Here is a 72,089-nt window from a genome sequence, read left to right as displayed (position 1 = left end):
AACACTCCAGTCCTTTCGAATACCTGGAAAGCCTTCCCAAGGATTGCTATAAACAAGCCCAGACTGTGAAGACTATAGTAAATACCTCACTCTTTAATGACCAGACACCAATGACACTCAACAAACATCAAGACCATCCAGAAAAATATGAGCTCACCAGATCAACTAAATAAGGCACCAGGGACCAATCTTAGAGAAATAGAGTTATGTGACATTTCAGATAGAGAATTCAAAATAGCTGTTTTGCGGAAACTCAAAGAAATTCAAAATAACATAGAGAAGGACCTCAGCATTCTACCAGATATATTTATCAAAGAGATTGAAATAATTAAAACAAATCAAACAGAAATTCTAGGGCTGAAAAATATAATTGACAAACTGATAAATGCATCAGAGTCTCATAATTGCAGAATGGATCAAACAGAACTCCTGAGCTTGAATATAGGCTATTTCAAAATACACAGGCAGGGGAGACAAAGGAAAACAAGGAAGAAAAAGAATAAAGCACATTTACAATATTTATAAAATAGCCTCAAAAGGTCAAATTTAAGAGTTACTAGCATTAAAAAGGAAGTTACTAGCATTAAAGAGACAGAGATAGTGGTAGAAAGTTTATTCAAAGGAATAACAGAGAACTTCCTAAGCCTAAAAAAAGTATTAATATCCAAGTACAAGAAGATTATAGAACACCAAACAGATTTAACCCAAAGAAGACTACCTCAATGCATTAAATAATCAAACTCCCAAACATTAAGAGTAAAGAAAGGACCTTAAGAACACCAAGAGAGAAGAAACACATTACATACAATGGAACTCCTATATGTCTGGCAGCAGACTTTTCAGCGGAAACTCTACAGACCAGGACAGAGTGGCATGACATATTTAAAGTGCTGAAGAGAAAAACCTTTTACCCTAGAATAGTATCTCCTGTGAAAATATACTTCAAACATAAAGAAGAAATAGTTCCCCAAATAAAAAAAAAGTGAGGAATTTCATCAACACAAGACCTATCCTATACAAAATGCTAATGTGAGTACTTCAATCAGAAAGAAAAGCATGTGAATAAATAATTAGAAATCATCTGAAGGTATAAAACTCACTGATAATTGTAAGTACACAGAAAAAGCAGAATATTATAACACTGTAACTTTGGTGGGTAAACTAGTTATATGTTAAATAGAAAGAATCAAAGATGAACTAATCAAAAAGAATAACAACAACAACTTTTCAATCCATAGACAGTAAAATAAGATATAAACAGAAACAATGAAAAGTTAAAAAGCAGGGGGATGATGTTAAATTACAGAGCTTTTATTCGTTTTCTTTTTGCTTGTTAGTTTGTGTACTTCTTTACGTAAGCAGTTTTAAGTTGTTATCCACTTAAAATAATGGGTTATAAGATAGTATTTGTAAGCCTCATGGTAATATCAAATCAAAAATATACAATGGATGCACACAAAGTAAAAAGCAAGAAATTAAATCCTACGACCAATGAAAAGTTACCTTCACTAAAAGGAAGACTGAAAGGGAGAAAAGAAGGAAGAGAAAACAACAAAACAAGCAGAAAATAAAAAGGCAGGAGTAAGTCTTTATTTACCAATAAAAATATTGAATGTAAATGGCTGTAAGTAAATGTAAATGGACTAAACTCTCCAATCAAAAATCACAGAATGGGCCAGGCGCAGTGGGTCATGCCTGTAATCCCAGCACTTTGGAATGGGCAGATCACCTGAGGTCAGCAGTTTGAGACCAGCCTGGCCAACATGGTGAAATCATGTATCTACTAAAAATACAAAAATTAGCTGTATGTGATGTCAGGCACCTGTAATCCCAGATACTCAGGAGGCTGAGGCAAGAGAATCAATTTAACCCGAGAGGCACAGATTGCAGCGAGCCAAGATCATGCCATTGCACTCCAGCCTGGGTGACAAGAACAAAACTACATCTCAAAAACAAACAAACAAACAAACAAACACAGAATGGCTGAATGGATTAAAAAATACAAGACTAAGTGATTTCTGCCTACAAGAAACACACCTCACCAATAAAGACACACATAGACTGAAAATAAAGGGATGGGAAAAGATATTCCATGAAAATGGAAACCAAGTAAAAAGTAGGAATGGTTATGTTTATACCAGACAAAATAGACCTCAAGATAAAACTATTGTTACCGGGCGGTCCTCGCTCCCAGAGCTCCCACGATGGTGGCAGACCACTTCCAAGATGGCAGCAAGCCTCTTGTTCTCTGACCTGGGGGTCTTGGCCTCACAGATTCCAAGGAATGGAATCTTGGGCCATGCAGTGAGTGTTACAGCTCTATTAGAAGCCGTGGGTCATGGAAGAGAACCGTGCAACCCAGCAACTAGTGTTCAGCTCCTAGGATGAACCCGGGCACTTAGCTGTGCAGAAACAATGGCAATCCTTTAGCCAGATCCAGAGCGGCAATGGGCGTCTTGCTAGATCAGGAGCACAGTGGACACCCTGCCAGATTCGGAGGGGTAGAAGTCAGCGGCGGGTCTGCGACATCGGCAAACAGCAGTGGTGGATGGCAAGCAAAAGCTCAGCTCCAGCCATAACAAACAGACCAGAAGAGTGTGCAGTTGCAAGATTTAACAGAGTGAAAACAGAGCTCCCATACAAAGGGAGGGGACCCAAGGAGGGTAGCCATTGCCAGTTCAAATGCCTGGGTTTATATTTCGATTGTTGTCCCTCCCCCTGTGCTCTCAGGCGATAGATGATTGGCTATTTCTTTACCTTCTGTTTTTGCCTAATTAGCATTTTAGTGAGCTCTCTTTACTACCTGATTGGTCGGGTGTGAGCTAAGTTGCAAGCCCCGTGTTTAAAGGTGGATGCGGTCACCTTCCCAGCTAAGCTTAGGGATTCTTAGTCAGCCTAGGAAATCCAGCTAGTCCTGTCTCTCCCTATAAGAGATAAACTCATTATACAGTGACAAAGGAGTCAATTCAACAAGAGGATATAACAATACATATGTACCAACACTAGAGCACCCAGATATATAAAGCAGTTATTAGAGCTAGAGAGAGAGCCCAATACAATAATAGCTGGTGACTTTGACACTACACTTTCAGTATTGGACAGATTTTCCAGAAAGAAAATCAACAAAGAAACATTGGACTTAATGTGTGGTGTAGACCAAGTAGACCTAAATAGGTATTTATAGAATGTTTCATTCAATTACTGCAAAACACAAATTTCTTTCCTGAGCATATGGAACATTCCCAAGTTAGATGATATGTTCAGTCACAAAACACATTTTTAAACTTTCAAAAAACTGAAATAATATCCAGTATCTTCTTTCATCACAATTTAATAAAAGTAGGAATCAACAGCAAGAGTTATTTGGGAAACTAAACAAACACATGGAAATTAAATAATATGCTCCTGAATGACCAGTGGGTCAAAGAACAAATTAAGAAGGAAATTGAAAAATTTCTTGAAACAAATGATAATTAACACAACGTACCAAAACCTATGAGCTACAGTGAAAGCAGCACTAAGTGGGAAGTTGACACCTCTAACAATGTACATCAAAACAGAAAAAAAAAAAAAAAAAAAGCCTCAAATAAACAATCTAACAATGCATCTTAAAGAACTAAAATAAGAACGAACCAAATCCAAAACTAGTAGAGGAAAAAAATAATAAGGGTCAGAGCAGAAATAAATGAATTTGAAATGAAGAAAACGTAAGATCAACAAATCAAAAATCTGGTTTTTTGAAAAGATAAATCAAATTGACAAACCTTTAGCCAGACTCATTAAGAAAAAAAAAAGAAAAGACCCAAATAAAATATAAAATCAGAGATGAAAAGGAGATATTACAACCAATACTACAGAAAGTCTAAGGATTGTTAGTGGCTACCATGTGCAACCAAATGCCAATAAATTGAAAAATCTAGAAGAAACAGACAAATCCCTAGACGATTACAACCTTCCAAAATTGCACCATGAAGAAATCCAACACCTGAAAAGCCCAATAACCAGTAACAAGATTAAAGCCAAAATATAAAGTCTCATAGCAAAGAAATGCCTGGGATCTGATGGCTTCACCACTGAATTCTACCAAACATTTAAAGAAAAACTAATAACAATCCTACTCAAAATGTTCTGAAAAATAGAGGAGGAGGGAATACTTCCAAACTCATTCTATAAGGCCAGAATTATCCTTATATCAAAACCAAACAGAAACACATCAAAAAAACAAAACTAAAGGCCTATATCACCAATGAATATTAATTCAAAAATCCTCAACAAATTGCTAGAGAAATGAATTCAATAACACAATAACAAAAGATCACTCATCATGACCAGGTGGGATTTATCCTAGGGATCCAAGGATGGTTCAACATATGCAAATCAATCAATGTAAAAGAGCAAATCAATAGCATGAAGAACAAAAATCATATGTTCATTTCAATTCCTGCTGAAAAAACATTTGTTAAAATTCAACATCCTTTCATAATAAAAACCCTCAAAAAACTGAGTATAGAAGGAACATACTTCAACATAATTAAAGCTATATATGACAGACCCATCGCTCTTATTACTGAATAGGGAAAACCTGAATGCTTTTCCTCTTACACCTGGAAAACAACAAGGATGCCCATTTTCACCACTGTTATTCAACATAGCACTGGAAGTTCTAGCTATGAGGCAGGAGAATAGGATCTAGAGGCAGGGAACAGAAGGCCAATTCATGCTGACTTCCTAGAACTAAATCAAATGGAAACACTTCAGCAATGACAGGAATGTGAATGGCTTTGTAACTTCACTTCATCCTCTCCGTTTGCATAAGCCACACACACTGAGTAACATCCTCTCTACACTTTGTAACTTCACTTCATCCTCTCCATTCACATAGAGCTGATAAGGAGTAAATGACTTTGTAACTTGACTTTATCTTCTTCATTTACATAGGGCATACACCAAGTAACTAATGGGAAACCTCTAGAGGGTATTGAAACCCCAGAAAATTTTGTAATCAGGTCCCTTGAGCAGCTTGCTCAGGGAGTAGAGTGTGCGTCATTTTCAATAAATCACTGTTTTGTTGCCTCATTCTTTCTTTGTTTTATTTGTGCATTTTTTCCAATTCTTTGTTCAAAACACCAAGAGCCTGGACACCCTCATCCAATAACAGCTAGAGCAATCAGACAAGAGAAAGAAATAAAGGGTATCCAAATTGGAAAAAAATAATTCATTGTATTTCTGTTTGCAGATGATATGATCTTATATCATAAAAAAACTAAAAACTCTACCAAAAAAGCATTAGAACAGACGAAGAAATTTAGTCAAGTTATAAGATGCAAAATCAATGTACAAAAATCAGTAGCATTTCTATATGCCAGCAGTAAACAATCTGAAAAGGAAATCAAGAAAGCATTACCTTTTACAATAGATACAGATAAAATAAAATTCTTAGGAGTAAATTAAATCAAAGAAAGATCTCTGCAATGAAAACTATAAAACATTAATGCAAAGAATTGAAGAGAACACCAAAAAAAAATCATGTTCATGGATTTGAAGACTCAATATTGTTTAAATATCCATACTACCTAAAACAATCTACAGATTCAATGCAATCCCCATTAAAATACCAATGACATTCTTCACAGCAATAGAAAAACAATCTAAAATTTGTATAGAACCACAAAAGACCCAGAATAGCCAAAGCTGTCCTAAGCAAAAATAACAAAACTGGAAGAATCACATTACTTGACTTGAAATTATACTACAGAGCTGTAGTAACCAAAACGGCACAGTACTGGCATAAAAACAGGCACATAAAACAGTGGAACAGAATAGAGAACCTAGAAATAAATCTGTACATCTACAGTGAACTAATTTTTGATAAAGGTGCCAAAACCATACATTAGGGAAAGGACAGTTTCTTCACTAAATGATGCTGAGAAAACTGGACAGCCATAGGCAGAAGAATGAAACTAGACCCCTCTCTCTTATTGTATATAAAACATCAAAGCAAAATGCATTAAAGACTTAAGTCTAAGACCTCAAACTATGAAACTACTTCAAGAAAACATTGGAGAAACTCTCCATGACTTGGTCTGGGCAAAAATTTCTTGAGTAATATCCCACAAGCACAGAAAATCAAAGCAAAAATGGGCAAATGGGATCACATCAAATTCAAATGCTTCCGCAGAGTAAAGGATAAAATTAACAAAGCGAAGAGACAACCCTCAGAATGAGAGAAAATACTTGCAAACTGCTCATCTGATAAAGACTTAAACAGAATTTGTAAGAAGCTCAAGCAACTCTATATTAAAAAATCAATCTGTTTAAAATGGGCAAAAATGGGATTGCTGGATCAAATGGTTCTACTTTTTTAAGTCCAGCAATCCCACTACTGGGTGTGTACCCAGAGGAAAAGAAGTCATTATACAAAAAAGATACTTGCACACACGTTTACAGAAGCACAAATTGCAATTGCAAAAATACGGAACCAGCCCAAATGCCCATCAATCAACGAGTGGATAAAGAAACTGCAATATATATATGTATATAATTATATATATTTTATTATATTTTATATATAATATATATTATATATTATATATAACATATATTATATATATTTTTATATATTATATATGTTATATATAATATATAAAATTATATATAATATATAATTATATAATATATAATTATATATATTATATATATTATATAATATATTATATATAATATATATAATTATACATATAAAATTATATATAATTATACGTGTATATTATACATGTATAATTATATATAATTATATATTTATATAGTTTTAAATTTATATATTTATATAGTTTTAAAATTATATATTTATATAGTTTTAAATTTATATATTGATATAAAATATATTTATATATATTTATATATAGATTATATAGAGCTATATATAGATATATATATATCTATATATATAATATACATATATATAATATATAGATATATATAATATATATAATATATATATAATATATATAATATATATATAATATATATAATATATCTATATATATAATATATAGATATATATATTATATCTATATATATATAAAATATATAGATACATATCTATTATATAGATCTATATATAGATACATAGATTATATATGTATATAAAATTTATATTATATGTATTTCATATATATTATTATATAAGTATATAATAAATTATTAGGCTCTCATTCTCATCTGGGTAGTTCCATAGGAAGGTGGAGAAACTAAAGAAGGGCCTTTTAGCAATAAAGAAGGATGGTAAAAGCAGCACAAGAAGAATTGAGAACTCAGACTTACAAATATTTGGAATAGCCCTCTTCCTCCCAAGAAACCCTGGAGATCTGGGGAAGGAGACTGAGCTCCCATGGTATATAAAAGTGAAATCAGTTTTAATTAAATACTAATTGAATTTAAAGGTCATGGTAAACTATCAACCTGGAGTCAAATGGGGGTTTTACAGTTGATAATTGGATTTTTTAAATGTCTTTTACTATCAACCCCCTTTTAGAATAAGATTTTTTACCACGTTATTTTTAATTATTTTATGTTACTATTTTTTACTTGGTTTTCTCTTGTCTAAAAGGAGTCCTTGTGTCTGTTTGGTGACTTCAGTTAGCTCTGCTGCAATATGCTGATTTGATTATGTAGTTCTCAGAGTAAAATGATATCTAATTTGTCTAATTTCTAAATAATCAAGAGTGCTTTATCTTTTGGTCCATATACTAACATAGATGTACATGGCATTTTGTGGTTCATTACTATGTCTGAATACATACTTCATTTATTCCTTACAAAAATATGTGACTTTTTAGTGAGGCTATTTTTTAATTCTTACAGATTAAAAAAAATAAATTCAAAGAATGATTTGCTGTTCCCACAATGCTGGAATGTGGCAGAATTAGAATTAAAAGTCATGGGTATTGGCTCCAATTTCTAATACTTTTCAATATATAATATCTTAAAAAATTCGCTCCTGATTTTCACCTACAAGAATATAGTTAATATTATTAAACTGGCTATCCAATGGTGGTTTTTTACCCTAAAATTCTTTTGCTTCCTGGATGAAAAGATGAAGAGAAAAAAATTATTATTATTATTATTGAGATGGAGTTTCACTCTTGTTGCCCAGGCTGGAGTGCAATGGTGCGATCTCGGCTCACTGGAACCTCTGCCTCCCGGGTTCAAGTGATTCTCCTACCTCAGCTTCCCACGTAGCTAGGATTACAAGCATCTGCCACCATGCCCAGCTAATTTTTTGTATTTTTAGTAGAAACAGCGTTTCACCACGTTGGCCAGGCTGGTCTTGAACTCCTGATCTCAGGTGATCCGCCCGCCTTGACCTCCCAAACTGCTGGAATTTTTTATGTTTGAAATAAAGCAACTACTAATCTTAAAATAAAGGTATTTAGGGGAATATAAGTGGTTACACTAATCAAAATGATCCCTCACAGACACCATATTAAATTTGCATTAAATGAAAGATAATAAAAACCTGAATCTCAAGTATAGATTATCCTCGAAATTACAATTGTTATACGTGTATGTTGTTATTCATTTTGACAGGCATTTCCTAAATAATTAAAGTATACATCAGTTGTACAAATATAACATTAAAGTGTAAATACAAGGAGAAAATGTCTGCATTGGAAAGTTATCTTTGCTTATAAGAAAACAAACAGGTAGGGCCGGGGGCGGTGGCTCACGCCTGTAATCCCAGCACTTTGGGAGGCCGAGGCGGGCGGATCACAAGGTCAGAGATCGAGACTATCCTGGTGAAACCCCGTCTCTACTAAAAATACAAAAAATTAGCCGGGCGTGGTGGCGGGCGCCTATAGTCCCAGCCACTCAGGAGGCTGAGGCAGGAGAATGGCGTGAACCTGGGAGGCGGAGCTTGCAGTGAGCCGAGATCATGCCACTGCACTCCAGCCTGGGCGACAGAGTCAGACTCCGTCTCAGAAAAAGGAAAAAAAAAAAAAAAAAAAAAAAGAAAGAAAGAAAAGAAAGCAAAGAGGTAAATGCAACCTCTTTTTAATCTTTGATTCATTTCTTACTAAAATGGTAGCTACACATCTGAATGTCTGATTTTACAGACAGTACAATTATTTTGGATTATAAAAGCCTACACAATGTCTTGATTAGATCAAGATGTTTTCCAGCACAGGACAATGTGCCATTGATTTTTGACCTTCTAATGTTCTAAACTGTTAGAAATTTTACAAATGACCACTCATACTGTAATTCATTTGCCATTTTGTGGCTATTTCATATTATCTTAGCTTACCAAGGTCATACACCCAACATAAATTGCTGTGAGAATAAGTGATTAATTTAAAAAATCATAATATTCTCCAGGCTGAATGAAGACAGCTGTATAAACTTAACTTTATACTGAAAGTTATGTGAACCTTGTAAACTATTTTTATTTTAAAATATTGGAGTCATATGAAATATGTGGAAAAAATAAAAATGATGAATATAAGAAGCATTTCAATTTTTTTCTATCAAACATACAAATGAGCATATAATACAAAATTATTTTTGCATAAGCAGAATAATATTTCCATTCGTTTGCACAATACTACTACACACAATTTATTCAGGGAAACCAGATGAAGTAGTAAAAGTGAAGCTGTCTTGTGGATATTTCATTTGTTCTGTGGTAAACAAAATTGTTTTGAGGAAACACCATATATAAACTACCATTCTGTTTCATAAACAGTTCAAAGAAAGAACACATGGCTTAAAACTCAGGAAGATATTTCATTTATTTGGCAATAAATCTAATTAAAAGGCAATAGTAGTTATTTTCAGTTGATAAAGTCATGTGGAAAATAATAATCAGCATCTGATTTAGAAATTCAGCATTACCTTAACAGTGTAATAAATGTGATCAACATCAGCCTTCTTGACAATTATGATGTTAAACATCCTTGATTTATTCTTTCATAAAGGAACATAGGTACCCCTTAAAATCACTTAAAAGATGGTCTCATTTAGAAAATAATAAAAACAAGGGAGAATGAAGAGTCAGGTACGTAAACTTTCTGAAGCATTTTTCTTTTTTCAAATTGGGATTGTATTTAAAATTTAAAAGAAAGAATGAAAACATCACAGATTCAGCCATGTGTTCTGATGCCAGACATTACTTGTTCCATTTAAGTTCCTTATGTTATGTCCTTTCTATACTTCATCTGTGCTCTAAATCTGTCTGATGAATAAAAGAGGGAAAAAAGAAAGAAAAGGAAGAAAAAGAAAAATAAATTTCTACCTTTTTTTTTCCTGAAAAAGCAAATTTTACTACTGGTCAAACATCAAGGTCTATGCCATCTAGGACTCTTTATATATACTTAGGTACCTAAGACAGGGATCTTATTTTAAAAATTGAATATATTTTTATTTTATATAAGCCTCACAAACCTTAGCATTAAAACAGAAGTTGTTCTCAACCAGAAGAGTATTAAAATGGCTTCCTTCTGCTCACTTTTTCTATCTTCTATGCATTTTTGTAAAGTATGATGTTTCAGCTACATATGGAGAATTTCCTTTGGCAGTGGTCATTAGGAGCTGGGTCTGCTGATGCCCTATACCTGCTTACGGATGCAAAAGAAACCTTCAAAAATTTGCTCTGGAACAGATAACAGCAACTGCCATCCAATTGATGATCGTCTTGTTCCGTTTTAACTGGAACTTAACTCCATTACCTTCTCTGTCACTTCATTCCGATGGGTCATTCCCACTGGTGTTGAATACAGAACTACACAGCACTTCTTGTCTTATAATATTTTCCTCAATTAGAACTTAGTGTCTTTTGTTGCTATATTTGAAAGTACCTCCCCTCTAGAAAACATTAAGAAAACCTTATTATCTCTTGACAAGTCTTTGCTATCTCACCTGCACTCTTCTAGTTTATGTGCTCTCTTGTTTTCATTACTTTCTTCAGGTGCGGTGTTGCCCAGCTTGACAAAGTTTTTGAGAACAAAACCCTCCATAATTTCACAGGATAAGTTCAAACAGCAGGAATGACAGAGGCTAGATGAAAGTGTGCGTGTTCATTGTATGCCTGTGTCAAAACATCTCTTGTACCACATAAATATATACACCTACAATGTACCCATAAAATTTTAAACAAAGAAAGTGGAGGTCCTGATTCGTCGTTTATTTCTATTGGTCCTCTCTCTCCCCCATTTTATTTGTCACCTGGCTTCAAAGGGAATAATTTTTAGACATTTTCCTAATCCGATTTCATTTTGAATTTTTTTCTCGGTAGGCGGGTTGTCGTTTTGGAAGGTAACTGATAAATTACCTAATCTTCTAAACATCTTACTTTACCTAATTAAAATACTCCCTATCCTACTGTCATCAATAATGAATGAGTTAGATTTAGCTGCATTATAGCAGTTGATAATTCTGTTGCCTAAAGATTTAATTATCTAATGGTTATAATTTAGCCATCATTTCAGGATGGTGATTATTTAGAAGGCCAAGAACTTCTTAGAAGCACGTGTATTATATGATAGTAACACCTCTTCTACTTACCCTGAGGGTCAGGCTTTCTAATTTTGCTTTAACAGATTTTTACCAACTTTCCAGACTTTCACCAATATGAAATAAACATACAGATGTGCAGACCTTCCACACTTTAAACACACATTGGTAATTGGCTGGAAATCAGTTACACTCAGATGCAAACTCTTTAGGATCAGTCTCAGTTTACATCTCTCAAAATCTGAGGGAAGATGGTTATATTTTCTTCTTCAGTTTTGAACTCTACATTTAAAAAATGTATATTGCTTGGTATCTTTGAGGATGGTAAAAGAAATCCAGAATAAGACTATAAGCTCTTCTAAGTTAGGAGCCATAACATCATGGTTCAGTGCTACAGCCCCAAATATAGCTCATGTCAACACATATGATAGATGTCTAATAGGTATTTGTTGAATTAACTGTCAAATGTAATATTAAATGGCAATGACAATGTGGTTGAAAAGTAGATTATTGGCTTAGAATAAGTAATCAGTATCAGGTGTAAAGAAAGATTCCAGAATACATAGGACACTTTCTAAGAGGGAGCGTAGATAGGGAGTTGGCAAGCATTTGCCTCATCAAACAATTATCGTAACGGCTCTGATAATTTAGACAGTGTAACACAAATCCAGATAAATTAAGTATTGAAACTGAATAGAAAGTGCAGCAACAATCCACACATTTAAAGAGTAGATAAATGGTAGAGGTGGCATTGCAGAATGACTTGGAAAGACTGGCCTCTTGAGAGAACCATGCAGGCAACTTCTAATTGGCATCCCTGTTTCTTCTCTGCAGATATGTGTTTCTGTCTTTGCATGATAATCTATTAATACACTCAAAACAGTAGCAAGAATGATCTTTAAAATAGTTAAATAGTATTATGATTCTTGTCTTACTCAACATAAACCCAAAGACTTTGCAGTGGCCTACAAAGCCTACACACATTCTACCATTGCCCAGTCTTTTTTTATTTCATCCCGACTTGATTCCCCTTTACTTACTCTACTTAAGTCACACCAAGACTTGACTATTATTGAAACATACAAGGGAACTCTTGCCTTAAGACACTTATACTTGTTCCCAAGGCCTGGAATGCTCTTCAAAGAGCCACACAGCTCACTCTCACTTCCATCTAATCTCACCTCTAAAGTCACTTTCTTAGTGGGGACTTCCTGAGCCATGTTGTCTAATATTGCAGGTTGTAACATCCCCACCCACATTCATTTCTTATTTTTCATCCCCGCTGAATATTTCTCTCTAGCACTTTTTGCTGTCTTATTAGAAATTTTTCTTTTTATCTTTTTCATTGTATGTCCTTCCAAAAGAATGTAAGCTCCATGAGAGTAAAGATTTTGCTTTGCTTTGTCTTGTTCACTGTGTTATCTTTATTGCCTAGAAACATGACGAGTGCAATAAGTCTTGTTAAATAATGATAATTTTAAATTTGTTTTATTGTTATTTATTTCTAATCTAAATGTTTAGAAGGTTGAGAATAATTGGTATGATATCTATTCTTTGAAATTTGTTTAGATTTTATTATGTAAATAATTTGACGAACAATTTACATGTCTTAGAGAGAGTAATCTCGGTGCAGGTTACAGTTTGTATGCTAATATTGCTCAAATCTTTTCATTTTCCTCCTCTTGTTTTTCTCTTATTCTATCAAACAAAAGTAAAAGGCATTTTGATATCTTTTAGTAGGTTGGAGATTTCTTAGTTATATGCTATGATTCATACAGTTTTCATACTAATATAACATATTTTGAGGCTAATTTATTACATACAAATAAGTCTCAAGTTGTTTTCTCTTTATGTTGAGATTCCCTTTGTTTTTAAAGACACTTTTTCACTTTAAAAACCATTTTGACTGATTTCTGCAATGACACCAAAATAATTTTAGTTCATAACTTTGTGATAACATTTTCTATTATTTTATTTCTCAGTGTCCTTACCTTGACTTGTAAATTTCCCTTACTTAGAGTTTGCTTTGGTGGTGGTTTATTTGTTATTAGTTTGTACTTATACTATCTGATAAGCTTCATATTTTAATTGACTTATTTAGTTCATTAACATTTTTTAGCCATTGGATGATTGAAATATTTGGACCTATTTTCACCACTCAATTTTTTTTCTATTTTCTCACTTTTTCTATGATTCCTTTTCCTCTTTCCTTGCAGCTACTTTTTAAAAGATGATTTAGTTTTTGTTTAATTGTCATGTTTTTCCTAGTCCATTTTCCTCACTATTTGGATGTTACATATGCTAATTATATATTTTTTTCTTTTCTTTCTATCTTTATTTTTTTAAATAGGGTCTTGCTTTGTCACCCACGCTGGAGTGCAGGGATCTGATCTTGACTCAGTGTAGTCTAATTTCTTGGGCTCAGTCAATCCTCCAAACTCAGCTTCATGTGTAGCTGGGCCTACATGCAGGCAGCACCATGTTCAGCTATGTTTTGTATTTTTTGTAGAGTCAGGATTTTGCACATAGCCCAGGCTGGCCTCAGACTCCTGGGCTCAAGTAATCCTCCTGACTCAGCCTCTTGAAGTGTTGGGATTATAGACATGAGCCATCATGCTCAGCCTATATTTTCTTTTAACAGTTACCTTTAAACATGGGATCAAATTAACGAAATCTAGAAATAATCAATATCACAACTTTTTCCCAGAAAAATCAGGATTTTCCGATATTTTACTTCAACCACAATAACTTCATTTGCATAGCATTGTTATCTAACTCCCTATTTCATTTAGTTATAGTCTACAATTTTGACATTATAATTTCATTAATATAACTATTAATTCATGCATGTGACACATTTTTTTTATGTTTAGCAATATCTGATGTGACCATCCCTATTTGCATCTGAGTTTCTTTATACGATCATTTTCCTTTCTATGAGATAATGAAGGTTCTTTGGTAAATTTACTCAGAGTTTATTTAACTGGTAAAGATTAATAAGCCCATCATATTTGAAAGATGATTTTCTGGTTAATACAAGTCTCATTTGACAGTTGTTTTCTTTCAGCATTGAAAATATTATTTCACTGTTTTGGCTTTCACAGTTGTTGGTATGAAAAATGCATTAGTACGATTTTCTTTATTTTTATGTTTTTTCTGGTGGCTTAAGAGATCTCTTCTTTGTCTTGATATTGTGGAGTTTTACTAAAGTATCTAACTTTGTGTGTGGGGGGTGAGGATGGTGTCTGTCCTAGTATACTTTGTACTTTCTTTTATCTGTAGACTCACGCATTTCATCAGTTTTGGACAATTTATAGAAATATCTCTTCATATATCTCATCTCATTTTTCCTTTAGTCCCAAATTCTGGAAGTCTTATTAGACTTATGTTAGAGCTTCTCATTCTAAACTCTAAGTCAATTTCTTTCTTTGACTCTCTTTCTTGAAGTCTAAATCAATCTCTCTCTCTGTCTCTCTTATATGATTTTCTGACCACTGATTGATTCTTCAGTTGTGTCTAGTCATTTGTTTAAATTATCTGCTAATTTTTTAATTCTCAATTATAGGTTTCATTTTAAATCTGCTAATTACTGTTGGTAGATTACTTTTGTGATTTCATTTTTTTTACATGCTACTCCTAGTTTTTAATTCTGTAAATGATTAATGCAATACCCAATGTTCTTTGTCTCTATGCTGATGCTCAACCCTTTTGCCTTGTTATGTTTTGTGATCTCTGATTATGAGCGTTTCTTTTCTTGATCTTCCTCTGTGGGAATCTAAGGGCCTAAATGTGAAAAGCTTTAAGCTACAGAGGATTTATATTTGCTTCTGGTATGACCCAAGAGATTCTGGTAACTACTCAAAGGCCCTCATTTAAAGAGAAGCTTGGTTTGGCCTGCACACTGTGATACACTCTTATAATAGTCTTTGATCCAAGGATTGGTATGGGAATTTGTTGCTCAGACAAACAGCTTTCAGGTTAGCTGATTCTTCACTGCTTCCTGCTCAGATTTCAACTCACAGATTTACTGTTTGCTTGTTTAGGTCCTTGGAGATTTCCCTTATTTCTTGAGACTCACTAATGTATTTCCGTCCAAGATCTGGTTGTTTTATAAAAGGAAGACTCTTCTGAGGGTCTAATTCACCACTCTACTGAGTAGAAATGTTTCAAAAGTGTTCACATTATAAAATTTCAAATATTAGTTTCTTCAGTCAAAAAGATTATGTGCATCTTATTTGAAACTTATTTAGGCTTGGTATGAATATATTACTATCAGTATTTTAAATTTGCAGCTCTTAAATTAGTTCGAATCCCCATGACTAAGAATGTATTATATAAAACATATCATACGAGTGAGTCAAGTCATTCTAACCACAAAATATAAGATTAAAAAAGAACAAAATAAGTACAAACTGCTTAATAGTGATTATCAACATGTAGCCAGTCTACAAGAATAAAAAAGCCATTGTCTCAATCATATATCTATGCCCCCAAAATGAGGCAACATTTCATTGATTCTTTGCATTCTCTAAATTGAGTGTATCGTGTCACGAACATCCAAACTATTTTGCTATAATAATGTTATCATCTTCAAAAACAAGATTCTTATAAACTTACATGATTTAATATTTGCTTGGCTATTTTTACTTCACTCTATTACATACATTCTGGACATTATCAGAATTTGCAAACACTGCAGTTGGTATCATTATCAATTTGCATTAACATAAAACTCTTTTTCAAATTGTCTTAATTACATCATGCCTCATAAATCCAACTTGGTCTATGTGTGTTAACTTATCCATAAATCATTCAAGTCTTGTTGCCAAAATCTTGGCATAATATCTTTATAGCACATTTAGTTATTTAAATGGACCTATAATTTTTAAGAATGTTATCCCTCCCTTTTCTAAATTATTAGGAGTTACTTTGCTCATAGTTGGGGAAAAATCATGTTGTACTGTGTGCTCCAGAAATACCATATAAGGTGGTCAGTTTCATCCTAAAATTGTAAAATGACTCACTGGACACCTGCATTCACCTCTTCTTTGCCCTTCACAAGTTTTCAGAAGTCATTTAGAGAAAATTAATTTGTTTCCACAGGACGTTCTAATCAGTGACATTGGGGATATATTTTCAAGCATTTCTTAGCTTTCTAGTTAGCAAGAAATAAATCCACCAGAGTTATGACACTATTTTTTCCCTTTTATATAATACCAAATGAAATGAGAAAATATTCTCTGTCATCACAGCACTCTGAGCCTATTTTTCCTGGGGCAAAACATACTTAGATATAGGACAGACACTAGGGTGAAACACTATGTTTGAGTGTTAAGGAAATTGTTCCTTAGAGGCCTGAAAAGTTACTGTGTCTCTCATTATATCACTACCATGGAACAGTACCAGGCTGCATAGAAAGTCAGAACTAGAAGAGGATGGAGAAATAATCTAACAACACTACAAAATTATTTTACAGGTAAGAAACTGAGTCCCTGAAAAGTTATGTAATTTGTTGAAAGTCACACAACTAATTGATAAGAGATTCAAGATGAGAATTTAGGTTTTTGATTCTTAGATGAAGGCATTACTCTATATAGTTCAGAAAATATAATTCTATATTACCTTGATTAAACTTTATAAGCTATCCTTCAATTTAAAAAGACTTACATAATTAATGTCTTCCCACCATTTCTTTTCTTCTTTTTTAAAAAAAAATTGCCTACATTTCTTGGTGATTAGATGAAAATATTTTGGATATGTAATACTTTTCTAGGAATTGGGTCTCAGGAGGTTTTTCATAGACTTCAAAGACTCATGCACCAGAGAGAGCTCTGTGGTGGGGTAGTCAGAAAAGATGGACAGGAGCAAATCTGAAAGGGTTTTTACCCCATGTTAAGTAATTCTGACTATATCTTAATAGCAAAGAGAAGACTTTGAAGGATTCCAATGGGACAAGCACTCGAATAAGTTTATTGCTTCATAAAGCTCAAGCTATGCCAATATTTTAAACAAAGCTTGGAGTGGAAAACAAGAGACCAGTCAGCAAGCTATTAGATTATTAATATATACCTACAAAAAATCACGGGGCTAGTCCCCCCCCAAGATATTATAATAGGTATAAAAATAGTTTGATAATTTTTCCATTTTTAATGACATATAATTGACAAACAAAAATTGTATACATTCAAGATATGCAATTTGATAATTTGATACATTTATGCATTGTGTAATAATTACAAAATTGAATTAACACATCTATCAACACCCATAGACATGTGATGAGAGCAGATTTTAAATGTCTGCACCATACACACACAAAGAAAAAAAAAATCTGAAAATTGAGGATAATTTAAAGACAGCCAACTAAATAACTAGTGCAACATGCAAGGATAAAGAGCACAGTGGGAGAAACACATTTGGAGAGTAGAGAACTAAAATGATTTTTTGTATTTGTTAAATTTTAGCAGTCTGTTGGATATTCAGATAAATATTCTATATGTGGTAAAGCAGAACCTAAGAAAAATTTGATTTAGTGATAGAGGTATAGAAACATAAGGATAAGTGGTAATTGAATTTATAGATATTAACTTATTCATATGTAAACATAAAATTTTACAGGATTGAGTGAAGTAAGAGTTGAAGATGAAACTGGAGAATACCAGTACCAAAGAAAAGGGTAGAGAAAGAAAAAAGCTAGAGTACCTAAAGAAGTAGGAAAACATAAAAAGAAGATGGTACTGTCCTGGAAGACTATGATAGAGAGAACATAATAAAAGAGAAAGTGTTCCACAAGGTCATGTCCTGCAATGGATTTAAGTGAGATAAGAACTCATAAGTTTATCTTGGTTTAGTAATGCAAAGGTCCTAGGTGAACAAAAAAGTAGTAATTTCAGCTAAGGAATGAGAGAAGAAGCCATATTAGAGAGTTGAGGTGTCAGTGAATGGGAGTTTTAGATGTAGAAAAACACATACAATTTATTCTTTCAGAAGTTTCTCCATGAAGAAAAAGAAGGAGAAAATTAGAAAACTACATAGGGGAAATATTTAAGAGACAAAAATCATAAAAGGGAGAGAATATGGGAGGTTCTATTACAATATTAAAATATTAACCAAATATTTGAATGAGAAGAAATGTTAAAGGCTCACTCCAACCTGTTCGCTCACATAATTAAAGTCTAAAGAGACAAATGTATTTAGATAAATAATAACTGTCAATTACTGACCAATTCAGGACCAGAACAGATGTCCTCAAAACAAAACCTGCAACAATTAAAAATAAAAAATAACAAAAAACATATGCTTAGGATTGCCTTGGCTATTTGGGCTCCTTTATTTCAGTTCCATATGACTTTGAAGTTTTTTCTAATTGTTAGGGATGTCATTGTTATTTGGAAAGAAATAACGCTGAATGTATAAATTGCTTTGGGTAGTAAGGTCATTTAACGGTATTGATTCTTCCTATCCATGAGCATGGACTGTTTTTCCATTTGTTTGTGTCATCTCTAATTTCTTTGAGCAGTGGCTTGTAGTTCTCCTTGTAGAGATCTTTCATCTCCCTGATTAGCTGTATTCCTAGGAATTTTATTCTTTTTGTGGCAATTGTAAATGGAATTGAGTTCCTGGTCTGGCTGTCTGCTTCACTGCTGTTAGTGTATAGGAATGCTAGTGATTTTTGTACATTGAGTTTATATTCTGAGACTTTGCTAAAGTTGGGTATCAGCTGAAAGAGCTCTCAGGCTGAGACTATGGGTTTTTCTAGATCATGTTGTCTGCAAATAGGGATAGTTTGAATTCCTCTTTTCCTATTTGGATACATTTTATTTCTTTTTCTTGCCCAATTGCCCTGTCCAGGATTTCCAATAATATGTTGAACAGGATTGGTGAGAGAGGACAACTTTTTCATATGTTAGTTTGCAAGGGGAATGCTTCCAGCTTTTGTCCATTGAGTATGATGCCGTCTATGGGTTTGTCACAGATGACTATTCTTATTTTGAGGTATGTTCCTTTAATACCTAATTTATTGAGAGTTGTTAACGTGAAGGGATGTTGAATTTTATTGAAACCCTCTTCTGCAAAGCTTAAGGCATCACACTACCAGACTTCAAGCTATACTGCAGGGCTGCAGTAACCAAAACAGCATGGTAGTGGTACAAAAATAGGCACCAGACAAATGGAACAGAATAGAGGGCCCAGAAATAAGGCCACACACCTAAACTATCCAATCTTTGACAAAGCTGACAAAAGCAATGGGGAAAGGACTCCTTAATCAATAAATGGTGCTTTGATAACTAGCTAGCCATATGCAGAAGATTGAAACTGGACCCCTTACTTACAGCATATTAAAAATCAACTCAAGATGGATTAAAGACTTAAACATAAAACCCAAAACTATAAAAAACCCTGGAAGACAACCTAGGTAATACCACTCAGGACATAGGCACAGGCAAAGATTTCACAATGAAGCCTCCAAAAGCAATTGCAACAGAAGCAAAAATTGACAAATGGGGTCTAATTAAACTAAATAGCTTATGCACAACAAATGAAACTATAAACAGAATAAACAGACATCTGACAGAATAGGAGAAAAATTTTGCAAACTATGTATCTGACAAGGGTCTAATATCCAGTATCAATAAGAAACTTAAACAAATTTACAGGAAAAAAACAACCCCATTAAAAAGTGGGCAAAGGACAAAAATGGACACTTTTCAAAAGACATACATGCTGCCAACAAGCATGTGAAAAAAAGCTCAACATCACTGATCATTAGAGAAACGCAAATCAAACCAACAGTGAAATACCATCTCATACCAATCAGAATGAGTATTATTAAAAAGTCAAAAAATAACAGATGTTGGCAAGATTGTGGAGAAAAATGAATCTTTATATACTGTTGATGGCAGTGTAAATTACTTCATCCAATGCAGAAAGCAGTGTGGTAAATTCTCAAAGTGATAAAAGAAGAACTATTTGACCCAGCATTCCCCATTACTGGGTATATACCAAAAGAATAGAAATAATTCTCTTACAAGGACACATGCACATGTGTGTTCAATGCAGCACTATGCACAATAGCAAAGACATGGAATCAACCTAAATGCCCATCAATGGTAGACTGGATAAAGAAAATGTGGTGCATATACACCATGGAATGCTATGCAGCCATCAAAAAGAATGAGATCACATTCTTTGCAGGAACATAGATGGAGCTAGAAGTCATTATCTTTCACAAACTAATGCAGGAACAGAAAACCAAATACCACATGTTCTCCTTATAAGTGGAAGATAAATGATTAGAACACATGGACACATACAGGAGAACAACAGACACTTGGGCCTACTTGAGGTAGAAGCTTGAGAGGAGGAAGACGATCAGGAAAAATAACTCACATGTACTAGGCTTAATACCTGGGTGACAAAATAATCTGTACAACGAACCCCCATGACACAAGTTTACCTATAGAATAAACCAGCACATGTACCTCTGAACATAAAATAAAAGTTAAAATAAATAAATAAATAAAGAGATAAAAAAATTTTTTTTAAATGTTATTTCTTTTCTGCTTAGGTACACACTTGGCAAAGTTTCTTTGTCAAGAAACTTCTATTATTGAAGAGAGTAGATATGTTGTTTTTTATTTTTTATCAGTTTTGCCATTGTATATTTCTTAAGTGGAGCGCTGAGACTGTTTATATTCAACGTTAATACTGAGGTGTGAGGTACTGTTTCTGTCATAGTGTTTATTGTTTCCTAGTGGTTTTGTTTCCTTCCTTATGTTATTGTTTCATAAGCCCAGTAAATTTTATGCTTTCAGGAGTTTCTAGTCTGATATGTATAGATCTATTGTTTCAAGATTTAGAATTCCTTTTAGCACGTCTTGTAGGGCTAGTCTAGTAGTGTCAAATTCCCCCATCATTTGCTTGTCTGAGAATGACTCTATGTCTCCTTCAAGCAATCTACTGATTTAATACAATTCCTATCAAAACACCAAGATTTTTCATAGAATTAGAAAAAAAAAATCCTAAAATTCATATGGGACCAAAAAAGAGCCCAAATAACCAAAACAATCTTAAACAAAAAGAAACAAATCTAGAGCATCACATTATCTAACTTCAAACTGTACCACAAGGCTATAGTAAGCAAAACAACATGGTATTGGTATAAAGGTAGATACATAGGCCAGTGGAATAGAATACAGAACCAAGAAATAAAGCCAAATACTTAAAACCAACTGATTTTTGACAAAACATACAAAAACATAAATTGGAGAAAGGACATTTTATTCAATAAATGGTGCTGAGGAAATAGAATCACCACATGTAGATGGATGAAACTAGATCCTTATCTCTCACAATATACAAAAATTAACTCAAGCTGAATTAAAGAATTTAAAATCTGAAACCATAAAAATTCTAGAAGAAAACTGAAGAAAAACTCTTCTGGACGTAGGCCTAGGCAAACAATTTATGACCAAGACCCTAAAACCAAATGGAACAAAAACAAAACTAAATAAATAGGACCAAATAAAACAAAAAAATTTCTACACTACAAAATAAATGATCATCAGAATAGACAACCTACAGAATGAGAGAAAATATTTGCAAATTATTCATGCAACAAAGGACTAATATTCATAATCTACCAGGAACTCAAATTAGCAAGAAAATCATCAAATAATCCTATTAAAAAGTGGGTAAATGACATGAATAGACATCTCTCAAAAAAGATATACAAGTGACCAAGAAACATTAGAAAAATGTTTAATATCACTAATTATCAGGGAAATGTAAATAAAACCACAATGAGATACCACCATAACACCTTACCCCAGCCAGATGACCATTAAAAAAAAGAAAAAAAAACAACATAGATGTTGGTGTGGATATGGAATGTTAGTACAACCTCTATGGGACACAGTATGGAGATTTCCCAAACAACCTAAAGTAGATCCATCATTCAGTCCAGCAATCCTCCTACTGGGTATCTACCCTAAGAAAAAGAAGTCAATATATTAAAAAGACACTGGCACATGTATGTTTATTGTGGCATAATTTACAATAGCAAATATATGGAATCAACCTAAGTGCCCGTCAACCCGTAAGTGGATAAAGAAAAATGTGGTACACACACACACACACACACACACAGGAGTACTACTCAGCCATAAAAAATAACGAAATAATGTCTTGCCACAACTTGAATGGAACTGGAGGATATTATTACTTTTTTTTTTTTTTTGAGACGGAGTCTCACTCTGTTGCCCAGGCTGGAGTGCAGTGGGGTGATCTTGGCTCACTGCAAGCTCCGCCTCCTGGGTTCACATCGTTCTCCTGCCTCAGCCTCCCAAGTAGCTGGGACTACAGGTGCCCGCCACCACACCCGGCTAATTTATTGTATTTTTAGTAGAGATGGGGTTTCACTGTGTTAGCCAGGATCGTCTCAGTCTCCTGGCCTCGTGATCCACCCGCCTTGGCCTTCCAAAGTGCTGGGATTAGAGGCGTGAGCCACCACGCCTGGCCTGGAGGACATTCTAAGTGAAGTAACTCAGAAATGGAAAAGAAAATACTGTATGTTCTCACTTAAAGTGGGAACTAAACTATGACATGCAAAGGCATACACAGAGTAGAAATGAACATTGGAGACTCGGAAGCGGGGAGGGTGGGAGGAAGGTGAGGGATGAAAAACTACCTATGGGCACAATGTACGCTACTCAGGTGATGAGTGCACTAAAATCCCAGACTTCGTCACTATACAATTCATCCATGTAAACAAATACCATTTGTACCCCTAAAGCTATTGAAATAAAAAAGAAATTTTAAACTTCTATTATTGAGGGGACACCAATATTTCCTATAAAATATGGAAGGACTATTTGAAATGATGTATTTATTACCACTGGTGAACATAAATCTGGAAAACTATTATTCCTGGTGACTTAGAATATCAGAAGCTATGTAGCATATCATAAAAAGTTATTTTGGAGAGGAAAAGGAGATAGTCTAAAAATCATTTAAAACTGACTTTGAGGAACCTTAAAATGTTATTGTTTTTGCTTTTTATTTTCTGTCCCTTAAGTTCCTATCACTATTTGGATATATTTTTTTCTTTACTTCAATTACTTGTTATGATATATGATTTGCCTTTAAAAGATATTCCCACAGAGTGACAACTTTTTTCATAGATAGACAGATAGATAGATAGATAGATAGATAGATAGATAGATGATGGATGGATAGAGATTTTCCTACACTTCACTACTTCTTCCCTGAAGATGATCTCTAAAAGGAATTAGTTTGGAAATCATCAGGAATTTGGGAGCATAGATTTTCCTTTAAATAATGTTCTTCTCTTACTGGTTTCACTTCACATTTCTACCTAAATAGGATGACTTAGTTATGGGTTATGCATGATTCATGGTAAGTCATTTAAAATACTGAAAAGTGTTGACACCTTTATAAAATAGGAAAACTTGAGACTAGATATCCCAAGAACGAATATGCCATCTATTTCCTTTAGTGGTGTGTTACAGCACCTAGCTCCTGTCCTGACACTTAGTAGATGTAACAATGAAAGAATGGAAAAATACTTTAAAGAAAAAGTAAAAATAAATACGTTACAATGAGGGACATTTTAGCTAGTGTATGTTGCAATGTATTTACTGGATCTGTGTGTGGTTAGAGTAATTATTTATCATTAGTATGAAACTTGTCTCAGTTTTCCCAGGTTTTTACATCAGTTGTCCTTGTTCCTGGCCTGGTAAGCAGCACTCTTCATTTTCAAAAAATATATCTGCTTTGACAGTAATTTATATATTCGGTGTGTTTATAGCTATATTCTCCAGTTTACTCATTAATTTTTTTCTTTCTATACTTTCTTATATCTTTTATAATAATGTGAAAGTTGAAAATAACTAGGAAGGAGTAAAATTGGTCAAATTCAATCTAAAAGGTATATGGAAAAGTTTAAAATTCTCAAGATGAGTATACACATTTGGGAGGCTGAGGTGGGAAGATAGCTGAGTCAAGGAGTTTGAGACCAGCCTGAGAAACTTGGCAAGATTTTGTCTCTACAAAAACAAACAAACAAACAAACAAAAAACAAAAACAAAATTGCCCAGGCTTGGTGATGCATGCCTGTGGTCTCAGCTTCTCAGGAGGCTGGGTGGGAGGATAACTTAAACCCAAGAGGTCAAAGCTGCAGTGAGCTGTGATTGCACCACTGCACTCCAGCCTGGATGACAGAGTAAGACACTGCCTCTAGAAATTAAAAAAAAAAAAGATAAGTATACACAAAATGAAGTGAAAATTGGAATATTTGAATAAGTATGAAAATATATTCTCTTGTTCTAATAATCTGAAAATCTGAGGAAGATATTTTCATTGAGATTTAAGTGTTGTAGAAATTGATTTTTATTTTTTCTGTATCTCCTAAATTATATATAGTCATTAGAAAACATATATAAACTAAGAAAATATAGGGAAGAGTAAATGTTTTTTATAGATTATAGACTACATAGCCTAATATCTGGTAAGATGAGTAGCACATTGCAAAGAGTGCTGTTTGCATGAGAAGTGAGAATTACTCTATGTTAACATGTAAATAAAGGGTTGACATTTCAATCATTCTATTAACCTCTTCATGAGTCACATAATGACTTCAATCTAATTGTCAACCATGAGCTCTAGAGCACTAAGGTTATTTGAAATTTGAAGATTATATTGGTGAGTATAGATAAAATCTGATTTTTACACTCCAGATAAAATAAAACTGACAGAAAAGTAAATAACAATTCCAGTATGTGAGAAAAATTATTGGCATATTGCAGTGATCAATCTTCTCCCAGATGACAACATATAACAAGGAGAATTATATAGTAGTAATTCAAAATTTAAGTTAGAAATAAATAAAATTCTGTCACTTTACACTTTTAAAATAACAATTAAGTTGTAAAATGTTTAAATTCAGTTCAAAACAAGTACTGAGGTTCCATTAGCAAGCTAGTGCTGGGGATCAAAGCAGAGATGTTCCCTACTGACACCTACTATAAGGAAGCCATAGTTGGGAGAGGAAGAAAAAGGCCAGCTACTCTATGAAAGACAACAATAAAGGTTTTAAGGGAGGTGACAAAAATAGTCCCATAAAGTCAAATGAGAAAATAAGAGTCATTCTCACTCTTGATCATGTAAAATAATTCCTATTTGATCTGGCTTATCAAGATAAGTGTCAATGATTGTAATCAAGAATCCTATATTATACCAGGCACCGATTAAATATTTTATTCCAGATAACACCATGAGATAGACAAAGTACAATTCTCTTATAGATGAAGAAACTCACTCAATGCTAAGGTTACCAGAATCAGCCATATTTTTAATAGCGCCACATTTGATGCTTCTAATTTTTCCTGATATAGCTTCTATTTCTTTGTTATAAGTAATTCTTTGATGAATATTTTATATACACATATCCTTTTATACAAGTGCAAAAATCTATCTAGAATAAATACTTAGTAGAATTTGTGAGTAATTGGGTGTGCTTATTTTCCACTTTACAGGACACTGACAGATATCTGCCCAAAAGGATTGTATCAATTTTGAAATGCTCCACTGTGTAAGCATATATTTTCCTCTAGTATCTTCTCCTCCAGATTCTAACACGTATTATTATACTTCTTTAATTTTTTGCCATTCTAGGAAAATAAGTCCATTATTTCTGTGTTTTGTAATACTCAGAAATGAAGTTGAGCATATTTTCATTTCTTGGCCATTAAAGTTCTCATTTTTGTTAATTTTTTATTGACATCATTCACAAAATTTCTAATTGGATGGTTCTTTCCTGTTATTCTTATTGATTTGTAGTTATTTATATATTCTGAATACTATTATGTTATATGCTTTGCAAATACCACATCATTACTTACGTATTAACCATGTGAGGTCAAAGTGTTTTTTTTCCTTTTTCCTTTTTTAGCACTTTTTTAAAAAGGTGTAATTTATACACTCCAAAATTCACTCTTTACAGTGTAAATAAATTCCATAATCAAGGTGTAGAGCAGTTCAATCATTTCCTCATGACCCTTTTAAATCAACCTCTTCCTCCAGCCCCAGCCTCTGGTAACCTCTGGCTGATTAGCATTCTATCCCCAGGTTGTCTTAACAATATAAATAGAATCATACTCTATGTAGCCTTTAGAGTTTATGTTAAAATATATATATATAAAAAATATATATAATACATATATAAAACATATTTGATTGTATATATACAGAATAAAATATGTTAGAGCTATATATATACTATAAATATATAATAGTTTTATCATATATAGCTAAAATTATAAACTATATAATATATATTAAATATTGTATATATATGAAGTATTTTATTTTATGAATGTACTAAAATTTGTTTGTTTATTCACCAGTTTGGTTGAAGGACATTTGTGTTGCTTCAATCCAAATGAAATTGAAACACCTCCTGTATTTAGCAGTTGTGTGAATTACAGGATGTCCTTTGAACCAATGATTTACCATCAATAACGGAATGTGGAGTTTATGGACCCCTGCATTACTTGAGCAGCCACAAAATCTAAATTTCTACCTCAATGCTAATGCTTTTTCTGCCAATTGCTTTCATTCTGCTTTATGTTCCAATTGAACCTGAAATTAAACATCTATTGGTTGATAAGGATGATGATTCTATGGTTGACAACAGAATCTCATGTAAATGAGTTTATTTTGCTGAAAAGCATGGCTTAGATTTCAAAAAAAAGAAAAAAAAGCAACAACAGATGCATTCTTGACAATTATCAAAATTCAGGGTACTTCTTATACGAGGGTTAAAGATATAACCACAACATTCAAGCGAGGGTAGGGGTCATTTTGAAAGGAAAAAATTTTTGAAAGGGAAAGCAAATGGTTTCCTTGTGAACATATTTCTAGAGTGATTATATGTCAGCAAGCCAAGGCAACTAATTTTATATACATTAACTTATTATTACATATAATTTCATCAATTAAGTGTAAAGATGTTTCAAAAATAACCCATACTAATAATCTACAACTCACTCAGCTTTTATTTCCATAGTAACAGAAACCTTTAACAACAGTTCATTTTTATTATTTCCTATTTTTTAGGGTTCTTATATTTGGAGTTTCTTTATTCTATGCCTAGTAAAAAATGTATATTGTTAGACTCAGAGAAAAGTAGCTCATGATTTTCAACCCCATAAGCTTTTGGAATTACGGTAAGTATAAACAGGCAAGAAAGCTCAGTTTTTGCACTTCATAACCAAGAAAATGAAATAAAAATAACAGTTATTCTGGAAAAACAATGATATGACTGCTATGCTTTTGATAATGAAACACAATTTTCACTTAAACATCTACCCTTTACTTTGAAATATCATCTATTGGAGAATGATAGCTAACTTAAATATCAGATAACCCTATAAGGCCATCAGGAAGAATTGCTAAAAAAGTATTATTTATTGCAAAAATAAAATTCAGCTATATTTAAGATATGCTTTCAAACCCATTCTCCAAAATGACAAAATACTATAATATGTAAGAGAAAAGCATTACATGGATGTAAATTTCTCTTCATGTGACATATATTCTACCAAGGATATGTTTATATGATTGGGGTGGTGGGGTTGTTAAGCAAAAAAATAAACAATTAAATAACATATACTAGATGTGAAATGATGATAACATTTAAATCAAAAGCTATTAATTATGATTCAATGTACCAAGGAAAATAAAATACAGTATGTAGGAGAAGAAATTTAGGTAGTCTAAAATACTTTTTATGGGTAAATTTTATTTTTTTACCATATCATTATTATAAAATACTTGGAAACTTATGCAACTAAAACAAAACAATAAACAAACTTTTGAATGAAGGAAGAAAGTTGGACAAAAGCAAAATAGTAGTAAAAATTGTAACTGAGTAACAGCTAGTTATAAGGTATGTGGTTTGAAACTGGCTTAGGCCATTATTGGCATCGTGCTCCTTTAAGTAAAACAAATTATCTCTGTAGTAATACATTTTCCAATGTCCCTTTTCACTCTTCTCATACACCTAAGCTACGACATTGACCTGTCCACTTCACTCTTCTCCCTGCAAAAATCTAATAACCAAGATATGAAAACTCTCTAAACTGTCAATGGAAACTCCTCAAGGTTTTGCTAACAGAAAAAGTTCTGAATCATATCGCAGCTGAATTGTCTCAGAATCTCCAGAAGTGGGGCTCAGGAATCAACATTATTATTCCAGTATTAAGTTCCTCAGATGATAGGTGCCATATTTTTAAAGCACTGCTCTTTACAATGTGAAGATACTCGTCGTCCTAATAAGTAAATAGATTTTATAGAGCAAACCACTGACCATTTTCATCAAATTGCAGCAATGAATTATGTTTGTGTCTCTGTACCTAACTTAAAAAAATTATTATCCTTTTTTCAAACCAGTCTTCCAAAAGTCTTCAGTTTTTAACCATACAGACATTAGATTTTACTTAGGGAGGAAGGCTATAAACTCATCAAATCTAGAGAGGAAATCTATTTTAATTCCCAATTGCTTTTTAATAATATGCCATCACATCCATATTTATTAATTGTTTATCTTTCATACACAACTCCTGGTTCTTGACATGAAAGAATCAAGGACTTTTTGGCCCTTTTGAACTCTCAACACTGTTTCTAGCTGCCTCAACCTCTACATACACTGTATATCTTGTTCTTATCTTACTTCCTGTAGTAGAGCCTTATTTGACTACCAGGTATCCACATACCTCTTCTTGATAAAGATCCTAATTTTTATTCAGGGCAACAGGTTCTTAGCCAAAATTAATTTCTTAGCCTCCCACTAAGTATGTCCATATCATTAAGTTCTTACATACTAATGGTATATAAGTTGGGAAGCTGCATATGACATCTGAGAAGGCTGCCTGAAGCAAACTGACTTGCTAAGTTACACGATCTTTCCTTCTTCCATCTTCATCATTTTTGCTTAGAATGTAGACATAATGGCTGGAGCATTAGAAACTATATTGGGCCACAGAACATTGGAAATGGAAGCAGGATAACTTCCTGAAACCATTGTAGAGTCCCCATGCTAGTCATGGACTGCCTACATCTAAACTTATTTCATGTAAGGGAGAATAATTTTATATATTGTTTTATGTACTGTGATAATATTCCTGTTATTGATGTCTCGACAATTTCTCACTGATGTATTTGTTGTCTTATCATCTGTGACTCTGATTAACAGAAGGAAATTACTGCTCAAATCCTGGTGCCGCTATCTTTCTGCTCTGTTAGCAAAACATATGTTTTAATTCCTACCGTATGTTCTTTGTCTGGATGTCATTTGAGAGGAAGTGAGTTGGGAACTGAAACATTTTTTCTCTATCTTAATTGTCTCCTGTGTGTAGATATTCCTCATTGCATAGCAGTTAGACAATTAGGAAGTTACCGCTGTACCATGGAGGTGGGAACTCCCCTCTTCTGCCTGTTGCAACCATCAACCCAACTTCCTTTCCTTGAAGTCGTGATCATTTAAGATTAATTTGCCCTTTTGGAAAAGGACTTTGTGTTGTCCTAAAGTCAACCAGAACTGGAGTTGGTACCTGGCATGATATTCCTCGTCTAGCATCATTGTGCTACGACATTAGGGATGACTGTCATACCCAGGCCTTCTGTTGTCTTCTGAGGTACAGTCTGAGGAAGAGAGTGATCTTTTTTCCCCTTCCTCGTTTAGATAAAATATAAGCCCTCTGAAAGATAAACAGATACTGTTTAAAGTCTCACTTACACTTTCAGCAGTTTTTTCTCATCACACCTGAAGAAAATTCCTGTGGATTTGTGTTTAGATAATCTCTAGAAATTCCACAAAATAATGCTTTTTCTACTTTCATCTGCAATCATTACATTTCTTATGTCTAATTATCAACAAATCTAAAAATGTTCCCCCAGTTCTAATGATGTGTAATTGACAAATAAAAATTGTATATCTTTACTGTGTACAATGTGATGTTTTGATATAAATATACATTGCAAAATAATTTAATCAAACTAAATAACATATTCATTACCTTACATTCTTGGTGGTGAGAACATTAAGATCTACTCTTAGCAATTTGCAAGTATACAATGCAATATTATAAACTACAATAATCTCCAGAGATTACTGTACAACACAGTTTCTTTATACATTCATCCTTCCATGGGCATAGGTTAAGTTCATATCTTGGTTATTATGAATAATGCTACAATGAACATGGGAGTGCAGCTATCTCTTCAACAGACTGACTTCATATTATTTGGATATATACCCAGAAATAGGATTGTCAGATCATATAGTACTTCTATTTCTAATTTTTGGAGGAAACTCTACTGTTTTCCATAATAGATACACTAATTTCCATCTTTACCTATATTATTTACATCGATACTTATTTTTTGATTTTTTGAATCTAGCAAATGTTTAATCTTTCAACATATTTGTTTTTACAGAGAATTCATTCATTGTTTGGTTGTGTAAACAGAGTTATAGCTTAGCCACGAATTCCCAATATTATATGGCCAACAATTTATCCAACCACATTACACACACACACACACACACACACACACACACATATATGTAGAGAGAGAGCCGTAGATAGTGAATTATTGTTTACTATCTTCTTGTAGCAATTCACAGTGCGGTATAGTAGAAGCTGCAACATAATAATTCATTTAAAAAGTAATCTGTTTTCACATCAATCTTTTTTTTTAAATTATAAAATTATTTATATGAGTTTAAAATAAACATGCTAAGCAAAATTACATATTGATGAAAAATTTATACAGATCCGGAATATATACAAAATACATTAGAGTGCTAGAAAATGGAGGGGAGGGATTCTTCAGGAAGAGGGCAGCAAATAATATTCAAATATTATATGTATTATATATTTGTATACATAATTTGTATTTGTATAATTTGTATTTATAATTGTAGATATAATTGTATATATAATTTGTATATGTAATTGTATATATATTAAATTTTTATGTATAATATATAAGATATATTAAATAAAATATATTTTATATAATAAATTTTATACAATTTATAATTTATATAATTAGAATTAATTTATTTTTTATTTTATTAATACCACACTTTAGGTTTTAGGGTACATGTGCATAATGTGCAGGTTAGTTACATATGTATACATGTGCCATGTAGGTGTGCTGCACCCATTATCTCGTCATTTAACATCAGGTATATCTCCTAATGCTATCCCTCCCCGCTCCCCCAACCCCACAACAGTCCCCGGAGTGTGATGTTCCTCTTCCTGTGTCCATGTGTTCTCATTGTTCAATTCCCACCTGTGAGTGAGAACATGTGGTGTTTGGTTTTTTGTCCTTGCCATAGTTAACTGAGAAAGATGATTTCCAACTTCATCCGTGTCCCTACAAAGGACATGAACTCATCATTTTTTATGGCTGCATAGTATTCCATGGTGTATATGTGCCACACTTTCTTAATCCAGTCTATCATTGTTGGATATTTGGGTTGGTTCCAAGTCTTTGCTATTGTGAATAGTGCCGCAATAAACATACATGTGCATGTGTCTTTATAACAGCGTGATTTATAATCCTTTGGGTATATACCCAGTAAAGGGATGGCTGGGCCAAATGGTATTTCTAGTTCTAGATCCCTGAGGAATCACCACACTAACTTCCACAATGGTTGAACTAGTTTACAGTCCCACCCACAGCGTAAAAGTGTTCCTATTTCTCCACATCCTCTCCAGCACCTGTTGTTTCCTGACTTTTTAATGATGGCCATTCTAACTGGTGTGAGATGGTATCTCATTGTGGTTTTGATTTGCATTTCTCTGATGGCCAGTGATGATGAGCATTTTCTCATGTGTTTTTTTGGCTGCATAAATGTCTTCTTTTGAGAAGTGTCTGTTCATATCCTTCGCCCACCTTTTGATGGGGTGATTTTTTTTTCCTTGTAAATTTGTTTGAGTTCATTGTAGATTCTGGATATTAGCCCTTTGTCAGATGAGTAGGTTGCAAAAATTTTCTCCCATTTTGTAGGTTGCCTGTTCACTCTGATGGTAGTTTCTTTTGCTGTGCGGAAGCTCTTTAGTTTCATTAGATCCCATTTGTCAATGTTGGCTTTTGTTGCCATTGCTTTTGGTGTTTTAGACATGAAGTCCTTGCCCATGCCTATGTCCTGAATGGTATTGCCTAGGTTTTCTTCTAGGGTTTTTATGGTTTTAGGTCTAACATTTAAGTCTTTAATCCATCTTGAATTAATTTTTGTATAAGATGTAAGGAAGGGATCCAGTTTCAGCTTTCTACATATGGCTAGCCAGTTTTCCCAGCACCATTTATTAAATAGGGAATCATTTCCCCATTGCTTGTTTTTGTCAGGTTTGTCACAGATCAGATGGTTGTAGATACACGACATTATTTCTGAGGGCTCTGTTCTGTTCCATTGGTCTATATCTCTGTTTTGGTACCAGTACCATGCTGTTTTGGTTACTGTAGCCTTGTAGTATAGTTTGAAGTCAGGTAGCATGATGCCTCCAGCTTTGTTCTTTTGGTTTAGGATTGACTTGGTGATGCAGGCTCTTTTTTGGTTCCATATGAACTTTAAAGTAGTTTTTTCCAATTCTGTGAAGAAAGTCATTGGTAGATTGATGGGGATGGCACTGAATCTATAAATTACCTTGGGCAGTATGGCCATTTTCACCATATTGATTCTTCCTACCCATGAGCATGGAATGTTCTTCCATTTGTTTGTATCCTCTTTTATTTCCTTGAGCAGTGGTTTGTAGTTCTCCTTGAAGAGGTCCTTCACATCCCTTGTAAGTTGGATTCCTAGGTATTTTATTCTCTTTGAAGCAATTGTGAATGGGAGTTCACCCATGATTTGGCTGTCTGTTTGTCTGTTATTGGTGTATAAGAATGCTTGTGATTTTTGTACATTGATTTTGTATCCTGAGACTTTGCTGAAGTTGCTTATCAGCTTAAGCAGATTTTGGGCTGAGACGATGGGGTTTTCTACATATACAATCATGTCATCTGCAAACAGGAACAATTTGACTTCCTCTTTTCCTAATTGAATACCCTTTATTTCCTTTTCCTGCCTAATTGCCCAGGCCAGAACTTCCAACACTATGTTGAATAGGAGTGGTGAGAGAGGGCATCCCTGTCTTGTGCCCATTTTCAAAGGGAATGCTTCCAGTTTTTGCCCATTCAGTATGATATTGGCTGTGGGTTTGTCATAGATAGCTCTTATTATTTTGAGATAAGTCCCATCAATACCTAATTTATTGAGAGTTTTTAGCATGAAGCATTGTTGAATTTTGTCAAAGGCCTTTTCTGCATCTATTGAGATAATCATGTGGTTCAATCTTTCTTTCTCAAGAACCCCACCACATATTAATATATATTTGTTCCTCTATATCCACAGACCGTCTCCCCTTAATTTAAATTAAAATACTCCATAAAAATAAATGCTGTAGTCATGTCACCATTGTTAATGATTTATAGCCAACTCTGTATTAAATTATACCAAGAAATAATCTTTTAAAATATTTGTCCCATCATATGCTGTTCACCAAATGAACCCAATACACTGAAGTGTGACTTTTGGCTAAGTTGTCAACAAAGAGGCAGTTTAGCATGAGGTGATTATAGGTATGATGCCTTTTATAAATAATAATACCTTTAGTGTTCCATCATCATTAAAATTTAAACAATTTTGTAGAGTGGTTTGAATTATAATTACATCAAACTGACCAACTCAATTTTAGCAGATCCCAAACCCTTCTGGAAGGTTAAGGAAATAGAACTTCTTTCTGCCTGCCTTTCAGCTCTGTGCCTGCTACTTTCATAGTTGGCCAAATATGAGAGGACCTAGATAGAGTCACAGTCACCCATAATCCCCTCTCCCTTTCGCACACAGATGAAAAGGAATCACTAAGCTGGCTGCATTATTTCCCCTAGGAACTTTCAAAAAGGGCAAAGGAACAGAAATGTCTTAACTTTCGTATTTGATGATCACCCTATCATATGCACAGATCCCAAGTTTATGCATGTGAATCGCAATAATGGAATGCATAACCAATTTACTAAATAGGAGAGATTTCCCATGAAACTTAATGCTTATGCAGGTTGTAATAAGCAATAAATGCTTACTGAAGAATGCAGAGCTGAAACAATATAAAGTTTATAATGAAGTGCAAGTAGCTGTACAATACTTGAAGCTGCTCCCCTCATTTCAAAATAGGAATATATAAAGAGGTTGCCTCAAATAATCAAATCTAATATTCATTATATTAAATTGAGTTTATAAAATGTCTTAAGAATGTTGGATTTGATTTTTAGGTTTCTCCTAGAAATTTCTTTTTCATCCACTTCAAAAACATCTTGTCCAGCAGTCTGACAAACCTTTGCCCACTATGACCCTGTTTTCTTTTTACTGTCATTCTTGTTTATCTGTAGATTTCAAATATTCATAACTAAGAGCAGTTCTGATGTATATTGTTTAAAAAACAGGGCACAATGTGACAAAAGTTATGATTTTTGTATTTCACTTCAGGATTGATACAAATAAAGAATAATGTTACAGATTTTTCAAGACTTAGATGAAGTTTTATATCCTATATTGTAAAAAATTCAAGCGATTTCTACTTTATAAAAGATAGGAATTGAACATTTTTTACCTGACTAGCACAGTGAAAGTTATATATTGAATTCATAAAAGGGTGCTTCCAGGACTGATATATTAAGAAAGTTGGTATTTGTCTCACATGATGTTGGTGAGCTCTGCTGACTACACATGGCCATTAAGTCATGTCTGCCTGCTTTGATCTTACTCAAAATCCACTTGATGTCAGACATATTCAAACAAGCATTTGTAAGCTTTGTATCTGTTAGTAAAGACTCTAGACAATATAAAGGGAAATCATAAATTAAAAATAATTGAGTACAAATGCTTTAGTATTCTTATTGTATCAAAATATTGAGGAAAAACTTCATCATACTCGAGCAGGCTCAAGAAGAATTGACGTTTCTGCCCTATAATAGTTCTCAGATTTTGTGGAAGTAGCCCACTGATGATTACTAAATTGGCATTTTCAACACATCCAGCTATAGTCCTTTTTAATACAGAATTCACATATATGTTATTTTGCACAATATCACTGATTACATCATAATAATGACAATTAAAAAAAGAAGTCAGAGATTGTTATTTCAGTGAACAATATAATCTGAATGATTTTATTTTTATTTATTTTTAGAGACGCAAACTGTTACCTGTCCCTGCCTGTTTACAGGTCATCCTTTCTTCCTTCTTTCCTTCCTCTCATTGTTCTTTTTCTCCTTTCTTACTTTCTTATTTCCTTCATTTTATTTTTAATAATAATTGCCAGTGAGCATCTTTTACATGTGGGACATTTTATATGCTAAATATTTAAACAAGCTCCAGTCTGAATATAACTTAACTCTAGTAGAGGAAGATTGATAATAAACAAGTAAATAAATGTATATTTCAGATGGTGAAGAAATCTATGATGAAATCTAAAGCAGGGTAAAGGAAACAGACATTAGTCTTGGCTGGAAGAGGGCAGGTACTATTTTACATATGGTAGTTGGAAAAGCCCTTTACGACAACATGATATTTGAGCAATGACAAAAGGGAAATGATGAACCCTATGGCTCTTTGGAGGAAGAATATCTGAAATAGAGGGAACAGGAGGTACACAGGCCTGGAGGCAGGAGAATGCTTTGTTTATTCAACTTCCAAGCACAACAGGTATTTAAGAGGATAAAATTGGAAGGGGAGAATTCAGATAGGTGGTAGTGTAGCTTTTTGAAAATACATAGGAGTTTGAGATTTACTTAGAGTGATGGAAATCACTGGTGAGCTTTGAGCAGATGAGTGGCAGGATTGGACTCCTACTGGGAAATGACCCTTCTTGGTGCTGAATGGAGAGTAGACATAACTGCACCAAGCATCATAGAGCAACAAAGAGAGAAAAGCCATTTTCTAGGGTCAGGGAAGAGAATTTTTAGAATATGTAATAAAGGAAAAATCTAAAGCTCTTATTCCATAGTATATTCTATTTGTCTTTCTCTATAAAAGAGAACCTTCCTATATTAATAAAGGTAAGAATCTTGAATTTTGGTCAAAGTCCTTGTACCACACTGGAAATCCCAGGTGAACATTTGCCTTCCTGATTCCTAAATAAGCTGCTTTCATTGAGTTTAGTCCTGGTTGTGTGTGTTACAAAGTGAGTTCTTTGCACTCTCACTTGATAATTTCTTACCTCTCCTGTCTTGTTCCTATACTTTGGCTGCTGCTGCTCTTCCTCTTGCTCTCATGGAAACCCTCCAGTCCAGATACAATTTTTGGAGGGTACAGAAGCCATGAAAAAAGGCCAAGTCCATTACAAAACCTTCATCACTAATATTTTTATTTTACTTTAAGTTCTGGGATTCATGAACTGAATGGGCGGGTTTGTTACATAGGTATACATGTGCCATGATGGTTTGCTGCACCCATCAACCCGTCATCTAGGTTTTAAGCCCAGCATGCATTAAGCATTTGTCCTAATGCTCTCCTTCCCCTTTCCCCTTACTCCCCAACAGGCCCAGGTGTATGATGTTCCCCTTCCTGTGTCCCTGTGTTCTCATTGTTTGACTCTTACTTATGAGTGAGAACATGCAGTGTTTGGGTTTCTGTTTCTGCGTTAGTTTGCTGAGGATAATGATTTCCACCTTCATCCATCTCCCTGCAAAGGACATGAGCTCATTCTTTTTTATGGCTGAATAGTATTCCATGGTGTATATGTGCCACATTTTCTTTATCCAGTCTATCGTTGATGGGCATTTGGGTTGATTCCAAGTCTTTGCTATTGTAAATAGTGCTGCAATAAACATAAGTGTGCATGTGTCTTTATAGTAGAATGATTTATAATCCTTTGGATATATACCCAGTAATAGGATTGCTGGGTCAAATGGTATTTCTCGTTCTAGATCCTTGAGAAATTGCCACACTGTCTTCCACAATGATTGAACTAATTTACATTCCCACCAACAGTGTAAAAGCATTCCTATTTCTCCACATCCTCACCAGCATCTGTTGTTTACAGATTTTTTAATGATCACCATTCTAACTGGTGTGAGATGGTGTCACGTTGTGGTTTTGATTTGCATTTCTCTAATGACCTGTGATGATGAGCTTTTTTTTAATATGTCTGTTCGCCACATAAATGTCTTCTTTTGAGAAGTGTCTGTTCATATCCTTCACCCACATTTTGATGGGGTTGTTTTTTTCTGGTTAATTTGCTCAAGTTCCTTGTAGATTCTGGATATTAGAACTTTGTCATATGGATAGATTGCAAAACTGTTCTCCCATTCTGTAGGTTGCCTGTTTGCTCTGATGATGGTTTCTTTTGCTGAGCAGAAGCTCTTTAGTTTAATTAGATCCTATTTGTCAATTTTGGCTTTTGTGAAAATTGCTTTTGGTGTTTTAGTCATAAAGTCTGCCCATATCTATGTCCAGAATGGTATTGTCTAGGTTTTGTTCTAGGGTTTTCGTGGTTTTAGATTTTATGTTTAAGTCTTTAATCCATCTTGAGTTAATTTTTGTATAAGGTATAAGGAATGGGTCTAATTTCTGTTTTCTTCATATGGCTAGCCAGTTTTCCCAGCACTATCTATTAAATAGGGAATTCTTTACCTATTGCTTTTTTTTGTCAAGTTTGTCGAAGATTAGACGTATATAGATGTGTGGTGTTACTTCTGAGGCCTCTGTTCTGTTCCATTGGCCTATATATCTGTTCTGGTACTAATACCATGCTGTTTTGGTTACTGTAGCCTTCTAGTATATAATCCTTTGGGTATATACCCAGTAATAGGTAAGCAACTTTAGCAAAGTCTCAGGATACAAAATCAATGTGCAAAAATCATAAGCATTCTTATACATCAATAACAGACAAACAGAAAGCCAAATCATGAGTGAACTCCCTATCACAATTGCTTTATAGTTTGAAGTCAGGTAGCATGATGCCTCCAGCTTTGTTCTTTTTGCTTAGAATTGTCTTGGCTATGTGGGCTCTTTCATAGTTCCATATAAAATTTAAAGTAGTTTTTTCTAGTTCTGTGAAGAACTAGAAAAAGCTAATGGTAGCTTGATAGGAATAGCATTGAATCTATAAATTACTTTCAGCAGTATGGCCATTTTCACGATATTGATGCTTCCTATCCATGAACATGCAATATTTTTCCATTTGTTTGTGTTCTCTCTTATTTCCTTGAGCAGTGATTTGTAGTTCTCCTTGAAGAGGTTCTTTGCATCCCTTGCAAGATGTATTCCTAGGTATTTTATTCTCTTTGTAGCAATTGTGAATGGGAGTCCACTCACAATTTGGCTCCCTGGTTGTCTATTATTTGTGTATAGGAATGCTTTTGATTTTTTTGCACATTGATTTTGTATCCTAAGACTTTGCTGAAGTTGTTTATCAGATTAAGGAGTTTTTGGGCTGAGGTGATGGGGTTTTCTAAATATACAATCATGTCCTCTGCAAACAGAGACAATTTGACTTCCTCTTTTCCTATTTGAATACCTTTTATTTCTTTTTCTTGCCTGATTGCCATGGCCAGAACTTCCAATACTATGTTGAATAAGAGTGGTGAGAGAGTGCATTCTTGCCTTGTGCCAGTTTTCAAAGGGAATGCTTCCAGCTTTTGCCCATTCAGTATAATATTGGCTATGGGTTTGTCATAAATAGCTTTTATGATTTTGAAATATGTTCCATCAATACATAGTTTATTGAGAGTTTTTAGCATGAAGCCCTGTTGAATTTTGTTGAAGGCCTTTTCTGCATCTATTGAGATAGTCATGTGTTTTTTGTCATTGGTTCTGTTTATGTGATGGATTACATTTACTGATTTGTGTATGTTGAACCAGCCTTGCATCACAGGGATGAAGCTGATTTGATTGTGGTGGATAAGCTTTTTGATGCATCACTGATATTTTAAGCCTCTTATGTTATGCCAGCAAATGTTTGACTCCATAATTTTCATTACGTGAGAAACATAAACACCTATTTCCTTAAACTATCGAATCCAAATATCATTCTCTGTAAATACTCTTAACTAAGACAAAAAGAAACCTCCTTTATTTCTAATCATAAAAGTAATATTTATATACTTTCACTGTGTATTAATTATGCATTAACCACTTTAAGTGTTTGATTGTTAAAAGAAATCACATAACTCAAAAGTTTGTAGAGATTTTGATTATTTATTTTGTTTTGGAGCTTTGTTTTTTTCTTATTGAATAGTTACATCACAGCAAAGGACACAGTAGAGCAACAGCATCAGTAGGTTATTCATGAAAGGGATCATGAAATTTTAGGCACAGGCTTCTTTGCCTTCCTACTACTCCATCACATAGATGCACGAGTGATTTCTGTCATTCTGAGTAAATCTCAAAGTCCTGTATATTTTCAAAAACCTACACTACCACCTTTCTCAGTTCTTCCTTCCAATTCCATTCTCACAAACCCTTGTGTGCTTCACAGTTGGATACATTAAGCATTCTTCTGCTTCAAGACGTTTGCACCTTTGTCCTCCAGTCTTAAACTTCTATCTGCATGCATTCAAAACACCTAGGTACCAGGAGGCCCCAAAATATGCTAGTGGTGGTGGTCTCTGATGATCTGGGCAGGTGGTTAATTCCAGCCTTCAGTGTTGAATGCTCCTCCTCAAGGCTATGATTCATGTTACCCCCAAACCAAATGCTCAAAAGAGAATATATCCTGTCTGGGAACAATTCACAGATTCATGCTTATGGAACATCATTTATCTTTAGTTAATACATTCTATGGCATTTGTAAATGTCTCTGGAGATGAGCATGAGATCATTCCATGTCAGTTAAGATTCATCCATACTATGTACGTCATCAAGTATGATATGCTATATATTTTGGTAGATGTTTTTCATCAAATTAAGGAGGTTTTTTTCTATTTTCTAAGATATTTTGTTATGAGTACAGAATTTCATCAAACATTTTTCTTTAGTTGTTGAGAGATCGTATATTGTTTCTTTCTTTAATCTGGTATTATTATATATCATATTAATACCAATCACAAAGATAAACTACCTTTGCTTTCCTAAGATAGCTCCTATTTTACCAAAATAATTATTTTTATGTATGATATAATAAATTTCTAAATAGTTTACTTATCAAGCTTACATCAATAATTGAGATTAATATGTAAATTTCTAACTGGCCTTGTTCAGTTTGGGAATCAAAATTATAATAAACTCATGAATGAGCTGTGAGACTTCTCTCAACTATATATTTTTAACAAAGCTCAAAGATTTTAATAAATTTTATCTTTCTCTATAAAAAATAGATTAGCATTCTTTATTTATCTTTCTTCATTATTATTACCTAGAGTTCTAGCTCATCATTTTTAACAAACATTGGATATTTTTGGATATACAAATCTGCAAGAAGAAATATAGTAATAAAGCAATAACAAGGGACACTGTAATTGTTTGACTGAATTGAATATCTTCATCAAAATACACTTTACAAATAAAATTCTCATATTTATGCTTTGTAGGAAATACAGTAAATCCTGGCAAATCCAAAGCTCAAGTTTACAGAAGTTGCCTCTTGCACATTGGTTCATTTGATTTTCAAATTTTATCAAAGTTTAAAGTATACATGAGGGCCAATATAGTATAAGCAGGATGGTGGAATGTTTACCAGCCTTGTACTCAATCTTTTAGCTTAAAAATCGAAGATATATTTGATTATGTCAAAAAAAATACAAATAGGTTATTTATATATAAGCAATTTATAATATAAAATATAAGAATTATTTATAAAGAAACTAACACAAATTTGTGCAGTGAAAATTCAATGTTTTTTATTGGAAATATAATGGCTATAAATACGTTTTCAAAATTCACACTGAAAAAAAATGGTAAATAAGTCAATGAAACTCAGTCTGTGTCCTCACGGTTCATTGAATTAAATGCTGTAATTTCCTCTACCAGACTGCACAGAAAATGGAATCTAATTTTATCAGAAACATTTACAGATCCATCTAGCTAATTCATTTAATAGTAAAGACTGGATTATACCTCAATATTTGACATTGAAGGAATGTAAACTTGGGGATCACTAAACAAATGAAAACATTTACAAGTAACAAGGATTGACTTGCTGTCAGGTAGCAATCACAGAATTGGCTGATAAACAATATACTAACTGGCTATAGAACACTGTGCTGTTACCCTTTCACGGTGACATAAGAAAGTGATAACAAGCAAAAATCATGCTTTTACCTGGCAAAAAAAGCTTCATTTATCCAACTTTCATCTATCCAAATTTCTAATCACTTAAAATGTGGTCTTTAAATCCACAAAATCCTCACCTGCCACCTATTAGCTACTGATTCTGGGCACGTTATTTAACATGCCTCTCAGATTCCTCAATTATGAAATGCAGATAATAATAGTACCTCTCTAAGACTATATAAGAGGAACAAATAAGTATATATTTGTGTGTCTATATACATACAAATATGTATACACACACACACTCACACACACCCAAACACACCCAAACCTTTGTATGTTTACAAAGGTTATATATATATATATATACACACATACATACACACACATATGTTTACTAAGATAAATATATATACATGTTTACAAAGGTAAATATATATACATGTTTATAAAGCTAAATATATATACATGTTTACAAAGGTAAATATATATATATTTACAAGGGTAAATATAAATGCATGTATTTACAAGTGTTAATATATATACATGTATTTATAAGGGTAAATATATATACATGTATTTACAAACTATATGCATATAAATATATACCTTATATTTAATACCTGTTATATAAGATATGTGTATCTTACATATATATAAGATATGTATGGTAAAAATGTATATAAGTTGTGTATATATATATACCTTACATATTTATATACATATAAATATAAGATATATATTTATATGTTTATTTATATATATGACGTATATAAATAGATGTATATAATTATATGTAAATATTTACATATATGAGGTATATATGTGTGTATACCTATATAAAGATATATAAGGTATATAAATATATAAAGGTATATAAGGTCTAAATATATATATTTAAGATGTTTGTATATATAAGCATATATATTTATATACCATATATTTTTATATATGCACCTTTGTATATATAAAATATATATTTATATACCATATAATTGTATGTACCATATATAAATACATGATATATAAATATATGTGTGTACACATATATACAGGTATATGAAGTATATAAATATGTATACTTATATATATTTATATACTACATATTTATATACCATATATTTTTTATATACACCTTTGTGTATATATATTTATATATGTTTATATATTATATACATTATATATACCTTATATATAAATATAAGATATATTTAAATATATTATATATGTGTATACATATATAAAGGTATATAAGGTATATAAATATATGTATTTATGTATATATATTATATACCATATATTTTTATATATACATCATAGATTTATATATTTTATATAGCATATATTTTTATATATACACCTTTGTAAATATATATCTCTACTTTTGTAAATACATATGTATATTTACTTTTGTAAATATACATATGTATTTACAAAGATATGTGCATATATAAATGTATAGTACTAAGACAGATAGCAGCAGCAAATCCACAGGGTTCTGCAGCAACCTCAGTTCTTGCCTCCTCAGAAGAAAGAATTCAACCGAAGGTCATAAGGCAGAGATAAAGATCAAGGCAACTTTTAGAGCTGGAGTGAAAGTTTATTAAAACATTTTAGAGCAGGAATGAAAGAAAGTAAAGTACATTTTGAAGAGGGCCAAGTGGGCAACTTGAGAAATTCATGTGCAAGGTTTGACTTTTGACTTGGAGTTTTATACACTGGCATGTTTCTGGGATGTTGTATCCTTTCTCCCCTGATTCTTCCCTTTGGGTGGGCTGTCTGCATGTGCAATGGGCTGCCAGCACTTGGAGGGGCTGCATGTGCAGTGTGTTTACTGAAATAGTACACATGCTTACTTGGGGCATTTTCCACTTACCAGTTGAGTGTTCCTAGAGAAAGGTCATAGACCAGTTAAACTCAGCAATTTTGCCTCTACTCGTGCATGCTTAAGACCACTTGCCCAGTTCCTGACATCTTATTAGGAAGCTGCTGATCATCAGTTTCAAGTGTTTTCTATCTATTGGGAGACTGTCTTTCCCTGGTGCTGACTGTAATCAATTATTATTTTAGAGAGACAATCTAACAATCACCTGATCATCACCTGATGTTGCCTAATATTCCTGGTTGATTGGGGGAAGCCTCTCCTGCCCTGCTCATGTCTGACTACCTACTGTAACAAGATCAGTGCCTGACACATAGTAAGAGTTATGTAAGTGCTACTTATTATTAGCATTTATTTCCTTGTGTAATATCGTCAGGTTCCAGCCCAAGCTGGGGGTCCGAGGGAGCTGGTGGATGGGTGGCAGGTAGCTGAAAGAACACTCCAGGGATTGTAGGCAGTTTAGACATGGCTTTACTCTCTCTCTCTCTCTCTCTTTCTCTCCTACAGAGTCAGCAATGTAGTTATATTTCTCATAGACAACAGTGGCTCAAAGCCAGATATGAGCTTACACAAACAGGATACATTAAATTCCTAACCAGATTAACATAAATTATCACACCAGAGACCTATTTATCTCTATTCCTATTACCAAAAACAACAAGTCCATCGTTCAATGAAAAATTACAAGACCCACTAAAAATCAATAAAAATATCTAGGCTTTAGGAACAAATTGAGTATTGGAATGAGGATCAGACATAATGCAAATGTTGAAATTATCCGGCAGGGAATACAAAATAATGGTAAAAGTATGTTATGGTTACTACTGGAAAAAAAGAAGATAATATGCAAGAACAGATAAATAATATCAGCAGGGGTTTGGAAATGTGGAGTTAGAACCAAAAAGAAATACTGCACACAAAACGAAATCAAAACCCTGATAGAGAAATAAAGGATGTCTTTGATGGGTTCAACAGTGGACTTGAAATGGCTGAGGAAAGAATCAGTGAGCTTGAAGATATAGCATTAGAAACTTCCAGAACTGAAATGTAAACAGAAAAACAAAGTGGAATAAAGAAAACAACACCTAAGAATTTTGGGTGAAATTTTAAAAGTGCAATATGTAAGTATTTGAAAAGCCAGAAGGAAGAAAAAGAACAAGCAGAATTATATATATTTGAAATAACAACAAAATTAATGAACACCTCACCACAAATACAGGAAGCTCAGAGGAGACCAAGAAGGTAAATAATTAAAACTACATGTAGACATATTATATTCAAACAGCAGAACACCAAATACCAATAGATCATCTTGGAAGAAGACAATGGAGGTGTTGCAGAGTATTAACTATTGAGGAAAAAAGTTCAAAAAGTGTAAAAACTTCTCCTCTGAAAACATACAAGGTTGAAGAGGGTGGAGTGATTTAAACTGTTAAAAGAAAAAAAAATCCTACAGTTCTACACCAACAAAGTTATCATAAAAAGATAAAGGAGAAATACTGCCTCAGACAAACAAAAAAAAAAAGACAATTTATTACCAGCCAGACCTACCCTATATAAAACGTTCAAAGAATTTTTTCAGGAATAAGGAAAATATACGTTAGAAACTTGGATCTAGATAAAGAAAGGAAGAACATTAAGGAAGGAATAAATGAAAGCAAAGGAAAATATTTTACTTTTCTTAATCTTAATTTATCCAAAAGTTAACTTTGTTTAGTGATAATAGTAACAAAGCATTGGGTAATGGTAGCATACGGATAGGCAAAGTGAGTAACAGCAATGTCATAGGGTCAACAGCAAGGAATTAGGGAATTAAATACTGTTATTTGAAGGTAGACTTATTTTTCTAAAAAATATATATTGTAAACTCTAGGGCAACAATAAAATATTTGTAAAAGATGTATATTTGGCATGCTACAAAAATAAAATGGAAATGTAGAAAATGCTCAATTAAAATGAGATAAGCTAGAAAAAGGAGCCTCTGACAAGACAAAAAATAAAAACAATTACAAACATGATTTATAAGAATCCAAAAATATCAATGATCACCTTAAATGAGCATGTTCTAAATATACCCAATTAAGAGATAGGGATTTTAGAATGAATAATAAAACAAAACTCCACTATTCACCATTTAAAATCAACTAATTTTAAATACAAAGATTCTGATAGGATAAATGTAAAGGAAGAGAGAAAGATATACAGACCTAATACTAACCAAAAGAAAGCTGTAAGAGCAACATGAATTTCAGACAAAACAGACTTCTGAATTAAAAAAATAGCAATGAAGAGAGCATGCATAATGATAAAGGGGTCAAATCTCAAAGATATCATAATAATCCTAAAGGGTTTATAATCCTAAAAACAGAGCAACAAATTATGTGATGCAAAAACACATAGAACCAAAAGGAGAAATCGACAAATTCACTATTATAGTCAGAGATTAAAATACCTTCCCTATTAGTAATTGATGGATCAAGTAGGCAGAAAATCAGTAATAATAAGACTGAGCCTGAACAGCACTATCAGTCATCTTGGTCTAACCAACAATTATAGAACATTGTCCTCAATAACAGATGAGTACCCATTCTTCTCAAGTTCACATGAAACAGTCACCAAGACAAACCACTAACTAGGCCATAAAACATACAACAAATATTAAAAAAATATGAATTATACAAAGTATGTTTTCAGGCAGCAATGAAATTAAACTAGAAACCAGTAACAGAAACTAAGATAGGAAATCACCAAATATTTGGAATTAAATAACATACTTCTAAATAACACATGGGTTCAATTAGATGTCTCGAGAGGAACCAAAACATATTTTGAACTAAATTAAAATTAAAATACAACTTATAAAATTTATTATCATGCTCTAAAAATGGTATAATGCCTAGAGGAAAATGTATAACATTTAGTGCATATAATAGAAAAAAGATCTAAAATCAATAACCTAAGTTTCTATGTTTAAAAAAAAAGCAGAAAGTAATAATCAATAATGATCAGCTTAACATAAACAGAGAAAAATAAATAATTAAAATTAGGGCACTAAACAATGAAACTGAAAGCAAGAAAACAATAGAAAAATCAACAAAAACAAAGATAACTCTGTCTTTGAAAAGAACTATTAAATTTATAGTTAGGCTAACTAATTTTTTAAAACAAAGAAGGTACAAATTATTAATATCAGAAATGAAGGAGGAATCATTACAACTGATTCCAATGATATTAAAATGTTAATAAAAATAATATGAATAATCTGTCTCAACAAATTTGATGATTTAGATAAAATGGACTAATTCCCTGAAGAACACAAACTACCAAATGCACACAGATGAAATAAATTTTCCAAATAACATTCTATTTATTTTAAAACATGAATACTAATAAGTAGCCTTTGAAAAAAATAATAAATCACCAGACACAGATGATTTCACTGGTGAATTCTGGCAAGCAATTACTGGGAAACAAAGATGACAATCCTCTAAAATCTCTTCCAGAAAAAGATGCAGAGGGAATAATTTCTAACTCATTCTCTGGAAGCAGCATTACACCAACATCCAACCAGATAAATACATTACAAGAAAGGAAAACTACAAATCAATGTCTTCCATAAACCTAGTAAAAAATTCATTTTAAAAACTCATCAAATTAAATTCAACAATGTATAACAAAGAATACACCATAAACAAGTAAGATCTACTTCAGGTATACAAGCCTCGTCCAACATTTGGGAATCAATCAATATAGTCAAACAGAAAAATCATATGATCATATTAATTCATTCAGGAAAGGACTTAACAAAATCCAACATCTATTAATGATAAAAAAAAAAACTTATCACACTAGTTTGTCAAACTAGGAATCAAGGTGACTTTTCCAATTTTATTTAAAAAAATCTATGTATAACCTAAAGCTAATATCATACCAAATCATGAGAAACTGAATAGTTTTCCTCTAAGATCAGGAATAAGAAAATGATGCCCTCTCTCACCACTCCTATTAAATGTAAAGTCAATAAAACAATAAGATTAAAAAATAAATAAGACAACAAGAAAAGGAAAGAAGAGATCTATGGATTGGAAAGAAAGAAGTAAAACTGTCTTTATTTACAGATAATATGATTGTTTCTATACAGAACTGCACAGAATTGACAAAAAAAAAAAACCTAAGAGTTAAAAATCAATATATCAAGACTGCAGGATACAGAGATAATACATAAAAGTCTATTGTTTTCTTATGTACCAACCATGAACAATTGGAATTTGAAATTTCAAAAATACCATTTTAATAGCAACTTAAAAATGATTTTTTTGGTATAAATCTGACAAAATAAATTCAGGATCTATATACAGAAAATCTCAAAACACTGATGAACAAAAAAAAAAAATCTAAATAAATGAAGAGGTATTCCATGGTCACGGACTGAAGATTTAATATTTTTGACAGGCCAATTCTTCTGAAATTTATCTATAAATTCAGTTTAATCTTAATTATAAAGTGTAAAGAAGCTATTTTATAGATATTGACAAATGAATTCTAAAGTTTGTACAGAAAGGTACAGTAACTAGAATAGCCAAAATAATCCTGTGGAAGATGAACAAAGCTGGAAGACTCACAATACCCAATTTTAATAGTTACCACCAGGCTACAGTAATCAAGATAGCATGTCATTGGTGAAAGAAAGGACACATAGAATAATAGATCATGGGAACCAGATTTCTAATTTTTGGAGTGGGAGTTTACAAACAGGCAAGAGAAAGAAGTACAAGTGATTCATGTAGCAATGGATTAGATTATAATACCACAGAATGAACTCATGTTTACCTTAATATTGAAATTAAAATTGAAATAGATGGTTCCACATAGAAATAGTAATAGATCTGTGTGTTAATGTGTTAGATGTTAATATATACATATATCTCCTTGCTCTGTCAATTGAAGGGACCCAGAAAGAATGGCAACCCAGAAACAAGCAGTATACTTAGCACCTAGATCTTGGTTTCTAATATCACTCTCCCCAAAAGAAACTATGACTCGTTGAAGAAATAGGAGCCATGATTCTACAAATGATTCTAAAACTGTGAAGGAAATATAGAAGATAATCCTGAAGTACTTTGTATCAGCAAAAAGTAAGGAGACGCTAAAAAATCCACAATGATGAGGCTATGTCAAAGAGACACAATAGTCAACTGAAAGAACTGCTAACCAACACTGAAAATATTAGAGCAACAAAATATAGCATTGATTATAACCCAAAGTTTAGAATAAATATCCATGAGTCTATTCTGATATACTGATATATCATACTGATATAAATAAGTGACGGATCAAATAAATAAATCTGTGAGAAGACACAAATCTTCCATGCAGAAAATTCTAAATAATTTATATAGTTCCTCCGCCATTAGGAGGTGGAGCATACATCCTCATTCCTTAAATCTGGGCTGTGTTTGATGACTTTTTCCAAAGAGTATGTTATGAAAATGAGGAAAAAAATGAAGCTAATTTTACAGTGAAGACACCAGAAAAACACTACTTTAAACCAAGTCGTCAGGGATAACATCAATTGTTATAACTTGTGGAGATTACACGTACCCTTGATATGATGTACTGAGAATAACGCTTTACTCTTTGGTCTTCCTCCCAAGAAATGCATTACCCTATTCTAATGATGAAAAAAATATTAAATAAGTTGCCACTGAGGGGCATTATACAAAATACCAAACCAAGAAGCAAGGAAAACGTGGAAAACTTTCACAACTAAGAGAACGCTTAGAAAACATGGTTACTAACTATAGTTCAGTATTTTGTATGGGATCCTAGAAGAGAAAAGGATATTAGAGAAAAAAACTGAGGAAATATGAATAAAATATGAACTTTAAAAATAATAATAATGTGTCAATATTGTTGAAGTAATTGTAACATAGTATATGACACATTGTAATATGGTACAAATTTACCATATTATTATGTTAATAATATAAGAAACAGTTTGGCATATATAGGAACTCTGTAATATATTTCTGATAATTGCATAAAAGAAAAACAGTTTTAAAATAATAATTTTCAACCGAGAATTTCATATCCAGCCAAACTAAGCTTCATAAGTGAAGGAGAAATAAAATACTTCACAGACAAGCAAATGCTGAGAGATTTTGTCACCACCAAGCCTGCCCTAAAAGAGCTCCTGAAGGAAGCACTAAACATGGAAAGGAACAACTGGTACCAGCCACGGCAAAAACAGGCCAAATTGTAAAGACCATCGAGGCTAGGAAAAAACTGCACCAACTAATGAGCAAAATAACCAGCTAACATCATAATGACAGGATCAAATTCACACATAACAATATTAACTTTAAATGTAAATGGGCTAAATGCTCCAATTAAAAGACACAGAATGGCTAATTGGATAAAGAGTCAAGACCCATCAGTGTGCTGTATTCAGGAAACCCATCTCACGTGCAGAGACACACATAGGTTGAAAATAAAGGGATGGAGGAAGATCCACCAAGCAAATGGAAAACAAAAAAAGGCAGGAGTTGCAATCCTAGTCTCTGATAAAACAGACTTTAAACCCACAAAGATCAAAAGAGACAAAGAAGGCCATTACATAATGGTAAAGGGATCAATTCAACAAGAAGAGCTAACTATCCTAAATATATATGCACCCAAAACAGGAGCACCCAGATTCATAAAGCAAGTCCTTAGAGACCTACAAAGAGACTTAGACTCCCACACAATAATAATGGGAGACTTTAACACCCCACTGTCAACATTAGACAGATCGAGACAGAAAGTTAACAAGGATATCCAGGAATTGAACTCAGCTCTGCAGCAAGCGGACCTAATAGACATCTACAGAACTGTCCACCCCAAATCAACAGAATATACATTCTTTTCAGCACCACACCACACCTGCTCCAAAATTGACCACATAGTTGGAAGTAAAGCACTCCTCAGCAAATGTAAAAGAACGGAAATTATAACAAACTGTCTCTCAGAACACAGTGCAATCAAACTAGAACTCAGGATTAAGAAACTCACTCAAAACTGCTCAACTACATGAAAACTGAACAACCTGCTCCTGAATGACTACTGGGTACATAACGAAATGAAGGCAGAAATAAAGATGTTCTTTGAAACCAACGAGAACAGAGACACAACATACCAGAATCTCTGGGACATATTCAAACCAGTGTGTAGAGGGAAATTTATAGCACTAAATGCCCACAAGAGAAAGCAGGAAAGATCTAAAATTGACACCCTAACATTACAATTAAAAGAACTAGAGAAGCAAGAGCAAACACATTCAAAAGCTAGCAGAAGGCAAGAAATAACGAAGATCAGAGCAGAACTGAAGGAAACAGAGACATAAAAAACCCTTCAAAAAATCAATGAATCCGGGAGCTGGTTTTGTGAAAAGATCAACAAAATTGATAGACCGCTAGCAAGACTAATAAAGAAGAAATGAGAGAAGAATCAAATAGATGCAATAAAATATGATAAAGGGGATATCACCACCCATGATCCCACAGAAATACAAACTACCATCAGAGAATACTATAAACACCTCTACGCAAATAAACTAGAAAATCTAGAAGAAATGGATAAATTCCTAAAACATACACCCTCCAAAGACTAAACCAGGAAGAAGTTGAATCTCTGAAAAGACCAATAACAGGAGCTGAAATTGAGGCAATAATTAATAGCTTACCAACCAAAAAAAGTCCAAGACCAGATGGATTCACAGCTGAATTATACCAGAGGTACAAGGAGGAACTGGTACCGTTCCTTCTGAAACTATTCCAATCAATAGAAAAAGAGGGAATCCTCCCTAACTCATTTTATGAGGCCAGCATCATCCTGATACCAAAGCCTGGCAGAGACACAACAAAAAAACAGAATTTCAGACCAATATCCCTGATGAACATCGATGCAAAAATCCTCAATAAAATACTGGCAAACCGAATCCAGCAGCACATCAAAAAACTTATCCACCATGATCAAGTGGGCTTCATCCCTGGGATGCAAGGCTGGTTCAACATACACAAATCAATAAACGTAATCCAGCATATAAACAAAACCCAAGACAAAAACCACATAATTATATCAATAGATGCAGAAAAGGCCTTTGACAAAATTCAACAACCCTTCATGCTAAAAACTCTCAATAAATTAAGTATTGATGGGACATACCTCAAAATAATAAGAGCTATCTATGACAAACCCACAGCCAATATCATACTGAATGGGCAAAAACTGGAAGCATTCCTTTTGAAAACTGGCACAAGACAAGGATGTCCTCTCTCACCACTCCTATTCAACATAGTGTTGGAAGTTCTGGCCAGGGCAATTAGGCAGGAGAAGGAAATAAAGGGTATTCAATTAGGAAAAGAGGAAACCAAATTGTCCCTGTTTGCAGATGACATGATTGTATATCTAGAAAACCCCATCGTCTCAGCCCAAAATCTCCTTAAGCTGATAAGCAACTTCAGCAAAGTCTCAGGATGCAAAATCAATGTACAAAAATCACAAGCATTCTTATACACCAATAACAGACAAACAGAGAGCCAAATCATGAGTGAACTCTCATTCACAATTGCTTCAAAGAGAATAAAATACCTAGGAATCCAACTTACAAGGGATGTGAAGGACCTCTTCAAGGAGAACTACAAAACACTGCTCAATGAAATAAACGAGGATACAAACAAATGGAAGAACATTCCATGCTCATGGGGAGGAAGAACCAATATGGTGAAAAATGGCCATACTGCCCAAGGTAATTTATAGATTCAATGCCATCCCCATCAAGCTACCAATGACTTTCTTCACAGAATTGGAAAAAAACTACTTTAAAGTTCACATGGAACCAAAAAAGAGCCCGCATCACCAAGTCAATCCTAAGCCAAAAGAATAAAGCTAGAGGCATCATGCCACCTGACTTCAAACTATACTATAAGGCTACAGTAACCAAAACAGTATGGTACTGGTACCAAAAAAGAGATATAGATCAATGGAACAGAACAGAGCCCTCAGAAATAATGCCGCATATCTATAACTATCTGATCTTTGACAAACCTGACAAAAAGAAGAAATGGGGAAAGGATTCCCTACTTAACAAATGCTGCTCGGAAAACTGGCTAGCCATATATAGAAAGCTGAAACTCGGTCCCTTCCTTACACCTTATACAAAAATTAATTCAAGATGGATTAAAGACTTAAATGTTAGGCCTAAAACCATAAAAACCCTAGAAGAAAACCTAGGCAATACCATTCAGGACATAGGCATGGGCAAGGACTTCATGTCTAAAACACCAAAAGCAATGGCAACAAAGGCCAAAATCAACAAATGAGATCTAATTAAACTAAAGAGCTTCTGCACAGCAAAAGAAACTACCATCAGAGTGAACAGGCAACCTACAGCATAGGAGAAAATTTTTGCAATCTACTCATCTGACAAAGGGTTAATATCCAGAATCTACAATGAACTCAAACAAATTTACAAGAAAAAAACAAACAACCCCATCAAAAAGTGGGCAAAGTATATGAACAGATACTTCTCAAAAGAAGACATTTATGCAGCCAAAAGACACATGAAAAAATGCTCATCATCACTGGGCATCAGAGAAATGCAAATCAAAACCACAATGAGATACCATCTCACACCAGTTAGAATGGTGATCATTAAAAAGTCAGGAAACAACAGGTGCTGGAGAGGATGTGGAGGAACAGGAACACTTTTACACTGTTGGTGGGACTGTAAACGAGTTCAACCATTGTGGAAGTCAGTGTGGCGATACCTCAGGGATCTAGAACTAGAAATACCATTTGACCCAGCCATCCCATTACCAGGTATATACCCAAAGGATTATAAATCATGCTGCTGTAAAGACACATGCACACATATGTTTATTGCAGCATTATTCACAATAGCAAAGACTTGGATCCAACCCAAATGTCCAACAATGATAGACTGGATCAAGAAAATGTGGCATATATACTCCATGGTATACTATGCAGCCATAAAAAATGATGAGTTCATGTCCTTTGTAGGTACATGGATGAAGCTGGAAACCATCATTCTCAAGAAACTATCACAAGGACAAAAAACCAAACACCACATGTTCTCACTCACAGGTGGGAATTGAACAATGAGAACACATGGACACAAGAAAGGGAACATCACACACCGGGGCCTGTTGTGGGATGGGGGGAGGGGGAGGGATAGCATTAGGAGATATACCTAATGTTAAATGACCAGTTAATGGGTGCAGCACACCAGCATGGCACATGTATACATATGTAACAAACCTGCACGTTGTGTACATGTACCCTAAAAGTTAATTCATAAAAAAGACATTTTAAATACATTATTTTACTGTTACTGATAAATGAGGTTGAGTACAAGCTTCTGGAGAAAGAGGTTATCACCTATCTTATTTTCTCCTGGACTGGGTCAAATCAAAATTTTTGGTGCAGGGGCATCACACTGAATCATCTCAGTTTAGAATTTTTGTGCTGTATATTTTAACCAAGATGTCTTCATGTTGCCAGATAAGTGGTACAGATCCTGGAGTGAACAGCCAATAAATTCAGGCTAGCAGTCATGAGCTAAGATAATCACCCATAGAACAGCACTGAAAGAAATACAAAAGGGAATTTATCGGACAGAAGGAAAATGAACCCACAAGGAAAAACGAGTATGCTGGAAAAATAAAGAAAATGAAAAGAGTAACACTTCTCACATATCAGATTGTATCAAAGTTTATAAAAATGTATCACTGAGTTTAAAATATGTGTGTAAATAAAATGCATATAAATAATAAGGAAAAAGGATTGAGGAGGATAATTGGAGCTAAAGTGTTCTAAGTGTTCTGGATTAGCTAGAAAATGCTTAACATTCTAATTTTTTATTCTAGTTATATTTATGTTTTATAATACATATACTGTTCTTTACATGTCTAAAGATACTATAGTGATGCCTCTTTTTGATTCTAAATATTAATCATTTGTGTCTTCCTTTTATCTTGATTAATCTGGCTAGATATTCTTCCCAAGATTTCAAAGAAAGGAACAAATTTTGGTTTCATTATCTCTGTTATCCATCTGTACTCATCTTCATTGGTTTCCACATTTATCTTATAAGATTTTCCCTTCTAATTATTTTGAATTTAATTTGTTTTCTCTACTCATTTCTTCAGGTGCAGCCTCATATCATTGATCTGAGATATTTCTTCTTTTCTAATACCAATATTTAAAGTTATGGCTATCCCTCTAAGCACTTCTTGAATTGCAACTCAAAAATTTTAATATGATTTGTTTTTATTTTCCTTTCATTTCTAAATGTTTTCTAATTTCCTTTGTGATTTTCTTTTTGACCCATCGGTTATTAAGAAGTAAATGAATTAACTATTATTTGGATCATTTCTCTATATATTTATGTTATTGGTATCTAATTTGCTTCTGTTATAATCAGAGAACATACTCCATATTATTTCAATACTTTCAAAGATTTTCTTGTTATTGTTTGCTTGTTTGCTTTTAGAGACAGGGTCTCACTCTGTCAACCAGCCTGGAGTACAGTTTGCCAGGAACTCAGCTCACTGCAACCTCCATCTCTGGGGCTCAACCGATTCTCCTACCTCAGCCTCCCGAGTACCTGGGACTACAGGCATGTGCCACCACGCATGGCTATGTTTCTTTGTTTTGTTTTGTTTTTAGAGATGGAGCTGTACCATGTTGCCCAGGCTGGTCTCAAACTCATGGGCTCAACTGATCCACCAGCCTTGGCCTCCAAAGTGTTGAGATTACAGGCGTGAGCCACCACACCCAGCCTGAAATGTTCATCTTTATCTATGGTAATTCTCTTTATTCTGAATTCTATTTTGTCTGATATTAACACAACCACCCTAGTTTTCTTATGCTTAGAGTTTATATGGTACATATTTTTTCATCCTTCAACTTTTAAACTTTTTCTTTATACTGTAAGTCCTCACTTAATGTCATATATAGGTTCTTGGAAACTGTAACTTTAAGGAATATGACATATGAGACTAATATTTTTTCTTATCAATGTTATAATGAAACAATGTTGAATGAAAACATCATTATGAGGATCTGTTGTTTATCATTTCCCTTAAAGTCATAGTTTGCAAGAACATATCCACTCTCCTTTTCATAGAGCTTAGAGTCTGTGCTGCTTGTTGTAACATTTCTGAAAAGGTTTTTGTTTTGTTCTGTTTTGTTTTCAAATGTTTGTCCACTTTTTAGTTGTTTCAGATGGAGGTAACAAATCTGATTTCCATCATGGCTGGAAGTAGAATTCACTAATTTATATAAAAATATAAGTAATAAATGAGGCCTTACTATGTATTTACAATGGGTTTCTTGCACCTAATATGTAGTGAGGCCTTGCCCTTTTTTTCCCCAGTCTGACAAATTCTGTGTTTTATTTGGAGCATTTAGTACATTTACTGCACATTTAATATAATTAATGATATAATTGGTTTTCTTCCTACCATCTTACTAATTATTTCCTGTTTAAGTTTTCTGTCCTTTATTTTCCTTTCTCTTTGTGGATTTTATAATTAAATTTAATCTCCACTCTTGGTGCATTAGCTGTACCCCTGCTTTTTTTAAGGCATTTTTTGAGCATTTAAAATATGCATCTTTAACTTATCAGCCCACCTTCAAATGATATTATACCTCTTCACATACAATAAGAACAGTACAATAATTTGCTTCCATTTTCCTCATCATGTCCTTCGTGCTATTATCATAGATTTTACTTCTATTTGTGTTACAACCTCCACAATGCATTATTTATTTTCTGTTAGACAATCAATGATCCTATAAAGGAGTATTTTAATTAAGAAAAATAGTTTGTATTTATACATATTTTTAACTTTTCTTGTTCTCATTTATGTAGACCTAATTTCTGTTGGTTACCATTTTTCATCTTAAAAAACTTCCTTTAACAACTCCCCTCATGAAATTTCCTGGCAATGAATTACTTCTGCTTCAGATTTTCTGGGAAAAGAACAAAGGTTTTATTTCTGTTTCTTGAACTGAGAAATATCTTTAGCTCTTCTTAATATACTCTTCTCTACTCCATGGTCCAGAATGTGCCTTCAGGGATCACCCTGTTTACTCTCCTTTTCATAGAGCTTAGAGTCTGTGCTGCTTGTTGTAACATTTCTGAAAAGGTTTTTGATTTGTTTTGTTTTGTTTTCTAACGTTTGTCCAGTTTTTTAGTTGTTTCAGATGGAGGTAACAAATCTGATTTCCATCATGGCTAGAAGTAGAATTCACTAATTTATATAAAAATATAACGTTGTTAATAATCAAATAGGAAAAGTAAATGTTAAAAATATAATATAGAGATTACACTGAATTTATAATAAATAAAAAATACCACTTTAAAAAAAGGAAAACGTTTGCTTTAAAATCACAGTTTTATCCAGGACTACTATGTAAACATTATATAGCAGACAATTTTCCCAGAATGAACTCCTGGGTGACTTACATAAGCCAGGTAAGAAAAGACATGACTTAGCTGAGGTGATTTCTGGAGTCTGAAGCAGTCAAATAAAAGGGCATGCTTTCTGACTGTGCCTTCCATTGTTAGTTGGCCAAAATCCATTTTGAAGTAGGAAAATGAGAATAGCAAACAATGAATAAATAATATATAAAATAAAGAGTGATAAGGGTTTATAATTATTGTTCTTCTGTTAGCACCTGGCAAAAAACTGTCCTCTTTAATCTCATTTATGACTTTATCAATGCTTCTCTTTTTTTGCCCTGTCACTAAGGAAAGTATATCACTTTAGGACTAACAGTGGCACCTTATCCAGTCACCAGCCTTGTCTCTAGTTTCTTTTTTTTCTCTCTCCTTACTCTTTCACCTGTGGGCAGGACAGGGGTTTGTGGAAGGCTGGATGACCACATAGACCTCGTCATCATAGGTCAATAGGTCCTTGATTTGCCTAAGGTAAATGGCAAACATCAGTTGAGTGTTTAACTTATATGGATGAGTCAATATTAATTTTTCTTTCTTCCAATTAGCTTACAAGCATACTCAAACACATTCTACTACAACCTTTCTTCTCCATGTCTTCCCCTCCTGAAGCTACCACTGAGAACAATTTTCAAAGACATGAGAAGCTACCTGCATGTATTCTCTCTCCACTTCTCCACCCTCAAATCCTTATGGATAGCATTCACTCCTGCTAGTCCCTCACATTATTTCAAAAGAAGTGATTAGTTACTTCTCATTTTCAATTATAAAGGCCACTTTTCAGTTTAGGTTGTATTTATTCTGAGATATGTTTGCTATTTTTGTATTGAAGTGTTTCGATAAGCAAATAATTTTGTATTCTCTTATCCCTGAGTGAAACAATGCCATCAGTCTTGGTGAATAAAGCATGTATTAAAACTGATTCAGTTAATCCATAAGAACCCAATAGTTTATCCAATGTAATTTAGAGATACCTTAACATAAACTACAATCCTTTTAAAAAATACAAAAGTCTTGTATTAAAAGAATTTGTAGGTTATACATTCAATTATTATTCAAGTAAAACACCTATTCAATTAAAAGAAACTCTTTCAACTCAGTAAAAATCTCCCAAAGGCTTTTACTATTTCTTCTCTTCTTACTGACTCAGCATGCTATTGTTGTTTCATTTTTTGATATAAACACATGAATGAAAAGTACACTGGAATTGCTCTTCTTGAGGATTAGGCTGACACTAAAATTATTTGGCTGTCTCCTTTGAAGCAAAGGTAAACACCAATCAAAAATGTTTTGAAATAATCTTAATGGTAATGTCACATTTATGAAGATCACTTTCACAATTAACTACAAAAATAGGCAAAGTCAAGTGAAAGTCAGTAGAAATAAAGGGAATTTTTAATTTTAGAGGGTAAGAGTATTAAATAGTATCTAATATGAGATTTTAGCATTGATCGTGTTCATAGGGCTTTTGTCAGTGCAAGTAATTGTGATGAAACAAAAGAAAACACCTCCTCTTTAAAATATTCAGCTTTACTATGATAGGTAAGCAATTTGCCAACACCAATGTTAAAATCTATTCTCTCTGAATTTTTCCCCTGCTGTTTGAGTATTGAACCTTTTAAAAGTATTTACAGCATAAGGATCAACAATTCAAGGTCAAATATAAGAGTGACTAAAAAACTTTTGAACTTTCCTTATTTGCCACAAAAAAGTACAAGTATTAAAATTAATCATCATCATCACCATAATTATTACTGTGCCAGTTATTTTATGGTCACAAGTAGAGTCCTATTCAAAGGGAACTACTTCTTGTTGCAAGCTTACCATGATCCATTCAGAAACATTTTAATATTATCCATGTGATCCTCTCAAAATCCTCCTATGGTAGCTATTAATAACTCCACTGAGAGAGGAGAAAATTGCCTGACTTGCCCAAAGTCAAACATCTAGTATCAGCAGCTTTGAATTCAAATGAGGCTGGTGCAACTTTAGTGTCAATAGGTATACAATATATTCATTTGCTCAAGAAATGAGAAATCTGGGGGTTAGCTTGTGTGACAAGAATGTAAAGAATTCACACGTCTCCTCTTTCTCCAGTAAAGAGTATTCTGATTCCCTGCTCAATTTCTTGTCTTTTCATTGTGTAGAATTGGCGTGATGATTGACTGGGAAAATTAAGAGGCACAAAATTGATTTATCTTTTTTATTTTGGAAGGATAGAAATCCACTGGTAGGGCTGGTGCCTATGAGGGGACTGGAGAAGAGAGAAGAGAAAATTTGGCTCAGATTGAGTAGATGAGAAATTTTCCAAGAGTTAGACCAGAGAGGAGTTTCAGAGAAGTTTCTATAAGATCCTAAGAGTTAGAGAAATAGGATTGTCAATAACTTTCTTTTTATTGTTTGCTCAAGAGAGTAAACGTCAAGAGGCGCTTAAGATCTAAATATTTTTACTTTTAGACACAGGCATGAAATGTCATAGAATGTAATGCTGGGTAGATAGTGGGTTATGATGATACTCGAGTTCATTTTAATTACAGTAGACATTTGTCTAACATTGAGATGGAACTTTACTTTTTAAAATGCATTTCCCTCCCTTTATATTACAATCAATGCCTCCAGCAATTAGTTAGGACACTGAACCTAAAATTATCTAATTCTACAAGCTACCTCCCCTGGGTCTTCTCTGGAAGGCAGGAAACCAACTTTTCTCTTTAGGAAAGGAAATTTCTAGCCATCAAATTGTCCTCCAAGCTTTAGAGACTATCTGAAAGGTCAGTTGCCTGGAAATAAATGACAGCAGCCTAGAGAAAAACATGAAATTTCCCTGTCAGCCAAGCTACAGGTAGAGAGGCAGCCCTTTTTGGGGATGTTTACAGTTCCACTCATTATGGTTCAAACAGGAAAATTTGGGGAAATATGTTTTAACTCATGGTCTGAAGTACAATGGAACACCATCCTTGGAAATTATTTTATTGTGGGAAAATTTACAGTGCTCCAATCCAACCAAAAACTAACTCAGATGATGAAAGTGAGTAGCTGAGGTTTTTGAGAAGACCTGTTATGTGATGAAAGTTGGAAGTGTTTTATCCAGGCTGGTGTGGTGCTGTACTACCTTTATGTGCTAACACAGCCTGTTCAAAGCAATACACATGATCTTCAAGGACTTTGAATATGTGATACATGATTACTTTCTTTATGCTTGCACTAAGCAGCTTGAGCTACATGTATCTTCATCTGAACTTTGCATATTTGGACACCAACTGACCTTTCTTCACAGACTCCACTGCAGCAAGCTCACTGAAGGACATTTCACTCTGCAGTGAAAAATCATGCTCAAGCAGGCCCACTTCAATGCTATACTAATAAGGCAAAGACAGATATCTTACAAAAGTTGATGTATTTCATCATCTTCCGTGCTGGTGCCCTTTTCAAATAAAAAATTGTCCCCTGTATGCCTATATATTAAGTTTTGGAGGAATACTTCCACTCTTCTCTCCCATCTCTTTGACTGACAAACTTCTTGAACAAGTTGTCTGTTCTCTGTTTTTGCATATCATAAACTATTTACTCTTCAATGTCTTTAATTAATCTTTCATCATGAATGCTTTACTGAGTTAGCTCTTCCTAATTTCACACATGAGTTGCATGCTGCTAAATCAAATATTATTTTTCTATCATCAATCCCTCTTTCTTGTCTTGAACAGGGTAAGAACATTCATTCATTCATGTATTTGGTTTGTTCTACTAATATTGTTAAGTGCCTGCCTTTCGCAGACAGTATTTTAAGCAATGAAAATAAAGCAGTTATCAATAAAGACATGGTTCATGTTCTCATGAAGCATATGTTTTATGTGTAAGTCAAATACTATACAAATAATCATAAAATTATGTTTAATTAACATCCAAAATAAGTCCTCTTAAGAAAGGAAACTCGAGTGGAGTCTAGCACACATTGAAAGTTGAGACCAAGCATTTCTGAAGAAGTGAGGCTTGATCTGAGATAGAAAAATGAGTAGAACTTTATCTAAAGAGGTGAGGGGCTGGGAAAGCTGAGCAAATGCCCTGTGTCAGAGGCATCTTTTCCTGTACACTGACTGTCAGAAACACAGAAAGCCAGTGGCATGCTTAAGAAGGAAAACAATGAAGCTTCATTATAATTTATGTTAATATAGGGGGTTTTGGTATCCAAGGACCTTCAGACATCATTTTATTGGGTCCTCAAAACCCCCTGAGAGACACAGGTTAAGTATACTCATCCCCCATTTTATACAAGAGGAAGTTGAAACACAGAGAGTTCATAAAGTGAGTTCCTAGAGGGTTCATAGTGGCAGTGCCCTGATAAGAAGCCTGATTGCTAAAGCCTTGTGAGATTCTTACAGTCAGATCTGCCAAGATAGTCTCCTTTTTCTTCTATATCTCTGGTAAGACCTCAGTCTCCTTTATAGACTCTTCTTCATCTGGTCTTTACATGTTGTAGTTCTTCCAAACTTGATGCTATGTGCTACTCTTTGTTCACTTCCCACTTTCTCCTAGGCGAGCTCATCCACTTCCATAATTTCAATTACCCTTCAAAAAATACTGACTCATACGCTGAAGCCTTTAGCCTTGACCTCATCTATGAGTTACAAAACCTTATAGCCAGCTCCCTATTTGGCATCTCTATTTGTAGAACCACTTCTATCTCTCTGTATATAAAATTTAAATAACAATTTCACTCTGAAAAGGGAAATAATTTCAAGCCTCTTATTTCAGTGATTAGCATGATTGTTAGCCAGTTATATAAGACAGAAATTTGATTTGTCCCTCTCGGTCACTTCCTATGTCCATCCAAACATAAAATTCTGCCACCAGCCTACTCTAAATGTACACTCCCATTTTCCTGGGTATAAAAATACTCTCCTAACTAGTTTCTTAAATTCAATATTGTCTTCACCCCAACACTCCTGCACAGTGCAAGTGATTCTATGAAGACTGATCTATTCATGACATTCCACCAACCCCAAACCTTCAATACATACCCATTCTAGTGAGGTCTTTAATGTGGCTGACTGGAACTTGCAGAAAATGCTTACTGCCCATCACTGTCTGCATCCCATTCCTCAATTCAGTAACTCACACTCACCATGCTCTATTGGTGAGCCCCACAAAGCCCCACAAAGACTGCTCCTTCTGACTCCTGTATTTGTCTACCCCTCTTTACCCATTTTCTGGAAACATTTACCTACTCTTTGTATAAATTCCTTAAAGATGCATTTCCAAATGCCCTAAACTAAGTTAGATACCTCTTGTCATATACTATTCTTACATCCGAAAGCTGCTTTTCAAAGTAATCTTGACAATAATAATAATATAATAAACTGTGCAATTGTGTAATTAGGTTCTTAAAATATCTCCAGTTACTATATGAGTTTCATGATAAAAAGAACCACATTTGCATCTTTCAGAGAATTCCATATTTCCCATAAGACTTCCCATATTTCACAGCAACATCCCCTTATACTGATTTGTGCATCCAACCCACACCCTCCCCATCAAGAATATCTGCTTTCATAGATTTCACAGACTTCTTTCCTGCTTGTTGCAGTCTTTTGAGGAAAACCACAGTTCCCATAGGTTCCTCTGAGGATTTCCAGAAAACTATTGCTTCATGAAGATCTAGCCTATGCATGTTCCACTTGTTTTACTCTGCCCTCTGTATGTGCAGCAAATGGATAGTGGCCTCCAACCAGTACATCAAATTCTAAATCGATGAGCCAGGATCGAGTGGGCTGAGCTTGTAAGTTGTTCAGCCTATGAGCTCCATAATAACAAGGACTATCTTTATCCTAATTTTAGCCCCAACATCTAGTATAGCCCTTGACATTTGATGAGCACTCATTTTATTATTATTATTATTATTATTATTATTATATTATTTTAATTTTGAAAAGAAAATGAATTGAGAGACAGGCTTTCATTAGTACCTTGGCAACCTCAATCCTATATAACTGGAAAGTCTATCCCTAAAGGAGCACTAGTCAGAACTCATTTCTCCACTGTGAACTACACAAATAAATATTTAAACCACCTACTGGGAAAGCTCAAAGAAACCCATTTTCATTCTACTTGGGATTAGGGATTTGTAAAGGAAGGGTAGCATTTCAAATTTGCCCATTGCCCTTAAGAGCTCACTTTTTGCCAGAGTCAGAGAGTTATAGACATCTGTAAAGAGCCTTTGACCAAATTCCTCTGATACAGCGAATTCCTCCAGACCATCTTTTCTTTGGACAATGACTCTTATAAGAACTATCCATTCATTTCCTTGATGATATTTGTGTTTTTCCTGTTATTTGTTCTCCTTGGAATTCAATTTCAGTTTCTCAACAAAATGTTAATTCTGTCATCCTTACCTTATTAACATGTACAATAGTCCACATGTACACTCTCTCCCTGTTGCGGCCTCTCCAGCCCAGGCTCTTCTTTGGAAAACCACATCTCCAGAAGTGGAGGTCTGACAATATTAATTTATATGCAACTGCTTTTCACAAAAGTTTCCAGAACAGAGTTATTTATGTTATGACTATTTCAGTAGTGCTTAGGTAAAATCTTAGAAATAACACTGGTTTGAGTATAACAATGTGAAGAAAGGTGGAAGTAGAAAAACAAAACTAGTAAAACCCAGAAAGACTTGTTGGATGAGAGTTGAAATTAAGCACTTGTCCAGTAAGCAGTGATCTAACACCTCCAGAATTTCTCCCCCAAAGTAAAAGAACAAGAACTTGATATTTATGAGCAAAACTATGATTAGATGAAGGAGGAATTAGAGGACAACTGTCACTCTGTGAAATAGTTTGTCTGAAGAATCCATGGCACAGAAAACAGCTACAATGAAGAGAGTTGCCTTGGGAATAGGGCACTAATTTAGAATGTGGCATGTTCCACAAGAAATGATAGGATTGGTACTGAAAGAATCATAATAAGCAGCTCCTTGGAGAACATACAATTTATGAAAATGTTACATTCTGCAAGTGCCTCCTACCCCCCACTACTCATTAATCACCTTAACCTTCCTATCATTGTGTTAATAGCCACCAATCCTATGTCATACATGCTCATTACAGAGTGTCACACTTTGTCTCATCAGGATAATTCAGAAGAGTTTTAAATGATTACCAAATACATTTTTAGTGTGCAGAAAGACAAAGGAAGACAACTTTTTTGATAACTTATCTAATAATTTAGCTTTCTTCTCTTAAAATTGAAAAAGGTATAACTACTGTTATAAAATATTCTGTTTCTTTACAGTAATATCCAGCCCATATGAAAAAGATTCTAATTCGGGGAGAGAAATATTTTTATTTTTTGCCTTAGCAGGTACAGCATACTGGGTACTTTTGCATTAATTACATTTTTATTCTATTATCTTTATATCCCCAAGTGCACAACTGCCAGCACTGTTTCAGATTATACGTGCCTTAAGGGCAGGAGGAGTATTGGCACAAACAAAATAACAATGAATTTTAAGGGGGCAAGAGTCAATATTTCTGTATCAGAATAGATCCTAAAATACTTTATTAAAACCAAATAAAAGAAGTAAATTATACCATTTGACAAGTTTATTGCTTTCACAGACCACTCCCCACCACCCATCCATACCTACCTGCCACACATTGTTTCTTATATATCCAGGTCTTATAACTGGATTTGCTAGTGACAAATACTGATTAAAATTATTATAAACTCACCTTATCTACTGCTCAGCACTTGAGTTCAGCACACACACACACACACACACACACACACACACACACACACACACACTTATGGTCCAGGTGGGGTAGAGTGAAATGTTGAAAGATAAGTTTAGAATATTTTACTGTGGAGTTTTTCAAAGTAATCATTGAATGTAAGACAGAATTTTTAAGAAGATTTTGGCAGCCTGATACACTAGAATAGGGCTGTAGCCTAGGATACATTCAGCCACACTTAAGAGCTCAGATTACGGGGATGTTCCATGGCTCATTAGTTGAATCATTCAATTTAGAACCCACTGATGACAGCATTTAAGCATTTCTATATAATACTCTATCTCATAATGTACATTCCCCCCATCCCGCCCAAAAATGTTTTTCACCTGTTACTATACATTGCTCTGAAGGTGTGGGAATGGTAACTTTTCTAGGGCATAAGCATTTAATTATTCAGATACCAAAGTCAAATTCTTCATCACATTCTTTTAGAGGACTTGTAAATTAAATGGCTAAAATCGAACTCCTCTGTTAACCTACTGTAAACAAAACCATAATTTGTAGACAAATGTATGACTAAAAATATAAATAAAGTGAAGAGATGAAATGTCTTATTTAATTTGGCTCATTTAATTCACTTTGATTTTCTTCCTATCATGACAGTAAATCTGAAACATCACCAATAGTAACCCTATAATAGCAAATAACTCCCACAATTAAAAATCCTACTTGTGTCATTTCAAATTTAGAACTAGTGGAACTTAGTTCAGAAGGTTGGCTTTAAAACAGAATACATTTTACTTAAATGTTTGAGCACTTCGTGATCATCTTCAGAAAAAACCTTTAAATACATTTTTGTTAGTTTTCTGTAATTTAAACTCATTCTGAAATGACTCATTTTTTGCTGTTTATTGAATAGATTCATGGAAATTGTTGATTGCAACAACATTTGTCATTGTTTCAGGTTGCTCTGCATGTAAACAAGACTCCTACATGTGTAGATTTTCCTATCTCAGAAGCAAAAACTCCTCCCACACAGAATATTGGAGACACTTATGTGCCTAGTCTCTCTCGTAGCTTGGATCCGAGCACCTGCTCCTAAGCCTTAATTGGAAGCTAGTGATATGAAGAAGTGAGAATCATATAGCATCCATGCTAGGGGAGATGGTCACAATGGCAGGTGCATCTTCCTTCTCCATGCAAGAGTTGAGCAGTCCTTGACACAGAATTAAGAACATAGGGATAAATGGCATTAGTGATATCAGTGGTGTTGCTGATGTAGACTATGGTATCTGTTGCTGATGTAGACTATGGTGTCTGTATCCAGCTGTGAGATCAGTCAGTCCTAGTGCATAATAAAATTGAAAGTAGTGTCTTTTTGATTAGTCTTAAATCCTGGCTCTCCAGATCTTCCAGAGATTTCTGTGTCTATTTGCTAAATTTGTTTTATAATTTTCTAAACTACTTTTCTTCTAGTATTAGCCTCAGTTAATTTATTCTTTAAATTTAGATCCGTGCTTAACATATTTGTGATTGAATAAAATAAAGACAGAAAAAGCAAGATGGGAGGGAGTGTGATGAGAACAAAGGTATGTTATTAAAGAGATTACTAAACTGCCACTTGCCTTTGGTTGGGGGAAGACTCCAAACAATGGTAAGCTTTGCTGACTGGGATTTTGGGCAAGACTAATCATATCTGGTAGTGACAATTCAGGTGGTTGTAGAGGGGCCTATAAATCTTACATAAATAACGTTTTATTGAGCACACATTATTGCAATTTTATTCTTTTTTCCTATCTTGTATTTTTACTTGTAATAAATAATGAATTCTGCATTTACTTACATAAATTTAAATAGACATTACAAGCAATGGAAAGAAAACTATAAAGATCATCTGGTTTAGACAGCAACATACGTGCACGCACACACACACACACACACACACACAGAGAGACAGAGAGAGACACGCACACACACTCCAGGGAGGCCATTTTATTGGTATCTATGTAAACAGAGATATTAGTATTGAGCACTCCCTTGTGACTTTTAATTACTTAAGGCTACTCCAATAAGAATCTCTAAAGTGTGCAATACAAAGAATTCAGTGGAATCTAAATCCAGTTAAAATAATATAGACTAGTATAGTTTCACCAAGGAATTATTTCTATGAAGTCTTGGAAATTGTTGAAGGTCCAAACTAGAAGGTCTGAGTCTGAAACATTACTATCAAAAGTGTAATATTCTCAACTAACATGCAAATAGGTCATGTAGAGAAGATTTGCCTAAAATGTTTGATTAGTGTAACCTCGAAATCCCTAAAAAACTTTGTTCTTGGGTTTTCTTGACACAAGCAAAAGACATTTTGGGGGATGACAATAGTTGTTAAGATCAGATTAGAGAAAAAAAGACAAAAATAGTGCTTATTAAAAGATCAGTGATGGATAAGAGTATATCTCATAGTTGTTTTAATTTGGCAGTTTCTGTTCATTAGTGAGTTTTATCATCTTTTAGTATATTTATTGGCCATTTGTATTTTTTCTTCTGTGAAATGCTTATTTATATCCCCTGTACTATTTTTTAAACAACCAGATTGTTGTTATCTTACTGATTTGCACCATCTCTTTGCATAGTCTGGATATTAATCCTTTGTCTCCATATTTGTTGCATTTTTTTCTCCAAAATTTCACATTAGGTTTTTTTTTATTTTATTTTATTTATTTTTTTCTTTTATTATTATTATTATTATTATCATTATTATACTTTAGGTTTTATGGTACATGTGCGCAATGTGCAGGTAAGTTACATATGTATACATGTGCCATGCTGGTGCGCTGCACCCACCAAGTTGTCATCTAGCATTAGGTATATCTCCCAGTGCTATCCCTCCCCCTTCCCCCCACCCCACAACAGTCCCCGAAGTGTGATGTTCCCCTTCCTGTGTCCATGTGTTCTCATTGTTCAATTCCCACCTATGAAGGAAAAGAACTTGTAAGTTATACCCACAAGCTATTCCTCACACTAATTTATTGCCAAGATTCACAGTCTGGGGTGGTCTTTAAAAATTATCAACCATTGCTCCATGTATACCTATTTCAAAATAACATGTTGTACATGATAAATATATACAATTTTTGTCAATTAAAAATGCATAAATAAAAATACATAACTTTTTAAAGATAAAAAAAGGTCAGTAATTATAGTGTTTATTATTTACGTATGATTTTAATAATTTTATTAAAATCAAGTATCTATTCAATGATGCTGGGGAACTGAATTCTCATATGCCTATCCACATGGATATTCAGCTGGATACTGACCTCATACTATACACAAAAATGGATTCATAATGGATCATGGATAAAAATATGAGGTAAAACTATATGGTTCTTTGTAAAAAAGCATAGTACTAAGTCTTCATGATCTTAGATTAGGCAATGGTTTCTTAGATACAGGACCAAAACAACAAGCATACAAGAAAAATCTGAATATGACTTAAACAAAATTAAAAACTTTTATGCTTCCACAGGCATCAAGAAAGTGAAAAGGCAACCCAAAGAATTGGAGAAAATATTTGAAAATTTTACATTTGATGAGGGACTTGTACCCAAAATATATAAAGAATTCTTATAATTCAATAATAAAAATACTGCACAAGTTGAAAATGAACAAAGGATTTGAATAGATATTTCTCCAAAGAAGATATACTCATGGCCATCAGCACAAGAAAAGAAGTCCAACATCATTAGTCATTAGGGGAAATGCAAATCAAAATTACAATGAGGTATCTCTTCACACCCACTAAGGTTGCTAAATAAAAAAGACAGACATTAACACATGTTGGTGAGAATGTCGAGAAATTGGAACCTTCAAGGTGGGAATGTAAAATAGTGTAGTCACTTTGGAAAACAGTTTGGCAGTTCCTCAAAATGTTAAACATAGTTACCATATGGCCTAGCATATGTACCCCAGACAATTGAAAATACAGAAACTTAAACACAAATGTTAATAACATTATTCATAATAGCCAAAAAGTAGAGACAATCTAAGTGTCTATCAACTCATGGATGAATAAACAATATGTGGCATATCTGCATAATGGAATATTATTCAACAATAAAAAAAAATGAAGCACTAATACATGCCACAGTAGGGATGAACCTTGAAAACATAATGCTAAGTGAAAGAAGCCTGTCACAAAACAGCACATCTTATATGCTGCTGTTTGTATAAAATGGCCAGAATATGGAAATCTAGAGGCAGGAAGTAGATGACTGTTTGCCAGGACTGTGGTTGCGGAGACATAGAAATAACTGCTAATAGGTATGGAGTTTATTTTGTGGGTGATAAAAATATTCCAAAATTAGACAGTGCTGATAACTGCACGATACTGTTGTGCAGTATAGAATATACTAAAAACCAGCGAGTTGCTTTAAGAGGGTGAATTTTATGGCATGTAAACTATGTATCAGCAAAGTTGTTATAAAAAAAAAGCAAGTATCAAAATGTTCGGAAAGTAAAGTCTTTTCTTTAAAGCCAGTACCATTGCAAATTTTCTGACCTAGAACATAAATTTTTCCATGAAGCAGAAATATATAACATGCAAATTAAACTGTGCACCAAGGAGAGAAAGGAGATAGCAGTGATTTTTGTTTAAGTTGGTAAGAGTCTCACAACCAAGCAGTGAGGGCTTATTTGTCATATGAATAAGGGAAGACTCAGAATCACACTGATTTGAGCACATAGGACACATGCAGATTGTTAACAAAGTGAATAACTCAGGACACACAAATGTAAAGGCCATATTTGGATATAGATATCTTCTTTCCTTTAATCTTGGTTTGTCTGTCCTTCATCTATCTATCTATCTATCTATCTATCTATCTATCTATCTATCTATCTAATCTATCTATCTACCTACCTATCCAGCTACCTATTGTATCTATGTTTTCCATTGTCATTATTTAAGTTATATTTTTAATAGTGAAACTTTTGCTTCTCAGAAATGTGTTTTAATACAGCTTGATCTTCCAATTTCAGTTACGTTGAAAAACACTCCTGGCTACAAAAACATATGTTGCATCCTGAATTGTTTGTAATCTTCTTAAGGAGAAGCAAACTTGCTAAAAAATTGATACTATGGAGATTACAAACTCACAAATTTCTACATGACTCAGGCAGGTAGCTAACTGGCCAGAGGCAGTATACTTAATGTGAATGTTGTCAAAGGATCTTCCAAAACGTGGGCTAGAAACTTAATTTCAGTTTCCTCATCTTTAAAATGGAAATTATAATAGTATCTACTTGTAACAGTTATCTACTGTGGAGTAATAAATTACCCCCAAGACTTGGTGGCTTATGACAAAATTTATTATCTCACAGTTGCTGGGGATTTGGAACCCGGGTGTCGCTTAGTTGAATCCTCTGACCTCTGCCTCAATTTCTTACCCAAACTTGCAATCAAGATGTGGGCTGGGGCTTGCCTGAGGAACTTTCTGAGCTCACTCATGTGGTTGTTGATAGAATTCAGCTCCTCAGTGATTGTTGGATTGAGGGCTTCAGTTTCTCCTTGCTCACTGGCAACAGGCTGCCCTCAATTTCTTGAAACATGGGTCTCTCCTCAGGACAGCTTCCAACATGGCAGCTGCCTTCTCTCAAACGAGCAGGTGAAAGAGAGCGGGAGAACAAGGAGGAAGTCACAGTCTTATATAACTTAATCTTGGAACAAATATCCCATCACTTTTTTTCTATTGCATGTGTTATAACTGAGTCACTAGATTCAGCCTACACTCAAAGAATGGGGATTACACAAGAGAGTAAATGTAGGAGCTGGGGATAACTAGGGGACATTTTAAAGGCTGCCTTGCAAACTGCCTTGCAGAATGTGTTGAGCTAACAAATTCAATGAGCTAACACATGTACTTAGAACAGTGCTTGAATGTAGTAAGCACTATGCATTAGATTTTATTACCTATGGCTGAGGCTGACTTTAAGACAATAAAGATGGATCCTGTTGGAACTGAAGAATGTACATGCAACTTAAAAATATTTAAGCTCATATCTTATTTTTAAAAAACACTCTGATAAAACATATCTATATATTTTTTTTCAATACTGGAGGTGCCAGTTTATAATTTCTAGCCAGGAAATAAAACCTCTTAGTGAGGCAAATGCCATATATCCTAAATTTCAAGATGAGTATTTTGGCTTTTTTTGAACTTTTTATTCTGAAATGACTTCAACTTTTCAGAGATGGTACAAAAATAGTAAAAAGAACTCCACTATACTCTTCATTGAAATCTTCCCATTTGCTTTATTATGTCTCTCTCTGTGTCTGTGTCTCTCTTTCTATACATAAAACATACACATCTACATACATATATATTTATATATATGATGTGCTTTTCTCTACCACCTGAGAAAAAGTGGAAAACACAATGACCCGATTATATCTTAACACTTTCTAAAAATGTACTCTTTTCTACATAACCACAATGTCAGGAAATTAACACTGATGCATTAGATTACCATCTAATTCATAGATCTCCCTCAAATTTTGTCAATTATTCAAGAAAGGTTCTCTAAATATCCAAGATCACACATTGAATTTAGTTGTCATGTTCCTGTAGTCTCTTTAAAATTGGAACAGCTCCTCAGTCATTCAGTCTCTTTCCTAAGTTTCATATTTTTATTGAATACAAGTTTGTAATTTCGTAGAAAGTCTCTCATTTGGGGTTTTTCTATTTTCCTTATGAGTAGATTATTGTTTTGGCAGGAAAACTAAAGATATAATGTTGGTTACTCCACATCATATCAGAGGGCAAATGATGTTGCTATGTTTCATTACTGGTGACATTACATTTTATTACTTGGATAAGATGATATCAGTCAAGTTTTTCTACTGGAAATTAAATGTGTATTTTATATTCATTAATCAATGACTTATAGTTGTTTTATGTGAAGGTACTGTGAGTGAGAGCTTTCACTCTACTGAAGTTATTTAGGTGTTCATTATTCATTTATAGCACTATGGGCTCATGGTTTCCAATTATGCTTACAGAATTCAAAATCAAGAGCTAACATTTTATTTTAATGTTCAATTTTCCT

This window comes from Pongo abelii, chromosome 6 (assembly GCF_028885655.2).
Source record: "Pongo abelii isolate AG06213 chromosome 6, NHGRI_mPonAbe1-v2.0_pri, whole genome shotgun sequence".
Lineage (NCBI taxonomy): Eukaryota > Metazoa > Chordata > Mammalia > Primates > Hominidae > Pongo > Pongo abelii.
The sequence above is the reverse complement of the archived record's forward strand: the minus strand, read 5'-3'. Positions refer to the sequence as shown.